The sequence below is a fragment of the Budorcas taxicolor genome, chromosome X (assembly GCF_023091745.1).
Source record: "Budorcas taxicolor isolate Tak-1 chromosome X, Takin1.1, whole genome shotgun sequence".
In the NCBI taxonomy this organism is placed as follows: Eukaryota; Metazoa; Chordata; class Mammalia; order Artiodactyla; family Bovidae; genus Budorcas; species Budorcas taxicolor.
In genome coordinates, this window is record NC_068935.1 from 128585723 (window position 1) to 128657811 (window position 72089).

Here is a 72089-nt window from a genome sequence, read left to right on the forward strand (position 1 = left end):
TTCAGGCCTTTAGACAAAATGCAGAGTAGGTCTATGAGGTTCCATGAATGAACTTCTCATGTGGGCTGGATTTGGGGAGCAACACTGAGCAGTTGAATGGATGAGGACATAAGACAGAAGCAGGCCCAGGTTAATGCTCTGTCATTCAGTTGTGCCATGTGGCCCTGGAACTGTGAATCAATCTCCCTACACCTTGGCTTCATCTTCTGAATGTTCTTCAAGGTGCTGGTGAGGATGAACAGCAATGTGCTCAGCACTGCATGTGACAGATCCTTGGGGCCCGGGGAAGTTGAGCCCCTTCCTTCCAGCATGTCTAGAATGGCAGAACTCCATTCAGATGGAGAATGCTGTTCCAAGTAGTATGCCTCTCTTGAGGCAACCAGTGATGAAACCACTCACTCCCTTGTGCCAACTTAAACAGACTCACTTGGGCAAGAGACTGTACTATAAACTGGGTGGCAATGATCAGCTCTGTTCTTCAATAGGCACAGAAAGGGCCGTGAGAATGAATGAGATCACATTACATCGAACCACATGAAATCACCTTTTTGAACATCAGTGTGGTCCAATAGCCAGGTTCATGCTTCAGCCTCATAGTTCCCTAGGCCTTTTAATCTAATAGTGGACGGTCACTAGTCAATGTCCTTTACAAATTCCCACAGGAAAGGATGTACAGCAGCTCTCTGGCCAGCAGCAAAGGCTTGGATAAGATGAGTCAATGAGTATAAAAGTGCTTTACAGACCATGAACATTAGGTCACTGCAAAGCCTTTTTTGAATTAATTGTGGATATGTAATACTTCAACTGAGAATTTCTGAAACTTTTTAGAAATTTAGATAAATTCCACCGAATGCATTTCTGATGTCAACTTTCACATGAGAAAAGTTTGTTCTCAGTATGCAATCTGTTGACTGTTGGAGTTAATGCTTAGCCCTCACTTAAAAATGGGTGTTTTTGAAGGCCAAAATCATGGTAAGAGATTGCTTGATATGAGGACTGTGTTTGTGTTGGGCCTGTGGGGCAGGGGGTGGTTGTTGAGGTGGGGGCTGAGAGAAATGACCATCTAGATGCAGAATGAAGTAGAGTTTGTTAGGGCTTGGTTTCATTGACTAGCTCACACAAAGTTTGGTCCCACTGGAGTGACTAATTCCTTTGTTTTCATCTGTTAATCCATTTTATGAAAATTCAGTCAAATATTAGACAAATGTGCCAAATGTGTTTCATTCTGCCCAACAACCCAGGGTTAATTCTAAACTACTCTGTGATGACAGCTCCTGCCTGGTGTGGGTGTGAAGGTCACAAATGGCAAGAAAGTTTGTACCTCCCCATCTAATCACAACACAGTTTGTACAATTATACCACTCTTATACAGTTAGGTCACCAGGATCATTGTTTCTATCTGGCTCCTGGGAAAAATGATTTAGCTACCTTGATTTAGCAGCCCATAGATTGAGGATGTCATCCTTGCAGTCCCCAAACAAAGCTAATCACTATTATCAAAAGCTACTTGGCACATGAATAGACTCCGAAAGCAATAACTGGCTGCCACTTTGGGCACAAATGAAGACTTTTAATTTAAGTGGGCCCTGTGGATAAATTCATTTATTTCTATTCAACGTATATTTTCATAACAAGCTGAACTTGGTTTGTGCAAAGGAGTCTCTAAACTTTATTTATCCAAGGTTTCTCCATCCTTCTAGAGGAAACCAAACTGTGGAGCAAAGCAGGGAAATCCAGGGCTTGTTAATGAGGCAGAAGATCATGTTCAGTGGAGGAGTGTGAGGGCAGCTAGAAGAAGAGGATTTGGCCATCCACATTTATGGGGAATCATCGTGTCAACGACAAGGCGGGGCCTTGTCTGCGCAGGGCAGGGAGGACCATCTTGCTCTGGAAAATCCCTGCCTGCAGCAGCCTTTGGTGGGAAGATTGCTTTGTTTATTGCTTAATCTATCACTGTTGAGCTGCCTGCCTCGGGAAGGCTCAATTTAAGATAGATTGAAAGGTAGTGTCTGTCAATTGAATAAACACAGATGGTTTTCCACAGCCAAAATTGATTTTTTTTTCCTCCTCACCAAAGACATAGGGCTAAACGTGATTATCTTTGGAAGCCAGGCATGAAATGTCTTAGCTCCAGCCCCTGCCATGCTTAACCCTAACACAGACATGATATCACATGGGGGCTTGGGTTTCTCACACTGTGATTTTAGGTTCTGGAGGTAAAATAAAAATTTGACTTCTCTAGAGAAGGGCCTGGCTAAGTTCATTCCACTGAGAAGGTTGAGGTCAATCAGTTGATTCACAAAATAATGTGACCAGTCCTATAGGTCACTGGCTGGCAAAGACCTCCTCCAACCTTTTCATTTGAGAGTCTCAAAGAGGTGATAAGATTTGCCTAAGAACACATAGCTAGAGCAAGATACCAATCTTCTGTTTATTCAGAAGCTAGAAAGGAGGCCAAAGTCTATGCTTATGATGTTAACTGGAGGCATTAAGATAAGTCCTACTCCCAAAACATCTTTGGAAGCAGGTAGATCAGAGATGCTTGAACAAGTCATGCTAGGAAGCCAGACACTTTAGCAACTAACTAGGTATGGAGTCACTTACACTCAACAGTTTTGAAGAAAGCTAAGGGTAAAACTGTGAGCAGCAGTTCAAGATAGCAGGTGCATGGAGGGTGAAGAACTATAAACAGGAAGAGTACTCTTTGCACAATGAGGAGATCGAGTAATGTGTTTTCTACTGTCTCTTTCAGCTCTAATTAACGAAACACAACAAGCTAATGGGACGTCATTCATACAAATTATTCCAAGTGACGGAACTGGCTATCTCCTTCCACTCCACTAATGTGAACATGCATGTAGAATGGCGCAGGGTTGGATTTCTCAAGAGGAGTTGTTGCAGAGGTGGCAGAGGTGGGACAAACGCGGGCAGGTGCTTACATAACTGCTTTACAGACAGACCTAGAGATGATGGGGCGCAGAGGATCTTAGCAATAGGTGGAACTATCTTCTCATTCTAGAGATTTTAAAAAATGATACTCATATCTATATATACACACACACACATATGACTAGAGACAGAGCTGGGACATCAAGCTAAAAACCTTGGTTCGTTCAGCTACACTAACTGTCTTCTTTTCAAACGGCCCCATGTAATATGGAGTGCTAGGAAAGCAGGTATGTGCACTATATAAGTGCATGTGGCAAACAGAAGTGCAGAGGTTCATTCCAGCTAACACAATTATAGGTGCAGATCTTGACAACAGTCTTGGTCCCAACTCCTAAAGCTGAAACAAAAATCTTATGAAATATGCCATGTGGAAAAGAGAGCTGGCTCTTCTATCTCACCTAGATAGAGAAAAACGGAACTAAAACTGTCTTAGTGTGTGAGGGCTACACATGAGGTCACATTTGCAGAATTTGGATTTATCTGAAAGTGGGTTAACACATTTGCAACCTAGCAGAATTGGCCTATCCTTGAATAAAGAAAAACTTGATTCAGGGTTTCTAAAGTAAGAGAATCAAATCCTTTTACTCAGTTGGAAAACAAAAGAGATTTAAATCCAGTATTTTCCTGTACATGGGCTGTTTTATAAATACTCTTCATAAGTAGAAACTTAATGTATATATATCTGTCTTTCAGTCAGTTCTTAAACCTGAGACCCCTACAACTTTCTCACACATACTGAGACTGAAACATATATTACTGACATTGAATTCATTTCCTGCCACAGACTTTACCTAAAACAGACATTAAATGTAAACATGTTTCTATTTCCACTCCAATATGATCCCTTTCGTCTCACATTCTTCAGCGTAGCAGACAAGGACAGCCAAACAGACGTCAATACAGTTGGCTGAAAACCTATATGCCTAAAATAAATACTTATTATGCATCTTTATAAATTTTTGATGAATAAATAACATAATCAATCCCACCCACCCTCCAGCCAAAGGATTTCTCTAATATGGTAGAATGGCACCATGGATGATTATAACTGGGTAATAGCAAAAAGGACCTGGATTGAGTTAGAACTGTCACTCCACAGGCACATGTGGATCTTGATATATGTGTCAGCGTGTTTGGTTGTGTTTTTGCCTTAAAATGATGTGGTGAGTGTTTTTCCTATATCCTCAGCTATGTCTTTTAAAAACAATAGAAACTCAGGGATTTGTTTGAAATTGGCTTTCAGTGTTATCAATTTGGGGACTGTCCTTTATACATGGGACTCTCTGAGGGTTGGCTTTTCACATTACAAGTGTAAAAATAAGTTCCTTGGTTTGTGATTATAAATATTCCTGAAAAATGACTCAAATCACATTCATAAAGCACTAGCTTCTGCTTAAAGAAATGGCAAGGGGCAGTTTTTCAGAAAGCAGTCAATGTGCAATTTCTCTGCTATATAAATCTGGTTGTTCAGGCAGTTTCTCTGACTTAGTTGAGCACATCTGTATATCAGGGTTTAATGCTTCAACTAAAGATTTCCTATTTGTTCCCTTTTCTTAAAAAGGGAAAGTTTGTTCTACCTCCGAAGCAGCGTCCACAAGTTGAAATGGAAAATGCAAGCCATGATAGGCCTTCCACGTGACCTATTTGGGCCTCTCCCCTACCCACCCAGATCACTCACAAGCCTGCCAAAGCGTCTTCGGAGGGTACAGAGACAACCAGCGACACAAGGGTTCCTCACCAGCCATAAAGCAAAACCAGGGGGGCAGGGTCAAGGGTGAGTCTAGACGTACCCCTCATGACAGATGTTTCCATTGATGAGGCTGAAGGTGGCGGCGGAGGGGTTAGTGCTCTTGAAGGAGGTCATGCAGCTGGTACTTCTGCCGGCACTGTGAGACCGGCTCATCAGGCCAGGCCGGCAACAGAGGAGCTGGGTGTTGAACTGCTTCCTGAAACTCTTGCTCAGCAGGTAGAGGGCAAAAGGGTTCACGCAGGAGTTGGTGAAGGCCAGAAGGCGGGCGCAGATGCTGGTGATGAAGTGGAGCATGGAGGTGTCCACCTCAGAGTAGTGGTAGGAGCGGTACAGGTAGATGATGTGGTTGGGGAGCCAGCAGAAGGCGAAGAGCCCCACGAACACCAGCACTGTCTTGGCCAGGCGCTTCCTGGACTCGATCTGAGGACAGAGTCACACGCAGAGAGACAGAGGGACGGAGGGGCAGGGTGGGGGATGCAGAGACAAAGATCCACGTGGGCAGAGAAAAAGAAGGGGAAAATGCATTAGGGAAATGCACGAGCTCACAAGGCCCAGAAAATGAGTTCCATAGGAGAGAGAAGAGGAGAGAAACAGAGGAGAGAAAAGCAATAGAAACAGACAGAAAAAGAAAGCAGTCAGAAACAGAAAGGAAAAAATGCCAGGAAGCAGAAATGGATGAGCAGACTACAGTGAGAGCAGCTCTTTAAACAAAGCTGATTACACACTTGAGTGGACTGCACAATGAAATTCTAGTAAGTGCCCTCTTTTTCCTCAGGAGGGCATTGGTGCAGTTATCAGCCTTATGACTTCATGTCTTCCTTGGCTCCACAGTTAATAATTTCTTCTTCCCTCTGATGCTTAAAAAAGGACCCAGCTTTGTTCTTCCCCATTGGCAAAACTAAGATAACTCCCTGTTACTATTTTTTTTTATCTCAAGTTATTTCTAGCCTATATAATATAGGAAGAGTCTCAAATAAAAGCGGGCTGAGCTTCTCCTTTTGTTCCCAACTCACTTTGCTACGGCAAGAGGAAACATCATTCTCCTTCAAGAATTTGGGATACAATGAATGTTCTCCACTGAGAGCTCTTTCAAGCAAGGAGAGAGTTTCACTGAGGACTGCTGCTTTCCCCCCATAACTGAGTGGAAAAAAAGAGAATTTTAGAGGTGAAGCCTCCAACTAAGTCGGCTACACATTTTAAATGAGGGGAGAGTCTTTCTGTCTTTTCATCATAAATACCACTCGATCTACATTTGGACTAGAAGGCCAAAATTGCCACAGAGGAGAAAGCCAGAGTCCCTGGTTTCTACCATTTATACCTCAGGATGAGATTATGGGGGTGATGGGGGGACTGGGGAAGAGAGGCTAACACAGATGGAGGGCATCCTGCATTCTGGACCACCTGGGGGTATATATGCTCCTCTTGTCATCCTCCAACAGCCTTCTAATATAAGGGTTATTACCCTCATCATGGGTAAGAAACTCAGAGAGGGTAAATGAGTAGGTCAGGAAACCTGGATTTGAACTCAAATCAATGTGAACCCATCTTAATCAAACTACTTCTTTTTCTTCAACCAGCCTCATTTTCCAGCCCTTTCTGCCTTATCACATATGGTGACCCTCTTCCTACCCAAAGAATCCAACTGGAGTTTAAAGCAGGCACATCCCTCTGAGACACTACATTTTATCTTTTAAAAAACACTAACATGTTTTTCAGATTTTTCTCAGAAACAAACCCATACTCCAAAGCTTTCAGGTTCTCAGCACCTCCCTAAACCTAGCCTTAAGTAAAAGAACAAGATTCTAAGGGACATCTGAATGCTGAGTCTTCGGCAGCTAGGAGTCTCTGTTTACCATCTGGCCACAGATCACTCACCTCTTCTACTGCAGAATCAGGCAGCAGGACCACCTAAATATGGAACTTGTCAGTGGAGTCCTACATATATGCAAGGGATTGAATCCACAAGGAGGAAATGAATTACTCCTAAGCACCCACCTGCTTCTTGACATGTATATTCCCTTCCACGGGGAGATTGTAGGCACTCTGGATCAGATTTCTGGCGATGAAATAGTAGTAAACAGAGATGATCGACAGTGGGATGATGTAGAAGACCAGGAAGGAAGCCATGGAGTGGATTTTGGGGTGCAGCTCATTAGAGTGTGGGTATGGGGCACAGCTAATGAAGGTCTGGTTGGTGCTTTCCTCATGGAAGGGATGTAGGTCAGAAAACACGGCCTCTGGGATGGCCAGCAGCATGGAGACAATCCAGATCAGTGCAGCTTTGAGGCAGATTTTCAGCAGGGCATGGGAGGCCTGGATATCCATTGGCCGCACGATGGCTTTGTACCTGGGGCAGGAAAGAGGGACGTTGCTTAATATTATTACCAACCGGAAGCCAGGGTCTGGACTAGGACAAGGCCAGGGAGGCCCCTAAGGTGCAATACTTTAAGAAAGGTCATCCAAAGGCTGACTTTGAACTCATAGTGAGTGCCTCCTTAAATGCTGCCCCCCAAGCTCGTTGCTCACCTCATCCTAGCCCGGCTCTGAAGGATGTCCCCCTCTCCCCATTCTCTCTTGATATTAAGAATACTTCTCAGAAAAGCTGAGGCTTCTTTTATTTTCTTAAATCACAGAAATGAATAACAAAGCATGTTTAACAAAGGACACTGGAACAAGAAGGTTGGTGGTTTTTTGTTTTTTTGGCAAAGTCTTCATTTTGAGTATTTAAATGCAGTTTAGGAAACTTTAGTCACTGAGTATTTACAGACACCTCTTTTCTTTCTCAAAGGTTGAAGAACAAATAGTTCGCTGAAAAAGTTATACACAGACGCATCACTGTAATTATCAAACTAATCTTTCCCCTGACCTCCTACTCTCTTTCAGCCTCATCTTCTCTTGCAGTATTCAGGTTGAGCTCTGGGAAGCAGACACTGAGATGAAGTCAGGAGGACAAGGAGTTTATTGTTGATGAACACGTGTGGGGAAAGGGGAGGAGGCAGGACTGGGCAAAGGGAGCTGTCAGACCCTGAGGCAGACCTGACAATGTGTACACCAGCCAAAGTGACCAACCATCCAAGTTTCCCTGGACATTTCCCAGTTTTAGCACTGGAAGTCCTACATCCTGGGAAATTTCTCAGTCCCAGTAACTGTGACAGCTGGTCACCCTGCACCAGCCCAATGGGAAGCTCAGGAGCAAGGATTGCCCAGTGGGGGAGTCCTATCTCAGTGGAAATGGCCAAGCCCTTGTAGCACTACCTTGCTTGGCTACTGGCTGAGACCACCCAAAAAGAGGGTGATCTCAATTGCTACCTGGTTCTATCACTGGGCAGGAACTGCCCAAGAAGAGCATGACCATAGCTTGAAAGCTGAAGTGGACCCGGAAGGAGCTGACATCTGGAGGTTGCCAGCTACCCATACAACACCTACCACAGTGAGCCCCACACCTATTTTGGGTCCACTTGTTTGAGAACCCACTGAAAGATGAGCCTCTGGTGGGCAAAGACTGGGTCTTTATCTATCTTGGTATCCATCAAGATCTGCACACACTGTACAAACATTTGTTCTACTGCACATGAGCTGCTATAGTGTAGACATTGACATGAGCTGCTGCTGCTACTGTTAAGTCGCTTCAGTCGTGTCTGACTCTGTGCGACCCCATAGACAGCAGCCCACCAGGCTCCCCCGTCCCTGGGATTCTCCAGGCAAGAACACTGGAGTGGGTTGCCATTTCCTTCTCCAATACATGAAAGCGAAAAGTGAAAGTGAAGTCGCTCAGTCATGTCCGACTGTTAGCGACCCCATGGACTGCAGCCCACCAGGCTCCTCCATCCATGGGATTTTCCAGGCAAGAGTACTGGAGTGGGGTGCCATTGCCTTCTCCGATGACATGAGTTGGAACCATCTAAATGTGAGTGTTCAACGCTAAAAATGCTGTGTTAACACCAGGTTCTGCCTCTGATATTCTTTTGTATCATGGCCTTCAGTGAGAGAGGTACAGTTATCTCCACTTGTTTCCAAGTTGACTAAACCTCCACTGAGTTGCCATTCTTGGCTGCATCCTGACCGCTCACTCACTTTCTGCCTCCCTCCAGGGAAGGGGGTGTGAGTTTGAGAAAAGGAACCTGCCACTGGGCTCAGAGAGGCCTGTGCTTATTTAGGTGCCCTTGACTAGGTGAATGGCAGGCAGTGTCTGCAAGTCCATTATTGCTGTGGACCTAGGTCACAGTCTCCAAACAGCTGTATCAGATGGAGAAGCAATTATTTCTTATCATCATCCGTCTCATTTCTATATCTAGTTCTCTGTTCCCACTTCAGGTAGGGAAGCAGAGGAGACTATTTATCAGATATCCCCAACACTCCAGAACAACACTATTGTCCTGCTTCAGTATACCTGTGAGTGATTTTCCATCCATAACTTGCATTACTGCACTTAAAACAATTTAAAAAAATAAACATTTCAAAAGGAGGTTCTACTGTCCTGTGGTGCTTTCTCTAGTCACTAATAATTTCAAACATTTTAATTTCTAGTTTAGAATGAAGGAAAGGAATTGATATTTTTAATGACAGATATGTGAACATCCTCAGCCAAAGATGTATATAATTAAAGATCTCTTAGATAAATCAATTAGGGATAAATGGGCAGTCACAAGTACCATTAACTCTCCAAGGGAAGGTGATCCCCTCGTGCATGAAGCAGAAGCCAAAGGGAATGGCTTCCCTCCTTCCCTCTTGGGAATCTTGTATTCCTAAGCGCAAAATGCCATGAGACATTGAGCCACTATTTCAAATTCACAACTTTTAAAACATATAAGATAGTATAAAACACTTCTTTGATTACTTTGTCGGAAAAATAATTTGAATCTAAATCTAAATTAGCCTCTGGATCTATGTACCAGTTTTCAAGAAATGTGGAGATAGAAGAACCAGCTAGATAATGCAGTCAGTCAAATCCTAAAACAGAAAATTCTACAGGAATAATGACCCCATTTTTTTCAACAAATATATGGCATAACAAAGCAGAGAGAATGGTTACAGACTGACTGATATCAGTAGTGCAATGTGTAGACCCTTTTGCATTATTTAAAATTTAGTTTATTTTTTGGCCATGCTGTGCAGCATGCAGGATCTTAGTTCCCTGACCAGGGATCAAACCCAGGCCCCTGGCAGTGAGAACGAGAAGTCCTAACTACTGGACAACCAGGGAAATCCCTTCTTTTGGATTCTGATCCAAATCAAACAACCATAAAAAGATATTTTTGAGACTACTGAAGAAAATCAAATACAGATTTAGTACTGGTGATACCAAGGAATTATTTTTAATGTAATGGGTTTAATAGTGGTATTGTGATTCTGTGTTTTAAAAAATACTTTATTAAAAACACACCCTAAAATATTTACCAATGAAATAATATATCTATCTAGGGCTTGCTTTAAAATATTCAGATATATTCATATATCATTTGTATAATTTAAAAATAAGTAAAAATGCATTGCAAAAAATTTTGTCATGGAATATTAATAAAATTTCAGAGAAATTCAGGAAATCCCATTCACTAAGCTCTTGCCTTATGCCAGGCAGAGAATAGCATCTAAATGATCTCACTTACGTTTTAACAGGTAGGTGCTATTATCTCCACTCTACAGTGACAAACTGAATGAAATGCAGATGGTTTCAGAAGTGGTGAGGTCAATATTCAATTTAAACCAAGTCTGTTCAGGATACTACAGCTTTTTCAGAAGAATGCTCTGGGTAAATTCTTCCTAGAGATAAACAGATCAGCCATTTCACAAATGTGTATGGAACATACCAAATATTCCCTGGAAGTCTAATGGTTCTGTAGAGCATGGAACATATCAGTCTATATCTTCTGGTTTAGACTGCTCTGGCTGGAGCTCCCAGTGAAGGGAGATCCCCAAGGGGTGGTTCTTGTTTAAGAGTGATGGTCGGTTGGACTAGGGTGGATACTCAATATTGTAAACCAGAAAATAAACTGCCTGGCCAGCTACCAGAGAGTCTCTCTTTGTCTTAAGCATTTAAACTGAAAAATTGAGAGGATGTAATCAGTCATTGATGCTACAAAGAAAAGGTTATGATGTCAAAGAAGCAATCAGGGCAAGATGAATAACTAAAGTAGGTAGAATGAGAGAAAGAGAATGAAGGAAACATAAAAGAAGCTGAGATGATGTGGCCCTGAGTCCTACAGAGGGTCCTTGGTTTCTGGCCCATGAACTACTTTTGAATGTGCAAGAGATATCCTGTTATAATCTTACAATTCTCCTGTTCCCTTTTCACTTGAGTTGGTTTAAGTGGCCACCATTCACTATCAACAAAAGAGCCTTATCTAGAACAATTAGACATGCTGGTCATTTAAAGCTATCATCAGATTTTATTTCCAGGATCATTTTGCATAAATTATCTCCTGCTTGCTGTCCTCTGAAAGAATCAGCTGTCAACTTTCGATTGTTCTCAAGACACAGACCAGTTCCTAAATCCACCATTACTTTCTTGCCTCCTCCTTTCTTCATGCTCCATCCCAGAGGCTCCATTCATCTTAAGGCGATCTTTTCAAATTTCAGCTTATAAGTACCATCTTACAGCTTTTGCTGACCAATCGAGACATCGATGATTCCCTTTCCTTCTCCTAAGCTGTCTGATTTTACTCTTCTCATTTTATGCTTCCTCTGCATTACCTTCAGTTGCTTCTGGCTTTCTAATGGCATGTCTTTTCTACATGATTTTCTCATAAGTTCCTGAGGTCAAAAGTTTATATCTTCTCCTCTTCTTGTCTTCTGTATCATTGAAAATGCCCCAGGTCCCCTCTTCTGCATACCACTTATTTCAAAGTAGAGGCTCAGCAAAGACTTGCTAATCAATTAAGATTAATGATAGGTGACTCGCAGATATGTCTTTTATTTTCAACTTCTCATAAGTGACAACAGATTCATTTTCGCACACCTAGTAAGAATCATTCTTCCACAGACTGACCGATTCACTCCTCTGATAAGAGGGGGCTGAAAGTGCTTCCCACTTCTGAAAATATCTGCACTTTGTTTTTCTTATGCAAACACTGGGAAGGTAAAAAATGTCCTCTGTGCCAGATTATTGTGTCAAAGGGGTTCTTGGCAAGTGGACGTAGCGGGCTCCCACACCCATGGTTGGAAACTTTTGCCCACAGAAATGTATGTCTTTTATTCAAACACGGGCAGTTTGTTTATGTTTAAGGATCCAGCAATTCAGCCCTTATGTATTCATAATTACCTACCAAGGTCTGTAGGAATTGTTGAACGACAATATTTTAAAACCTCCATTACAATCCTAATGCACGCTATCTGGAGAGGGCAGAGGTGAAGAGAAAACAAAATGAACTAAAAGGTCTCTAGGGTAACTGACATAGTGTCGGCATTTAAATTAGAATCCTAATACCTAATAAGATTTGACAAGACTATTAAACCTTGGCTTTATTTTCTTAATGTGAGGCAATTATTAGCTGGTTGGTAAAATGACTATAATCCAGAGCAACAGAGTTGTACCTCCGTTGAGCTATTACTCTGCAAATGCAGAGCTTGCTGCTCCTTGGTGCCCATCCAACCGTTACCTTTAAGTATGTAACAGATTACAGTCATCCTTTTCTCTTCTTCTCTCTGGACCAAAAAACTCCAGTGCTTCTTTTCACTCGTTCTTAATATATTTCAGTTTCCTCAGGGCTCTACTGTGAATTGGGGAGCAGAGACCTAGTTCCTAATGGCGATTCTAGCCACTAGTTTTATGATCTCAGACAAATCACAGACTCTTGGAACCTCAGTATTCTCATCCCTGGGTCGGGAAGATCCCTTGGAGAAGGAAACGGCAATCCATTCCAGTATTCTTGCCTAGCCAATTCCATGGACAGAGGAGCCTGGGGGGCTACAGTCCATGGGGTCGCAAAGAGGTGGACATGACTGAGCGAATATACTTTCACTTTCACTATTCTCATCCCTGAATAGGATGTAACTCCTACAACCTCCAATGTAATAACTGATTCAGGCAAAAATGATAAAACCACTGAGGGAGAGGTTTTAGGAGGACAAGATACTCACATAGTCTCAAAGAGCTCCCCACACATTACTAATTACAAAGGGAAAATGTACCTTTATGTAGGGGAGGTCTGGAGGTCACTCCTCTAATCAAGTGGTCAAACCACTTGACCACTTGATAAGACTAGACTCCACTTGATAAGACTAGATAAGGTAAGACTCTGTTGCTCTGGATTATAGTCATTATAGGGTGAACTTCTCCATTAGGTGGAACAGGCATAAGTCTGGGGCCCATGATATTTTCAGAGGCTCAAGAGAATATCTTAATTTCTTTTAAAATCAGAAGAAAAAATTTAATATAATCTACCTTGGATTATGGTTATCTTTGTGCCAATACAACTATAAAATAAAAATTTTTATAATTTTTATGGAGAAAGGATCCCATGAAGGTAAAAATGCAAAGGGCCCAGGAAATTCATAATGTGGCCCTGATCAAACTTACTGTCACCAACAGTGGGTCAATCTGCAATCCTGTGCCTCCTGATACAATGCAACGGGAAGGACATGGCATTGCCTACACTTGTTCTTGCCTCCAATTTTTAACCTGAATCTACCATGAAGAAACAATCAGACAAATCCAATTCTGGCACATTCTACTAGATAACTAGCTTGGATTCACCAAAACAGTCAACGTTATTGTTTTAGAAGAATGTAGGGGAGCTACTATTCTACCTTAAAAGGAGGTGAAAGAGATATAACAAGTAATGTTTTTCCACAACATATAGAATACATATGTATAAACTTCTTCAGGAGTTGGTGATGGACAGGGAACCTTGGTGTGCTGCTGTCCATGGGGTTGCAAAGAGTCGGACATGACTGAGCGACTGAACTGAACTGAAGGAATTATTGTTAATTTCACTGGGTATGATAACAGCACTGAGGTTATATAGAAGAGTGTCCTTGTTCTTAGGAAATATACAAACATACTTAGCAGTGAAAGGTCAGAATGTTTGTACCTTACTTTCTAGAGTTCAGCAAAGTAAAACAAAACAAACAAACAAAAAAAATATATATATAGTAGATATATATTATTATTATATACTTTACATATATATATGCTACAAAGAGCAAGAATGAAATCTAGGAAATGTTCATTGTGGAATGTGGGTGGGTATTATACAGGAATTCATAAACAGCTTGGGGAGAAAACTTACATTAAAATGTAGAGTTTTTAAAAGATGAGCTAAGAGTAAAGTAGCAATCTTAAAATAATGTTATATATTTTATTAATAGTCCTTTTGTCATTGGAAAGACTTTATTATAATTTTAATGTAATTGATGCATCATATCTAATTAGAGTCTCCACCAGGAATGAAGGAAGCATCTACTCTGTTATGTTCATATTGTTCTCTTGGACTTGCGGTTTTAGTATCATCTACAATCTATTGGATTTTATTTTGCTCTGCTTCATTTTGGCAGTATTATTTTTAAGCTACATGCTCATTTAGGGAGGTTAATTAAAACTAGGTCATGCACAAGCAGATGTCAGTCTGCAGTTCCTCACCATTGGCAAGTGCCGGGAAGAGTCAAGTTGCTATAGAGACTTGTACACAGTGGCACCCACTCCTGCTGCCTCAGCTGCACATGACAAGGGATCCTCTGATGTGAATTCAGTGACAGGGTGAGCTATTAACTTTTAATTCATCCTTATTTTTAAATAAAAATAAGAGTAGAAGTGAACTCCACTGTGGGGTCCAATGTCCCCAAACACACTTTCCAGAAGCTTTAGCTAAGGTTTCAGGAGATTTTCTAAGGTCTTAATAAGCTAAGATTTTCTAAGTCTGCAGTGAAGACTATCTTGTCTCTGGAGGAAGTGAGCTTTAAACTCAGACCAAGACAGAGGATCAAGATCCATGCAACAAAGTGTAATCACAATTTTTCTTTTTCTCATTTTCTTCCCAGAGACCAAGACACAGATCGTGGATCCACGCAGGACCACCTCTGAGTAAAATCCTGAAGTTACTTCTCTGTGAATCAAAATTTCCCCTCTACTGTGTTCACCCACTGTAGAAGGCCACTGTCTGCCTGACATTAAGCCCTGCTTTGAGGAAGGGAGTGTACATCAGTCATTTGCTCTTTAGTATGGGCTGAAGTCAGTGAGATCACCTCCCTGCATGTAGAGTTCTACCTCTGATTATGGAAGGAAAGCTCTGTTTCCCAATAAAGGTATTTTTGTTTATTCCTCCAGCAGATGGAAGAGATATCTGGGGTGCAAGGGCTGCAGGTAGTTAGACTTCTACATATTCACTTCCTTCAAAGGCTTACTCTGCAACTACCATGTGGGGATTTCTTTCTAGTAACAGACTGCAGAGGAACAAAACCATTTTGTACCTGGTTTTCAGTTAGATCAATTATGTTAAAAACAATAATAATAGCTAAAATTTATTAGAGATTTCCTATGGATTAGGTAACTATGCTACGAGTTTTGTTTAAAATGCTGCTTTTTATCTTCACAGCAGTTCTATGTGGCAGGTACTAACATTATTGCTCTTTTACAGATGAGAGAACTGACATGAAGTAAGTTTTCCAAGGCTATCAGTGCTAAGCACTGGATACAAGATTGGAGCCCATGCCTGTCCCCTAAGCCTCTACCACCAGGCCCTACTGCTTCCTATAATGATGGTCCTGTGATTAACCACACAACGTGGGCTTTCAAGTGTGGGGAAGGAAAAATCATCTTCCCTCTACCCTTCTAGGTTTTTGACTAAGAACCTCGTAATAAAAGACAGCTTAACAAGACAAAAACAAACAAGTTTAACAACATGTATACGTCTTTGGGGGCTTCCCAGGTGCCGCAGTGGTAAAGAATCTGACTGCCAGTGTAGCAGATGCAAGAGACATGGGTTCGATCCCTGGGTCGGGAAGATCCCCTGGAGGAGGAAATGGCAACCCACTCCAGTATTCTTGCCTAGGAAATGCCATGGACAAAGGAGCCTGGTGGGCTACTGTCTATGAGGTTGCAAAGATTCGGGCATGACTGAGCAACTAAGCATGCATATCTCCTTGACAACATGGCAGAGACCCAAGAAAACTGAGTAACTCCCTGAAAAGGCCCAAGCAATCGCCTTAAATACCATCTCCACCTAAAGACAAAAAGATGTGGATAGGGGAGCCAGTTATAGGAGGTTATCAGGCAGAGCACAGTAAATAAGAATAAGCTCATTATACAGATTTAAATCCATACCTTCTACATTGATAAGTTTCTAGAGATTCAGTCATCCTCTTTTTCCTGGTACCAAGAGAAAGATCCCCTTAGAATGGAGATTTCCCTCATAAATGTAAATATCTTCTATAACAGGGTAACTTCTACTCAGTTTTTTAGAGCTTCTCCTATATGTGCTATTTCTTAAAAAAAAAAAAAGTCTAAAATTATTTTTATGCCAATGAGGCACATTTGGGGGCAAATTTTGCTCCCCTTCACTGGTACTGGAAATAAGGAAGAAAGGATCAGGGTGTCTGTTCCCTGCCTGCTGTAGCCATGGGGAAAATAGTGTCTTTCTAGACAGACACAAATTTCTTATTCTTCCTCTTCAAGTTGGCTATACCTAATTGCCTGCATTTTCACCCTTCTATGTATACCCTGACGTTCTCCACGGCCTGAGGCCAGAGTGAGGCCTGGACTCTTCATATATTGAGAGTCCTCAGGGCCTAAAGAGGCCATCCTAGTGAGATACTGGAGCAGAGGTGAAAAGGCATCAGGGAAAGACTAAAAACCAAAGGCTGGAAGGAGGCTACAGAAAGAGCCACGGACATGGGGAAGGTTTCAGAAGTGCAGGGTTCTGAGGGATGTAGAAGCTGAGGTATAAAATTGGAAGAGAGACGCAAGTGACTGTTGGATATCTGATGGTGTTTTGGCAGAAAGAGTTGAGCAACTATAGACCTCTGGGCCCAAAAACAAGTTTCAGCGGGATGATCTAATTCCAAAGCTAGGTGCTAATCCTGTAAGGGAGCCCATCGGAAGGGGTATAAACAGGATGAAACATTACAGTTGCCAGTGGGTATGTTTAAAATGACAAAGGAAAGCAGTAACCCAGTTAAATTTCAGTAAGTTTGCAAACATCCTGGCACAAGTTGTTCGAAGGCCATTCCTCAAAAATGTTATGGAGAGAGGAACATATATTTATAACTTGTAAGACTTTTTTCAGCAATTTATGAGCCAAAAAGTTTGAAGAACGTTTATAAGTCCCATCTGTAAATTATTCTTAGACATGGCCTGCATTTATTCTACTGTGTGGCATAGAAGATACACAGAGAATTCAGAAAAAAAAATCACCCATGCTCTATGGTAGAGGGTATAATAGGCTCTGGGTCATAAATTTTCTGTATAAATTGTCATTCATCCCCAAACAGACCCTGGGACATGGATTTGGGTTCATGTAGTTTATTTGGGAGGGGGTCCCTGGTAGCATGGGGATGGGGTGGGGAAGTGGCACAGGGAGGGGATGAAAGGCAATGAAGGCACTGAAGGCAACTGAATCACAGGCCAGCTGGGGACCCCCTGAGAGACTATGGTGAGCACATTCCAGAACTTGCCACCAAGGTGTGAGGAGGTTGGGGTGTTTACCCCTCGACTCCTGTCCATCTTTGGTAGAGAACTGGCCTGCAATATTAATTTGGGGACACTCTGGCCTGCTAAATCTTACCTTGGACAGGATCACCCTCTGTCAGAGAAACACAGGAAGCCCAGATCTGTAAGTGACCTCCAGGGACCACTAACAGCATTTACTATGTTAATTCTTCCCCTGATCCAGTCAAATCAAATATATATACAAAAAATGAAACAGTTTCAGTTTTTAAGTATATTTCAAATTATTGAGAATAAAAATAGAATTTCTACATTTCTAAATTATCTCAATAAACACATTATCATTTTTTTTCTTCTTCAAATAAGAATCATTAAAGCTCAAAAATACCATCATGGCATATGAGTCATTGTGTATAATTACAAAAATATGAGTACTATATTTAAATAACCTTTTGTGAGAGGTTTTATACAGGGGGAAATGGTGGGCCAACTTTGTAGATTAATCTTTTAATTTTTATTCAACCCAAACTTATTAGCCCTGTGTGCCTGGTACAGATCCCAACACTTTTCAAGTGACTGTCCACTAGAACATCAATCAGTTGCAATTTCAACCACATCCTCTCAGCTCCCTTATGAACATAAATGACAATCATGCTACTGGTACACTCACTTTTTTGACTGGGAATTCTAACATTTCATAAAGAAGTCAACACATTATTTCATTTCACTCTTACAAAAATTAGAAGTCTTATGAAATATGAAAAGTAAATACCCTATCCCCTTTTAACAGATCAGAAAACTGAGGCCTGTAATTTGCCCAAAGTCACACAGCTGATCATTAGAAAAATCAGGGCTCAAATCCAGACATCTCTTCAACCAAATTCAGTGCTTTTGAATTTATCCTTACTATAAATTGGGCTTCCCTGAGAGCTAAGTTGGTAAAGAATCTGCCTGCAATGCAGGAGACCCCGGTTCAATTCCTGGGTTGGGAAGATCTGCTGGAGAAGGGATAGGCTACCCACTCCAGCATTCTTGGGCTTCCCTTGTGGCTCAGCTGGTAAAGAATCCGCCTGCAATGCGGGAGACCTGGGTTTGATCCTTGGGTTGGGATGATCCCCTGGAGAAGGGAAAGGCTACCCACTCCAGTACTCTGGCCTAGATAATTCCATGGACTGTATAGTCATGGGGTCACAAAGAGTTGGACATGATTGAGCGATTTTCACTTTCACTTTACTAAATAGTGCTCTATTAAATGTGAACCTCCAAAACACAATAAATGAAAAGGAGAGAGGGAGGACAAAAGAGTTTGTAAGTTTGTCACCATGAAATTTTGGGGGTATCATAAAAACCGATTGGAAATTTGCTTTGATTCGACAAAGAAAATGTCAAGGAAGGTGGTCAAGAGGCAGTTAGCTCATTTGAACATTTTTCATTTAAAAATTTAATACATGTTTGTAACATGTATGAAAAATGTTGTTCAAATGAGCTAACTGCCTCTTGACCACCTTCCTTGACATTTTCTTTGTTGAATCAAAGCACATGTACACCCGTGGTGGATTCATGCCAATGTATGGCAAAACCAATACAGTATTGTAAAGTAAAATAAAGTAAAAATAAAAATTAAAAAAATAAAAATAAAATAAAAATTTAATACAAAAGCATTAACAGCTCATTGTAGACATTTAGTCAGAGAATTCTTTTAAAAAAAGGAAGAAAATCATCCATAAATCTTACATGTGATGTTTTGGTATATTTCTTTCCAATTTTCCTTTGTCTTTTGTACAGAGCATACACTTTTGTATCTTTCACTAGGATCTAATAGCCTTGAGATGCCCATGACCCCTCTAGCCAGCAGGCAGCACTTTGCAGATGCCAGCTGGCCTCTCTGGGCACCATGTCTGTTCAGCTCTGAGGAGCCCTGGGGGTCACTAGAGGACAGTGCTCCAGTCTTCACAGATCCCTCCTAGGGCTAGTTGCAGTGGAACACATCCCATCTAAATGAAGCAAAGCATCCTGACTCCTCAAGCACCAGCACTTTTAATAGTCAAAAGCGTATCTTAAGCATCTACTTTTGCACGGTCCTGTACTAGGTATAGATGAGGTGAAGAGAAGCACAAGCCCTGGACACTCAGTGACATTTTCTCTCACTCCATCTTGGGAATTAAAAAGGCTCATACACCCTGGATCACAGGACTATGAGCTTTCTAAGGGTTGGGTCTATGTCTTGTTCATTTTATGCCTATTTTATTTATTTATTTTTTAAAATGTTATTTTTACTTTATTTTGCTTTACAATACTGTGTTGGTTTTGCCATACATTGACACGAATCAGCCACGGGTGTACATGAATTTCCAATCCTGAACCCCCCTCTCACCTCCCACCTCCCACCTCCCACCCCATATCATCTCTCTGGATCATCCCTGTGCACCAGCCCCAAGCATCCTGTATCCTGTATTGAACATAGACTGGCGATTTATTCCTTACATGATAGTATACATGTTTCAATACCATTCTCCCAAATCATCCCACACTCTCCCTCTCCCACAGAGCCCAAAAGTCCATTCTAAACATCTGTGTCTCTTTTGCTGTCTCGCATACAGGGTTATCATTACCATCTTTCTAAATCCCATATATATGTGTTAGTATACTGTACTGGTGTTTTTCTTTCTGGCTTACTTCACTCTGTATAATAGGCTCCATTTTATGCCTATTTTATTTATTGAGCAAATATATAATTAAAACTTAAAATCTTGAACTGTGCACCCAATTTGTCTGGCCTGTACTGTCTTACTTTCAGATAAGGAAATGGGTTCACGATGCTCAAAATAACCCACTCCTCCACTGCCATGCTCCCAGCCAAATCTTCCTCTAAAGTTCACTTACCCCAAACCACTCTGGAAGCCATCTTATTAGGCTTTTGCCAAGATATCTCTTATGACCCAAACACTTCCTATTTCTCTAACCATTTCAAGCCCAGAAGAATCCCTGGGGGTACTGAGGCAATGATTCTCCCTGAGTACAATTTCCCTTTGTAACAATTTTAAGGTGACTTGCTTACATGAGGCTATCATGAGAAGATCTTGGAAGAGGCAGTGCCAAGCATGATGGTAGAATATTAGGAGGAAGTAGTGAGAGGCACAGTGTATGTTTCTATCTTTACTTTCCCCAAAGGAAGGCTCTGCCCCCATGCCCACCTCCCATGTGAGCTGGAACTGACTAACCCTGGATTTAAAACTCTCATTTTCGCCATTTAGATAACTTTTAGCATCACAGAGGACTCAGGACTTGCTGGAAAAGACACATGGCTTAAAGATGTTGGCTTGATGCTCAAGTTTTTGATGATCCAAGAGCTACTGTGTCTGACATGACGGTGCCTCATAAAGTAAAGCATCCATTTAAATTGAAAACTCTCTATTAAATGACCACTTTGGCAAGCATGTATATGTCTCTGTATCAGGAACAGAAAACTAAAGTCAGCTGGCCAAACCTGGCTTTCTGCCTATTTCATATGGCTGACGAGCTAAGAGTGATTTTGACATTTTAAATGGTTAGAGAAAAAAAAATCAAAAGAAAAAGAATACTCCATGATGTGAAAATTACACGAAATTCCCATTTCAGTGTCCATAAATAAGGTTGTACTGAAATTCAACCATGACCATTTGCTGACATCATGTCGATGGCTGCTGCATCATAAAAGCAGAGGCGAGTGGTTGCAACAGGGCCCTGGACCTCATGGTCCACAAAGCCGAAAATATCCACTACACAGCCCTTTACAGAAAGTTTCCTGGTCCCTGGCCTGTGTGCGTTGCATGTGTGATCCAGGCTCACGTTTCTGTTGCTCTCTGCCTGTCCACATCAGAGCTGTTGGTTCCTTCTTTAGATGGAGGAAAGCCCATCTTCCATTACATGCAGCACTGCCTGTTAGGCTTTATTAATTTGTGATAATGAAAATGACAGGCCACTAACCTCTGCCACTGGTCCAATAGCAGAGGCTCAAGATGCTTAGTCAATTTATCAGCACATTTAAATACTAATTTAGTATCTCAGGCTCTCCTTGGCACTATGGATATAAAAGTCCCTGGCCACTAAGGATTTAAAATTTGCTTGAGGGAGTGAGATATATCCAGGGGAGGCTCTTGTAGAACAAGAGAATGGTACTCACAGGTATACTCCCCTTCATGGAACACTCAGAACAGATGATGTTAGGTCAGTATACAAAGTGTTGTCACCATGGTACAGACATAAGAGAACATGTTTGATTATAGTGATTATACATTTCCCCCCTATTTCTTTACTATATAACCTTTAGCTATCACCACTGGCCAATTGGTCTGAGTACAATACAAAAAAAGTAATAAAGAAGAGAACTTTAAAGAAGTGTATCTTAGCAACACTTTGGTGCTGTCTTTCCCATGAAATTTCAGCTGTTATTAACCACTGCATAACTACATGTCAGCTCTAGCTCCTGCTTATTGGGGCTAAGAGACGTGGCCTAGTTGAAAGATCCCAGAGGCTTTGATGTTCCTATAATACTTGGCAGTGTCCACTGCTGAGGGCCTCAGTTGAGATTCCTGACTTACTCACTTTGAGGTTAGCCAGAGCTCATTTCTCTGAATCTAAGTTGCTGATTTAATATGAGGCTCTGAAGGCTGATCCCATAGGTCTGACTTGGTAGTTCTGGACTCCTCTTTAGAGAAGCTGGAATGTGGACAGCTTGGTGGGGAGCACATCAGGTCTTTAAAGAGAGGGAGTATAGGATTTTCTGTTTCTGATATTAGCAACCTAGCTTGTTGCTGACCAACTCTCCAGAAATGAAAAACTAGAAAATCCCTTTGAAAACATCTGAGAAATACCAAGACAGTAAGGATCTGAGGGACCAGAGTCCTGGAGAGAAGGGAAGTGTAAAGAGATGAAGCTGTTATTCAGCATCATTTTTCAATTGACCAAATTTCAAACAGCAGCAGAGAAACTGAAAGCTAAGAAGAGCTTCTAGCAGTTTCAGGATGAAGGGGAGTAATAAATGGAGTTCAGGGCTCACTAAGGAAGAGAAGCTGAGGTAAATACCCCAGGTTTATAGTTGAGATGTCCAAAGAGGTACATCCTAGGAGTAGGGGCGAATCAGAAATGGACCAGTTCTCACAAAGATCGAAGCCCAGCCTTCAATCTGTTCAATCTTTGATTGGGTCAGACACACCGCCACCTCTACCTGCCCACAAGAAGCAAAAGCTCATCTTTTCTGGAAGATAATACCATCCAGAGCCCCAAATTATCTACACTTCTTCATATACAAAATCAGGTAGTGAAACAAAAATTGCCTTGTATACCAGAAGAGAAAACAAAATGGTCAAAAAACAAGAGGATATATAATAGAGACAGACTTATAGAGTTCCACAAGTTAGAGTTACCAAAGAAGGATCTTATAATACATTGGGACGAATTCAAAAAATTATGTGATGAGATGGAACAAAATGGAAATTCCACAACTGCAATAAACAGTAACTGAAATTAAGAATTAAATGAAAGCTTCAGAAGCAGATTAGACACAGTTGAAGAGAGAATTTGTGAACTAAAAATGGCCAGACTGAAGTACAGTGAGAAAAAAGGATGGAAAATACAGAAAAGGTAATAGAAATATATAGGTGAAATGAAATTGTGTTTAAAATAGTTCCTAATCACAGAGGCCTGAGCCAAGTATGAAACTGTTTGCCTCAGTAAAACCTAAACAACCAAAAGGAGAAAAAAATCATGAAGAAGCTTTAAGTAAACCTGCAGTTATTCTATTTATATGTAGATAGCACACAGAAGGAGAGAAAAGAGAGAACATGGCAGAAACAATCTTTGAAGTTGTCATGCTGAGAACTTTCCAAATGTTACTGAAATCACTAAGTCACAGATTTAAGAAAAAAGCTATGAATCTCAAGAAGGAAGAATACAAAGAAAACCATACCTAAGTGCATCATAGTAATGCTGTTGAAAACCAGAGATAAAGAGAAACATCTTAAAATGAGTCAGAGAGAAAAAAATCAATAATTTTAAATTATTTCTAAAATGAATGAAACTGACATCTGAATTCACAGTGGAAGTCAGGACAGTGAATGGCAACTTCTAAGTGGGAAAGATAAGAATGGCCAGCCTAGAATTTTATGCCCAGTGACAATATCCTCTTCCAATTACATTAAATAAAGACATTTTTTGGACAAATGAAACCAGCAAGAGAGTTCCAGAAAAACATCTATTTCTGCTTTATTGACTATGCCAAAGCCTTTGACTGTATGGATCACAATAAACTGTGGAAAATTCTGAGAGAGATGGGAATACCAGACCACCTGACCTGCCTCTTGAGAAATCTATATGCAGGTCAGGAAGCAACAGTTAGAACTGGACATGGAACAACAGCCTGGTTCCAAATCGGGAAAGGAGTACATCAAGGCTGTATATTGTCACCCTGCTTATTTAACTTATATGCAGAGTACATCATGAGAAACACTGGGCTGGAAGATGCATAAGCTGGAATCAAGTTTGCCGGGAGAAATATCAATAACCTCAGATATGCAGATGACACCACTCTTGTGGCAGAAAGTGAGGGTGAAGAGAAACTAAAAAGCCTCTTGATGAAAGTGAAAGAGGAGCGTGAAAAAGTTGGCTTAAAGCTCAACATTCAGAAAACTAAGATCATGGCATCCGGTCCCATCACTTTTCGGCAAATAGATGGGCAAACAGTGGAAACAGGGTCAGACTTTATTTTTTTGGGCTCCAAAATCACTGCAGATGGTGATTGCAGCCATGAAATTAAAAGATGCTTACTCCTTGGAAGGAAGGTTATGACTAACCTAGATAGCATATTGAAAAGCAGAGACATTACTTTGCCAACAAAGGTCCATCTAGTCAAGGCTATGGTTTTTCCAGTAGTCATGTAGGGATGTGAGAGTTGGACTATAAAGAAAGCTGAGAGCCTAAGAATTGATGCTTTTGAACTGTGGTGTTGGAGAAGACTCTTGAGAGTCCCTTGGACTGCAAGGAGATCCAACCAGTCCATCCTAAAGGAGATCAGTCCTGGGTGTTCATTGGAAGGACTGATGCTGAAGCTGAAACTCTAACATTTTGGCCACCTGATGCGAAGAGGTGACTTATTAGAAAAGACTCTGATGCTGGGAAAGATTGAGGGCAGGAGGAGAAGGGGACAACAGAGGATAAGATAGTTGGATGGCATCACCAACACAATGGACATGGGTTTGGGTGGACTCCGGGAGTTGGTTTTGGACAGGGAGGCCTGGTGTGCTGAGGTTCACAGGGTCACAAAGAGTCAGACACTATCGAGCTACTGAACTGAACTGAAATGAAATACTGACGGATATTCTTTGGGCAGAAGTAAAATAATCTAAGATGATGTCACAGAGATGCAGTAAGGAATGGTGAATACAGGAATAAGTCTAAAGGTAAACATGTGAGCAAATATAAAAATAATTAACATAATGTCTTGTGGGTTTTAAAGTATGGAGAGAATTGAAATATAGAATAACAAGACTCCCCCCCTCCAAAGAAAAAGACAGGAGTGAATTAGAGTGAAGTTAAAGTTCCTATTACCCTTGTCTGGGAAGCAGGAAAGTTCTAATTTATAGTAAATTTAAATAGTTCAAGGATACCTGTTGTAAACACAAGGGTAACCCTTAAAAGAACACTGAGTTTGTATACTTTACAAATTCATGCCAGGGGTGGGGGGAAGGATAGAATAATTTATATGTTTAATTAATTTAAAAGAAGGAAAGAAGGGAGGGAAAAGGATTATGAAACAGGTGAAACCAACAAAAACCAAATAATAAAATGGTAAATCTAAACCCAAACATATCAGCAAATCAATGTTATCAGAGCGTCTGACTTTATAGGGCAGAAATCTATAGCCAAGTTACAAATAGCAAAGACATTTCTGTTTAGTCACTCATTTTATGCATACCCACAAATACCAACATTGATGAAAGTAACTTAACATCCATAATGCAAAGACATCCATGGCAAATAGGTTAATGGGCATCATAAAATAAAGAGTATTTAAGATTATGCAATGCACAAAAAAACTTGAAAAGCTTTGAAATTTTACAGCCCTTATAGGAAAGAAACTTGACAGTAGCTTTCTCTGATAATCTTAAACATTTGATAATAATCCTAAACACTTATATGACATTACCAGTAATGAGTTATGGAGCTGAAACTTCTCTAGCCTCTCATTAATAAGTCAATTTGAATCAACCATGCTAGAAGACTGAAGTATCTTTCTAATTTCTCTATAGAAAAACATATCACCCAACAGGTACCTGAAAAGATGCTCAACATTGCTAAGCATCAGGTAAATGCAAATCAAAACTGCAATGCCTGTCAGAGTGACTATCATCAAAAAGAACACAAATAACAAATGTTGGTGAGGATGTAGAGGAAAGGGAACCCTGGTACACTGTTGGTGGGAATGTAAATTGATGCAGCCACTGTGAGAACAGTATGAAGTTTTCTCAAAAAGCTAAAAACAGAACTATCATAGGACCCAGCAATTCCACTCCTGGGTATATATCCAAACAAACAAACAAACAAAAAACTAATTTTAAAAGACACACGCATCCCAATGTTCATAGTAGCTTTATTTAAAATTGCCAAGATATGGTAGTATCCCAAGTATCCATCATCAGATGGATGAATAAAGAAGATATGTTTTTCTCTGAATACATGCCCAGGAGTGGGATTGCAGGGTCATATGGTAGCTTTATTTTTAGTTTTTTAAAGAATCTTCATACTGTTCTCCATAGTGGCTAAACCAATTTACATTCCCACCAACAGGGTTCCCTTCTCTCCACAACTCTCCAGAACTTGTTGTTTGTGGATTTTTGGATCACAGCCATTCTGACTGGTGTGAGGTGATACTGCATTGTAGTTTTGACTTGCATTTCTCTAATAACTAGCGGTGTTGAACAACTTTTCATGTGCCCATTGGTCATCTGTAGTCCTCTTTGAAGAAGAGGTCTTCTGCCCATTTTTTGAGTGAGTTGTTTGTTTTGATGTTTTTAAGTGTAATAAGCTGTTTGTTTCCAAGGTAAACCATTCAATATCACAGTAATCCAAGTTTATGCTCCAACCACTAATGCTGAAGAAGCTGAAGTTGATGGTTCTATGAAGACCTACAAGACCTTCTAGAACTAACACCCCAAAAGATGTCCTTTTCATTACAGGGGACTGGAATGCAAAAGTAGGATGTCAAGAAATACCTGGAATAACAGGCAAATTTGGCCTTGGAGTACAGAATTAAGCAGGGTAAAAGCTAACAGTTTTGCCAAGAGAACGCAGTGGTCACAGCAAACACCCTCTTCCAACAACACAAGAGAAGACTCTACACATGGACATCACCAATAGGTCAATACCGAAATCAGATTGATTATATTCTTTGCAGCCAAATGTGGAGAAGCTCTATACAGTCAGCAAAAACAAGACCTGGAACTTACTGTGGCACAGATCATGAACTCCTTATTGCCAAACTCAGACTTAAATTGAAGAAAGTAGGGAAAACCACTAGACCATTCAGGTATGACCTAATCAAATCCCTTACGATTATACAGTGGAAGTGAGAAATAGATTCAAGGGATTAGATCTGATAGACAGAGTGCCTGAAGAACTATGGACAGAGGTTTGGGACATTGTACAGGAGGCAGGGATCAAGACCATCCCCAAGGAAAAGAAATGCAAAAAGGCAAAATGGTTGTCTCAGGAGGCCTTACAAATAGCTGTGAATAGAAGAGACATGAAAGATAAAGGAGAAAAGGAAAGATATACCCATTTGAATGCAGAGGTCCAAAGAATAGCAAGGAGAGATAATTTTATTTTAATTTTTATTTATATTTTGGCTGCTCCACAAGGCATGCGGGATCTTAGTTCCCTGACCAGGGATTGACCCTGTGCTCCCAGCAATGGAAGTGCATATTCTTAACCACTGGACTGCCAGGGAAGTCCTGCAAGGATAGATAAGAGAGCCTTCCTCAGTGATCAGTGCAAAGAAATTGAGAAAAACAATAGAATGGGAAAGACTAGAGATCTCTTCAAGAAAATTAGAGATACCAAGGGAACATTTCATGCAAAGATGGGCTCGATAAAGGACAGAAATGGTATGGACCTTACAGAAGCAGAAGATATTAAGAAGAGGTGGCAACAGTACACAGAAGAGCTATACAAAAAAGATCTTCATGACCCAGATAATCACAATGGTGTGATCACTCACCTAGAGCCAGACATCCTAGAATCTGAAGTCAGGTGGACCTTAGGAAGTATCACTACAAACCAAGCTAGTGGAGGTGATGGAATTCCAGTTGAGCTATTTCAAATCCTAAAAGATGATGCTGCGAAAGTGCTGCACTCAATTTGCCAGCAAATTTGGAAAACTCGGCAGTGGCCACAGGACTGGAAATGGTCAGTTTTCCTTCCAATCCCAAAGAAAGGCAGTGTCAAAGAATACACAAACTACCTCACAATTGCACTCATCTCACATGCTTGAGAAGTAATGCTCAAAATTCTCCAAGCCAGGCTTCAGCAGTACGTGAACCATGAACTTCCAGATGTTCAAGCTGGATTTAGAAAAGGCAGAGGAACCAGAGATCAAATTGCAAACATCGGTTGGATCATCAAAAAAGCATGAGAATTCCAGAAAAACATCTACTTCTGCTGTATTGACTATGCCAAAGACTTTGACTGTGTGGACCAAACAAACTGTGGAAAATTCTTCAAGAGATGGGAATACCAGACCACCTGACCTGCCTCTTGAGAAATCTGTATGGAAGTCAGGAAGCAATAGTTAGAACTGGACATGGAAAAACAGACTGGTTCCAAATCGCAAAAGGAATATGTCAAGGCTGTATATTGTCACCCTGCTTATTTAACTTATATGCAGACTACATCATGAGAAACACTGGGCTGGAGGAAGCACAAGCTGGAATCAAGATTGCTGGGAGAAATATCAATAACCTCAGATATGCAGATGACACCACCCTTGTGGCAGAAAGTGAAGAAGAACTAAAGAGCCTCTTGATGAAAGGGAAAGAGGAGAATGAAAAAGTTTGCTTAAAGCTCAACATTCAGAAAATTAAGATCATGGCATCCGGTCCCATCACTTTATGGCAAATAGATGGGGAAACAGTGGAACAGTGGCTGACTATTTTTCTGGGCTCCAAAATCACTGCAGATGGTGACTGCAGCCATGAAATTAAAAGACACTTACTCCCTGGAAGGAAAGTTATGACCAACCTAGACAGCATATGAAAAAGCAGAGACATTTCTTTGCCAACAAAAGTCCGTCTACTCAAAGCTGTGGTTTTTCCAGTAGTCATGTATGGATGTGAGAGTTGGACTATAAAGAAAGCTGAGTGCCAAAGAACTGATGCTTTTGAGCTGTGGTGTTGGAGAAGACTCTTGAGAGTCCCTTGGACTGCATGGAGATCCAACCAGTCCATCCTAGAGGAGATCAGTCCTGAGTGTTCATCGGAAGGACTGATGATGAAGCTGAAACTCTCATACTTTGGCCACCTAATGCAAAGAGCTGACTCATTAGAAAACACCCTGATGCTGGGAAAGATTGAGGGCAGGAGGAGAAAGGGACAACAGAGGATGAGATGGTTGGATGGCATCACCGACTCAATGGACATGAGTTTGGGTAGGCTCTGGAAGTTGGTGATGGACAGGGAGGCCTGGCGTGTTGTGGTTCATAGGGTCGCAAAGAGTCGGACACAACTGAGAGACTGAACTGAACTGAATGGGAAGAACTGATTCATTGGAAAAGACCGTGATGCTGGGAAAGGTTGAGGGCAGGAGAAGAAGGGGACAACAGAGGATGAGATGACTGGATGGCATCACTGACTCTTTGGACATGAGTTTGAGTAAAGTCCAGGAGTTGGCAATGGATAGGAAGCCTGGCGTCCATGGGGTTGCAGAGAGTCAGACATGACTGAGTGACTGAAGTGAACTGAAATTTTGAAGACTAATCCCTTATCTGTCACATCATTTGCAAATATTTTGTCCCAATCTGTGGGTTGTCTTTTCATTTTATTATTTCCTTTGCTGTGCAAAAGCTTTTGAGATTAAGTAGGTCTCGTTTGTTTATGTTTGTTTTTATTTCCATTATTCTGGGAGATGGATCGAAAAATATGTTGCTGTGATTTATGTCATAGAACGTTCTGCCTATGTTTTCCTCTAGCAGTTTTATAGTGTCTGGTCTCACATTTAGGTCTTTAATCAGTTTTGAGCTTATTTTTGTGTATGGAGTTAAGGAATGATCTAAACATGATTCAGAGAAAAACATGATCTGAAAGAATACATGTATGCCAATGTTTACGGCAGCAGTGTTTACAACAGCCAAGACACAGAAGCAACCTAAATGTCCATTGATAGAGGAATGGATAAAGAAGATGTGGTACATATACACAATAGAATATTACTCAGCCATTAAAAGGAATGAAATAATGCCATCTGCAGCAACATGGATGGACCTAGAGAGTGTCACACTGAATGAAGTAAGTCAGACAGAGAAGGAGAAATATCGTATGACATCCTTTATATGTGGAATCTAAAAAGAAATGATATAAATGAAGTTAGTTACAAAACAGAAAGAGACTGACAGACTTAGAAAATGAACTTACAGATGCTAGGAGGAAGGGACAGTTAGGGACTTTGGGAAGGTCACATACCACTGCTATATTTAAAATGGATAACCAACAAAGATCTATGGTACAGCACAGGGAACTCTGCTCAATGTTATGTACCAGGCTGGTTGGGAGAGTGCTTGAGGGAGAATAGATACATGTAGATATATGGCAGAGTCCTTTCGCTGTTCACCTGAAACTACCACCACACTGTTAATCAGTTATACTCCAATACAAAATAAGAAGTTTAAGTTTTTAAAAAAATAAGATATGGTATATGTATATATAATGGAATATTACTCAGCTATAAAAAGGTGAAAATTTGCCATTTGCATGGATAGTAGAACCTACTGGAATGCATTCATTCCTTGCTTCATGGATCCATTTATTCATGTAGTCAGCAAACACTTATCAAGCATCTACTACAGGCTAGAGACTGTCCTAGTGTCAGATAATATACTAATGAATGCCATAGCCTCCCCCGCCCCCCCTTTTGTTTTTTTTTTTGAGCTTATATTCTAATGATAGGAGACAGAGAGTAAGCAAGTAAACCAAGAAATGAACAAAATAATTCTCAAAAAAAAAATAGTGGATGATATTTACCCAAGAAAAATGAAGATATATATCCATACAAAAACTGTATGAGACAGCTTGATTTATAATCACCAAAACTGAAAACAAATCTAATACCCATTAACTGAAGAATGAATAAACAAACTGCAGTCTAGCCACACAATGGACTACTACTCAGCAATAGAAAGGAAGAGATTACTGATACATGCAATAACATGAATTGAAAGAAGCCAGACTCAAATAGCTTACACACTGTATGATGTCATTCATATGATATTTTGGAAAAGATCAGTGGCTGCCAGGAGCTTTGTTTTCTTTCTTTCCTTTTTCTAGGAGCTTTATTTTCTGTAAGAACAACTTAGTGTGCAAGGGAGGTTATAAACTAAAGAAAGTTTGGATCTGGAAAAAAATCCCCTCCTGGGTGGAGGAAGAGAATAGACTATAAAGGGACATAAAAGAATTGGGGGCTGATGGAAATGTTCTATATCTTGATTGTGCTATGCTGTGCTCTGCGTGCGTGCTAAGTCGCTTCAGTCATGTTCGACTCTGCGACCCTATGGACTGTAGCCCACCAGGCTCCTCTGTCCATGGGATTCTCCAGGCAAGAATACCGGAGTCAGTTGCCATGCCCTCCTCCAGGGGATCTTCCCAATCCAGGGATCAAACTTGCATCTCTTACATCTTCTGCATTAGCAGGCAAGTTCTTTACCACTAGCGCCACCTGGGAAGCAGGTGATTGTGCTGGTGATGGTTATATGACTGTGTAAGTTTGTCAAAATTCATAGAATGCACACTTAAAAATTTACCGTATATGAGTTACACCTCAATCAACCTGAAAGAAAAAACTGGATGATGGAATAAAGTGTTAGTCATTCCTTTAGACTGAGTGATCAATGAAGACGTCCTACAGAAGGTGACATTTAATACGTAAAATGAATCTGCAATCTCTACTCGTTCCTAGGCAAATCACTTCATGTAGCAGCAAATACCAGATATTAGTCCAATACTCAATAATCAGAATTTCAAAGATGACTGTAACAAACAAGATCTCTTGATCTTGATCTACAGGGAAGTAGAAAAAGGAATGGAGAAAAAATTTTTCTTTTATTCTGCAAACCATGTGTTTAATTAAGAGAGAATTTATGCAAACCCCACACACCAGGAGGATTTACAAGTGCAAAAATGCAAATTCAGTCTACTTTCAAAAGGCGGTATTGACAAGCACAGTTCAAAAAACCTCACCAGGGAGCCCTTTCAGTCTATACTCTATGTTTCATGATTAAGTATGCGTCTTTTTTTTTTTTTTTGCCTCCATGCATTTTAAGTTGCCAGAAATGATAATTAATCATATAAAGGTCTATGACTTTAAAAGATAGTATGTGAGAGACAAGGTCAGAGTTCTTTGCTGCCCTTATCTCCACAGCACTCCAACTCAAAGAGTCTTGCTGGGAACCACCCCCCCTCCCCTGCCCCCAACCCTTTCCCTTGCAGCTGCCCTCTGAGCACTCCCACAGCCAGCAGCTAGGACAGATCCCTCACTGTGGGGAGACACGAGCTGAGTTTCCTTCAGGAGAGGCAGCATATGCTTCAGAAAAATCATACTCTATAGAAGTTTTGGACTGGTGACTCATGTAAACTCCTCCAACAGAGATTTTCTAGGAAAGATGCTTACAAGAGATTAAATTGTCCTCCCTTTTGAGAAAAGGCCAATCCCCTGGGAACCAGTGAAGCTGAGCCTCTAGAACAGTAGAGGAGCTCTGTAATCACTGGGGTGATCCCCTCAGAAGGGGACCAACTTGGAATCACTCAGGACATCTTCCCTCAGAACAGTAGGGTTTTAACTCCCACTGTCCAGAGAAGGGAAATGGAATCAAACTTTGGATGGTTTTTCCAGTTTCCCTGAAGACACTGGGACCTGAATGTGGAAAGCAGGGTTCTAGTGTGCTTCTATTTTGAATTTGTTGTGACAAGGCCAAATTCCAGCACCTCTTTTGGTCTCTGTGTCAAACAAGGTAAGATATTGTGATTTATCAGAAATACATATTTGGTCATTCAGAAATATATTTCTCATATGCATTCGGTTTTCTTCTAGTCCCTGGCTCACACTCCTAAAACCCTTGGAATTTCCTAAGTGTGTTGAGAATGATAAAGGCATCTTTTGTTATGTTAATAAGGTGACTTTTGGAAAGCAGCTAAGGATGGGGCTGGTTTCCAAGTGATTCTAGGCCTGATTAGAAGGCTGGAACTTTCAGTCCTAGCTCCAGACCTCTGGGGAGAAGCTGTATGTTCAATCAGCTGTCAATGGTCAATGGTTTAATCAATCATGCCTGTGTAATGAAGCCTGCATAAAAATCCAAAAGGACAGTGCTTGCTTCAGCAGCATATATACTAAAACTGGAACAATACAGAGATTAGCTTGGCTCCTGCCCAAGGATGATATGTGAATTCATGAAGTGTTCCATGTTTTTGGATGTAACCACTATGGAGAACAGTGTGGAGATTCCTTAAAAAAATCTAGAAATAAAAATACCATATGACCTAACAATCCCACTACTGTGCATATAGCCTAAGAAAACCAGAATTCAAAATGATACATGTATCCCCATGTTCATTGCAGCACTATTTACAATAGCTAGGACATGGAAGCAACCTAGATATCTGTCGATAGATGAATGGATAAATAAGTTTGGTTCATGTATACAACAGAATATTATTCAGTCATAAAAAGGAATTTGAGTCAGTTCTAGTGAGGTGTATGAAACTAAAAAGCCTGATATACAGTGTGAAGTAAGTCAGAAAACAAATATTGTGTATTAACGCATATATATGAAACCTAGAAAGATGGTACTGATGAACCTGTTTGCAAGGCAGGAATAGAGATGCAGACATAGAGAACACATTTGTGGACAGAGCAAGAGAAGGAGAGGGTGGGACAAATTGAGAGAGTAGCACTGAAATATATACATTACCATATGCAAAATAGACAGCTAATGGGAATTTGCTGTATGATGCAGGGAGCTCAATCTGATACTCTGACAACCTAGAGGTGGGGCATGAGGGGAGGTTCAAGAGGGAGAGGACATACGTATACTTATGGCTGATTCACGGTGTTGTAACCAACACAATGTTGTAAAGCAATTATCCTCCAATTAAAAATAAATACCTTTTTCAAAAAGGACAGGATTCAGAGAGTTCTTGGGTTAGAGAACACGTGAAGATGCAGGGTTTGTGGTGCCTGGAGAGGGCATGGAAGGTCCCTTTCTTCATACCTTGCCTTCTGTATCTCTTCCACCTGGCTGTTCCTGAGGATAAAAGCATTATATCCTTTTACAATAAACTGGTGATTTAATAAATAACATGTTTTTCCGAATTTTGTGAGTCATTCTAGCCAATTAATGGAACCTGAGGACAGGGGGTCATGGGGACCTCTGATTTTTAGCCAGTTGGTCAGAAGTACAGGTTTGTGACTGGCATCTAAAATGGGAGTGGCGGGTGGTACAGTCTTATAGGACTGAACCGTCAATGTGTGGAATCCAATGCTGTCTCTGGTTTGATAGTGTCAGAATTGAGTTGAATTCTCAGGCACCTAGCTGGTGTTCCGAGAATTGCTTGTTCAATGTGTGGAAATTCCCCCAGTGTTGGAAATTGAGCCTCAGAACACCATATAGGGGTATGAACTTGTAGCTGCTGCACTTTATTGTCGTGTCACTACTCAAACATCAACCAAGCTGTAGGTACTGTCCTCATTAGATGGAAGGTGGGCCTTGGTGTTGTAGCAGCTATAGACCCCATGGAACTTCCCATAGGATGAAGGAAGTAAAAAACACATCAAGAGTAACATGGAAACTTACATTACCATATGTAAAATAGATGGACTACAGGAATTTGCTGTATGGCTCAAGAAACTCAAACAGGGGCTCTGTATCCACCTAGAGGGGTGGGACGGGGAGGGAGATGGGAGGGAGTTTCAAAACGGAGGGGATATATGTATACCTATGGCTGGTTCATGTTGAGGTTTGACAGAAAACAGCAAAATTCTGTAAAGCAAGTATCCTTCAATAAAAAATAATTTTTTTTTTTAAAAAGGACCCAGTAATACAAGGTAGGATAAATTCGATATTTAATTAACAGTACAGGCGAAAGCCTCTTAGGAAGGAGGAAAAAAAATCAATGAAAGCAAAAGGGGAATGCTTCATAAAAGAGAAGGGCTTTAATTGTGCCTTGAAAGATTGGTAGCATTTGGCTAGATGGAGGGAAGAGCCTAGTCATCAGGGAGGGGGGAGTGAAGTCAAGAGCAGAGAAGTCAGGTGGCAGGTGCAGGAGGCGATAAGAGTGTAAATAGAGCAGTGTTTGCTCTGGTGAGTTTTGAGATAAGGTAAAAAGATAGGCTGGTAGATGGAAGAGGGCCTGGCAAAACAGAATGGAAGGATCAGACAGAAGTCCACAGCACATACCTGGGAAGTGAATCCCATAGGTATTCTTCAGAAAGTCTCAAAACCTCATAAGTGGGATGCCTGAATTCCCCAAGCCTGTGACTAGTGATTGTATTGGGTTGCCTGTATTCTTTCCTCTTCATCTTTGAGTATCTTCCAACAGAAGATACTTTTTAGACAGGAAGAGCCCATGCAGCTTGGAGCATTTGATATTTGCCTGAAGAATTCCTGATACCCTCAACGAACGAGAGCAGCTAACATGAATCCTGGAAAGAGATTTGGACTCCAACGCACACAGCTAATGCTCTTCTGTATTTTTGTCCAACAGAACTTTCTCCAATGATTAAAATGTTTTGTATCTGTGCTGTCCAGTAGAATCACACGTGGCACTGAGCACTTGACATGTGGCTGGTTTGACCAGGGACTTAATTTTTAGTTTTATTTAAATCAAATCTTGAGAGTTCCCTGATGGCCTAGCGGTTAGGATTCAGGGCTTTCACTGCTGTGGCCCAGGTTCAATCCCTGGTTGGGAAACTGAGATCCCACAAGCCATGTGGCACAGCTAAAATAATAATAATAAAAAATTAAATCTAAATTTAAATAACCACATGTGGTTAGTGGCTCCCATGTTGGCTATACAGCTCTAGATGGAAGGAAAACTACATTATCTACATTATCTCATAAATTCCTTGTAATGATTTAAAAGAATCTGCACTTCAAAAAGCTTGCACTTACACATTCCAAATCACAAGGGTGGGAAAAACTTAGGAAAGGTCTTTTCCATGGAATCAAAGAGGAATCACATTACGGTGCTGCACATCAGTCCTTGGGATTTATTCTGTCAGCCCCATTCTAGTGGAAATAAAACTGAGTAACAATACTGAAACAGAAACAATATAACTTGGGCATATAATATAAATGCTATTAACCTTAAATTCAGCTTTATTCTTTGCACTTAGCTAGAAAAGAAAACATAAACTCTCCTTACCCATTTCCTGTTAGGTTTAAAAATCCATTTACATAATACTGAGGCACCTGGTACAGATGGACATCTTGTAGGAAAGAGCAGCATGTAAAAAATATATCCATCCATCCCAACAATTCACCTATCTCTCCAATCATCTGTCCATCTGCCTATCCACTCATCCGTCCATCCACCTGTCTTTCCATCCATCCATCCATCCATCTACCCATCTACCCACTGTATCCCTTTGTGATTTCCTGATGCACAAAGAATAGATTTTCTCTCATTTGCCCAAATAATGAGAGCTTAATGGAGAGGAATAGAGAAGAAATAGGTGATGGAGTGACAGGTTTTTAAGAGTATGCTTTCAGATAATTAATCATACTTAACACTCTTAATAGTGTGTTGTTTACAAAGTCAAAGTAATGAATATATGAGAGACTAAAAAATGACAAATGACTAATGCTTCAAAACAGTAAGATGAAAGGCATAATGAGATAATTCATGTCTCAGATAATAAGCCTCATGTTTAGAAGAGGGTCAAAAATCTGGGCTAGAATGGTCCAACTTAGGGCTTTAAGATGGAGGCTTGAACCAGAATCCGAGTGATGGGCAGGATGACAGATGAAAATCATGATTAAAATTTGGAGGGACCTTAGAAATAATCTAGCTCAAGCATATTATACTAGAGATGATTCAACTAAGGTCAGAGAGTTAAGGGACTTGGTCTAATTCCTTTATATGGGTAGCAATGGCAGGAAACAAAAATGTAGGGCTCTTGATGCTCATTCAACTTTCATGCATCACATAAGATGGGGAGAAGGGTCTTCTAATTAGGAAAGGAGAAAGCATTCTGGAGAATGGGAGTGACAGAGCATGAGCAAGGAAGCAGAGCCAGGAACTTGTCGGTGTAACGACTGTGTATGAGGATGTCAATATATGTGAGGAGGGGAAGACAGCATGGTGGGGGAGCAGGACCAATAGGGAAGGGGCTTGAATATAAATCTGCAGTTGGTCAGTGGTGTGAAACGTAGAATTCTGGGACTGCCTTGAAGTCTCCCTTTCGTGCCCCAGTATAAACATTTCCAGAAAAAATGCTTTGCTTTTCATATAAATAAAGACAAATTCACCTGGGGAGGGAAAGCTGAAGAAATGTGGCTGGGATGAGTACTTGCATATCTGGTCAACCCACAGTGGGCTGATAAACATCCATCCTGAGTCAGGAGATTTACGATGGGAACTAAGAATCTGCATATTTTTAAGCTCCCCAGTGACTGCAATGATTACCAAGTTTGGAGGGTCTTCTGGTTCACCCTTTTACCAATCCATCAGATACAGACTACCACTTTGGAAAACTCTTTGACAATACTTACGAAATACCTGGCCCCTATGATCCAGCAATTCCTCTCTCAGGCGTATACTCACTTATGTTGCCCAACAGGCATGAATAATACCCAGAGCAGGTTATTATCAACCCCGAACTGGAAACAATTCAATATCTATCAGTATTAAAATGAATAAATTAACTGAGGTATATTCATACAAGTCTTCCCTGCTGGCTCAGAGGTTAAAGTGTCTGCCTGCAATGTGGGAGACCTGGGTTCGATCTCTGCATCAGGAAGATCTCCTGGAGAAGGAAATGGCAACCCACTCCAGTATTCTTGCCTGGATAATCCCATGGACAGAGGAGCCTGGTAGGCTACAGTCCACGGGGTCGCAAAGAGTCGGACATGACTGAGCAACTTCACTTTCACTTTCTTTCACTTTCATATTCATATAATGGAACACTACACAACAAGTGAAAAGAATAAACCATTGCTATCTGCACCAACATGGATGACTATTTCTAACATAATGATAAGCATTAAGAAGTATGACTCTATTTACATAAGATTGAAGAACTGGCAAAAATAATACATGGTAATTGAACTCAGAATAATGATTGCCTCTCTTCGAGGGTGAGGATTAACTGTAAAGGGACATAAAACAAACTCCTAGGGTGCTGGAATTGTTCTATATCTCTATTTGGGTGGTGGTTATATTGTTATATAGAATATGTGAAAAATACTGAGCTCTATACTTGTTCAGTTTACTGTATAGATTAACCTTGTTGACAAGAAAAAATACAGGTATTGTGTGTGTGTGTATGTATATTTCCTTACCAACCTTATGAGGCTGTTATAAAACTCCAATAGCCTTTCTTTTTTATTTTTTATTGGAGTATAATTGCTTTACAATGCTGTATTAGTTTCTGCTGTACAATGAAGTGAATCAGCTATATGTGTACATATATTCCGTCCTTCTTGGACCTCCCTCCTTCCCCACCCTTCCAGGTTATCACTGAGTACTGAGCTGAGCTTCCTCTGCTTTATAGCAGGTTCCCACTACCTATCTGTTATACACATGGTAGTGCATACATGTCACTCCTAATCTCCCAATTCACCCCACCATCCCCTTTCCCACCCTGTGTCTACATGTCCGTTCTCTATGTCTCTGTGTCTATTCCTGCCCTGGAGATAGGTTCATCTGTACCATTTTTCTAGATTCCATATATATGTGTTAAAGATGAGATATATAGATAAGTACAGTCATACATTTTAACTAGCTCAATACTGATTCTTATTGAAGTTGGTTATGAGCACTACTTGTGATATAGGTAATCTGTCAGTTTTTTTAAGCCTTAGCAAAACACAAAAAGTTAGTTATATGTAAGCTTACAAGTAATTTCTGAATTTGGAAAAGACATGCAGTAACTGTAAACTTAATGGTGCAGCCCAGCTTTGGAGAGAGCCTTCCTGCTGATGGTGAATTTGGTCTGCTTTGAAACCCTGAGAAGAGTTCCCTGCAGCTGTATCTTTTGTTGCACGCCCTCACTTTCCTTTCCCCCCATTCCCGATTCCACCCTAGGAAGACAGGAAACACTATCTGTAGCACTGCATTCACCAACCCAGAAACCAAAATCTCATCTCACTTCCCATTGTGAAAATGATCGTCATCCTGAGGTACCCTTGGCCACTGGTAACAAGCCACCTACCTGCTGCCACTCCACAGCTTGCCTGCCCTGGCCCAACAGTGAGACTGCCTGTGGTCATGAGGCCCTGGTGGGTACATGTTCAGGGTTACAGCAAGCTGAGGATGAGTGGTGGGAAGTGAAAAACCCTGTGCAGTGGGTGCCATGTGTAAACCTCATTCCTGGGCTATTATTTTTCAGTCTGTGAAAAAGTTGTGTGTACTGAGCAGTGTACTTCAGGCAGCTAAGTATAAACACATGTCTACAAATACTGATAACACTATCTTTATTTGTCCATTATTTCCCAAAGCCACATCACCTGGGGACTGTTTGTTCCTCTACAAAGTGAGAATCCAGCACCATATGTATTAAAATGTGGGACATTCTTCAGGGTATACATTTTCAAGAGCTGCTTCTATGCCTTTCTCGGTACACTCTTACATCCCCATGTATCTTTAATACCACAACATACAGTAGACTTTAAAATAAAAGTTGATTATTTCTGGTTCCTTGCACTAGTTTTTCTTAATTTGACCATATGGTCAACTATGTGTCTGGAGCCTATCCATTACTGTGTCCAAGTTCTAGAGCCCAGAAGTATATAAGTTATGTTCAGCAATTTATGTGAACCTGCAGATATTTCCTGACTGGTTATTTCAAGCAACGGTTTTTTATGTGACAGACATCTGATAAATGCTTAAAGAATAAATATGAATGTTTAAGAATGGATAAATGTGAATTTTTAAGCACTATGTTCACACAAGAAATGCAGTTCACAAGTATGTATATTTCCAAGAGTAAAACATTGTACTGGCTTCCCTACCCACTCCCCCCCAAAAAAGCCCTAAAGGGATTACATATGAAAGTACATCAATAAACATACTAAAATCTGAAATCAACCTTGAATGGAGCTTTCTCATGAAAAAAAAAAAATCCTAATAATGGTTGATTTCACTTAAGAGATATTTAGAAAAACCAGCACACAAACTGTTCAGTTCCAGAGAACCAAATACAACATCAGCTGTGAGAAACATTAAACTATCTGAAGAGAATGGATTTCAAGGAAATGCTGCTTATTTTCTCCTCTTGGTTATTTCTGAAAGAATATTTAATGAAGAAATGCAGTGGGACTTTTCTGTTCTTTGAAGACTTTGCTTCCAAGAAACATTTGCCTGGGGTTTAAATTCTATTAGGTGTGATTTTTTTTTTTTTCTCACCAGTCAATTAATTTTGCAGGGAACAAGAAGTTAGGAAGAGGCAAGGCTAAATCAATTGTCTTCAGAAAATGCACCTCAATCTTATTCTCAGAGATTATTTTCCCCTTTCCCCCCCGCCATGCACTGACTTTTCTTTCTTAAACCAATATATCAAACTCAAGAAGTAATCCCTAGCATAGAAACATGCCCAGAAGGGAACTGGAGTTTGAGAAGAACTCCCTGTGCACAAACAGCCCCATCTCTCCCAATGTGGTAGCTCACCTACTGAGGCATCTACCACCCTCGGAGAGAATGTCACTGTCCTCCAGGACTTACCTGTCTGCCGAGAGAGCCGTGAGTGTGAAGACAGACACCCCTACCGAGGTAAGCTGGATAAAGGGGATCAGTTTGCAGCCAATCCTGCCAAACAGCCATTTGTCAGCCAGGTACCTGCTGGCATCCACGGGCGCACAGGTTACCAGGAGGAGCAGGTCTCCCAAAGCCAGGCTGGAGATGAACAGGTTCGGCACGTTTCGCATGGACTTCACAGTACAGAAGATCTTGATCAGGGTGATGTTGCCAACGAGGCCTATCAGAATGATGACTCCATAAATTGCAGGGATGACATAGAGGATCCCGGGGTGGAACCAGTCGTCATTCATGGGGAGCTCCACACTATGATTAGAAATGTTGCAGTGCACGAAATGGTCCACTTCCAAGTTCAGAAGCAAACAGTCATTCAGAGCCATCCTCTGGATTCCTTCCCACCTAAAAAAGTGCCCTGAATTGCTGTTTCTTAACTTTTGACTTTGCAATTGGGTAAAGATGAGAACAGAATCTATGCTGGGCTCTTTATCTTCTTGAATAAAAATATAGATACTGTGGCATTCAAAACTGTCTGGCACTATTTTGATGCTGGTGCTGCTCTGCTCTTTACCTGACCAGTGTAATACACCTCTAAATTGAGTAAGTTAACAACAAAACAAACACAAAAACTCAGCCCCCAAAAGGCTTAGAATCAGACCCACTCTGTACCAACACCTTTTACCTCCGGTCTAGTCCGAGTCTCCCTGGCTGTAGTTTACTAAGAACTTTGGGCCTGCTATTTTCACACGGCATTTGCTGTCTTTCCTGATATTTAGAACCTGAAGGTTTAAAGTGGGTAGAAAAAAACTGCACTGAGAAAGCCTCAAATACTATAGGCGGGAATGCTTTATACGTCACCAACTTCACCAGCAAATGGCAGCTCTGCTGAGCAGAGGCTCTGAAGAGGAACCAGGGCTACTTACAGACAGACAATGCCAGCCCCCTGCTGGACACTTCAATCACTGCCCGGATGCCTGCTCTGCCCAGATGAGACTCGCACAGCAGTCTGTGGGTCCTAGTCGACAACTTTAGCAGGTAAATTTGGGCTTCACTTTTCAGACGCAGCACCTCTGGCAGGTATTTCCTAAGTGTTGCCGGCACTCTGCAAAGCACTGGAAATCCTTCTGATACTAGAAAGATTTTCCATATCCAGATTCACAGCTCATTCTCTCATCTTTTCCAATACATTAGAATATAACATGTTAAGGTTGCTATAAAATGAGGTCTGTCCCTGAATCAAACTGCACACAGATGTGCAGGGCGTCCACATGTGAGTGGTCCCACGCAGCCTTCCCGCTGCCTATTTGAACGGGGATCGTTTCTGAGAGCAAACGCTTAGGACTCCTGCCTTAAACCTTCAGCACCTGACATCTGGGAAAAGTAGAAAGCAGGACACACACATGCTCTGTCCTGTAGATCGGCCAGGCCATCCCTGTTCCCTTTACCAGAGAGAAAAAAAAATAAAAAGCCAGCTGTTTTTTAACTATCACAGATAAGCAGTCTTTTCCAGAAGAATGGGTATTTTCTCATTGGATCTAAAAAATACATGAATTGGCATTCTGATGCAGTTCTTTGCAATTTTTAATTAATGCTTGCTGTATTTTCTAGCAAATTCCTCATAAGCTCTGAGTGGGAAATGAACTATGAAGGAGTTACAGTACAGATAACATACTGAGGATTTGGGGAGTGAAAAGAATAACTTAGAGTTAACATGTGCCAGGAAAGGCTTTACTGAGGAGGTACTATTAGATGTCAACTTTGATCTTTAGCAACAATGTATAAATACATTACAAGGGTGACTCTTTAAGACTTATGTGCAGCCAACTCTTCCAGATACATCGCAGGAAGCCAGTTACTAGTGGGCACCGTTACCAAAAGTTAGGTTTTTTTAGGATTCATAAGAAAGCCTCCAAGTGTGTTGTCATGGAAATTTCCACAGGCAGGTTACAAAACCAAGGTGGCTACCATGTTCCTTCCATAAACCCAAGGGCTTTTGCTCCTCTCAACCAGTAGTAGAATCTGATGCTACGTGCCCAGAGTGCGGAGAGCTTCTCAGTGGAGATCAATTGAGCTGTTGGCAACAGAGGTTAATAATGCTGTACACGGACTCTGTGCTTGAGTCCTGGCTCCTTCACTCATTACCTTGGCAAGTTAGACTAGTCACTTGGTGTCTTAAGCATCTCCTCATGAGATTAAGTTCCTCATCTGTAAAGTGGGGATAATTTGTGAAGTTAAATGAAATTATCCATGTTAAGACTTCATAGAATTTGGCACATAGTAAGTGCTCAAGTAATATCAGCTGCTATTATTATAACTATTATTATCACTGTGATTGAAAGAGACCATTTTTGTGATTTTACTTTCAGTTCAGTTCAGTTCAGTCGCTCAGTCGTGTCCGACTCTGTGACCCCATGAATCGCAGCACGCCAGGCCTCCCTGTCCATCACCATTTCCCGGAGTTCACTCCGACTCACGTCCATTAAGTCCATGATGCCATCCAGCCATCTCATCCTCGGTCATCCCCTTTTCCTCCTGCCCCCAATCCCTCCCAGCATCAGAGTCTTTTCCAATGAGTCATCTCTTCGCATGAGGTGGCCAAAGTACTGGAGCTTCAGCTTTAGCATCATTCCTTCCAAAGAAATCCCAGGGTTGATCTCCTTCAGAATGGACTGGTTGGATCTCCTTGCAGTCCAAGGGACCCTCAAGAGTCTTCTCCAACACCACAGTTCAAACACATCGATTCTTCGGCGCTCAGCTTTCTTCACAGTCCAACTGTCACATCCATACATGACCACAGGAAAAACCATAGCCTTGACTAGATGGACCTTAGTCGGCAAAGTAATGTCTCTGCTTTTGAATATACTATCTAGGTTGGTCATAACTTTTCTTCCAAGGAGTAAGTGTCTTTTAATTTCATGGCTGCAGCCACCATCTGCAGTGATTTTGGAGCCCCCCAAAATAAAGTCTGACACTGTTTCCACTGTTTCCCAAAAAGTGATGGGACCAGATGCCATGATCTTAGTTTTATGAATGTTGAGCTTTAAGCCAACTTTTTCACTCTCCTCTTTCACTTTCATCAAGAGGCTTTTTAGTTCCTCTTCACTTTCTGCCATAAGGGTGGGGTCATCTGCATATCTGAGGTTATTGATATTTCTCCCTGCAATCTTGATTCTAGCTTGCATTTCTTCCAGTCCAGCGTTTCTCATGATGCACTCTGCATGTAAGTTAAATAAGCAGGGTGACAATATACAGCCTTGACATACTCCTTTTCCTATTTGGAACCAGTCTGTTGTTCCATGTCCAGTTCTAACTATTGCTTCCTGACCTGCATACAGATTTCTCAAGAGGCAGGTCAGGTGGTCTGATATTCCCATCTCTTGAAGAATTTTCCACAGTTGATTGTGATCCACATAGTCAAAGGCTTTGGCATAGTCAATAAAGCAGAAATAGATGTTTTTCTGGAACTCTCTTGCTTTTTCCATGATCCAGTGGATGTTGGCAATTTGATCTCTGGTTCCTCTGCCTTTTCTGAAACCAGCTTGAACATCAGGGAGTTCACGGTTCACGTATTGCTGAAGTCTGGCTTGGAGAATTTTGAGCATTACTTTACTAGCATGCGAGATGAGTGCAATTGTGCGGTAGTTTGAACATTCTTTGGCATTGTCTTTCTTTGGAATTGGAATGAAAACTGACCTTTTCCAGTCCTGTGGCCACTGCTGAGTTTTCCAAACTTGCTGGCATATTGAGTGCAGCACTTTCACAGCATCCTCTTTCAGGATTTGAAATAGCTCAACTGGAATTCCATCACCTCCACTAGCTTTGTTCGTAGTGATGCTTTCTTTTACTTTGGAAAAGCCCAATAAAGTCAGAATAGCAACTAACATCAAGATCAATAGGCAAAATGTCCTATCATATACATGAATCAGCTAGTCCTCCATTTACTTGAAAGACATCAAACATTTGTCAGTTTCCAGGCACTGTGTAAGAGCTAAGGGATTGAGAAAAAAAAGATGAAGATACATGTTATTATGGGTTTCCCAGATGGCTCAGTGGTAAAGAATCCACCTGCAATGCAGGAGACATGGGTAGACTCGGGTTCGATCCCTGAGTCAGGAAGATCCCCTGGAGAAGGGAATGGCTACTCACTCCAGTATTCTTGCCTGGAGAATCCCATGGACAGAGGAGCCTGGCAGGCTGTGGTCCATGGGATTGCACAGTCAGACATGACTAAGAGACTGAGCACATATGCACATGTTACTATAAGATCCGTCATGACCCCAATTATTCAAGCTTAGACTTAGAGGACCTGGTTTCAAAGAATAACTCAAGAAGGGTTTTCACGTAGATACTGCAAATGCTTCTGTTCATTCTGTACTATATTAACAATTCTGCTTCTTGAACTTCCTGTGGTGGCTTTCTTCTCTGATCTTTACCTTTCTTCCTCTCAATGACAATGATTGCTTCTGGCGTTGTTTTTGTTCATTACTAGAGGGACAGCCTTGTAGGAACAGCCTTGTAGGAACTATGGCAAAACTCAGAGAAATTCACCACTCTTGGACTAGAAGAATTGGTGAGGCATTGAACTGCCTGGGTTCATCCTGAGGATTTTGAAACAAAGGTACCAATAGCCAGAACCTGGCTATATTCTTATATTAAACTTGGGCATCTTTGGGCCTTTTAACCTTCTGAAAGTTAAAAGCTGAGTATTGTTTAAATAGAAATAAACTCCAGCTTCTTAAAAAAAAATCACAACATTTAGACCCCATCCCCTCCCTAGAATAAAGCAACTACCTTTTCTCCAGAGAAAGTGACATTTGATCTTAAAGGTTAAGCATCTGGCAGAATCCTTTGAACAGAGAAAACAGTATGCACCTAGGATGGAGGTGTAAAGGAAAGAACGTGGCACTGAGCAGGGGACAACTTCAAGTCCAAAAAGGCCATCCAGATTGGAAGAGCAGATGGGGAAAGAGCAGTGTGAAAAGCACCCTGAGGCAGGTTTGAGTGACATTGTGATGGATCTTGTATTCTTTTTAAGAAGCTTGGTCTGAAAGGCATAATTTTGGTTCACAAAGAAGACTCCTGGATGTTGTTGTCTCCTTTTATTTCTTTAGACATCCCATATGCTGGGCCAGCCTCACCTCTTAAATCCAACTGGGCCCTTAGTGTTTCTCCCCATATAAGCTTATAGTTAGCCGTGATTTCTCATGGCTGCTGGTGGTGTTGAGTGTTTCACAACACGATAGACTGTTCCGGTAGTATTTTAGAAGTGAAGATATAGTAAAGTTCAACACCTAATATTTTCTGGGAGCAAGGTTGTTTTAAAAAGCTCATTAGAAAATTTTGATGTCATTTCAACTAATTAGCTATAATGACTCTCCATCCCGATCATTACGTGTCACCTTCTGGCAGATCACCAAACATACTTAAAAATTTGCTTCGTTTTTTATTTAATGGTGAGCATGAGATGCCTATGACTTATGAAAATGAGACAGAACAAACATAATACAAAGTCCCCATCCTCAGGGACGCCACTTTCTGAATAGGAGTGTGACTCAGCATCCTTTCTGATGTGTTGGAGCAGGAGTGTCACTTCTATTTCAGGCTAAAGAGTCACATTTTCCATTCTTCCAGAAAACTAGATTTTTTTTTTTTTAATATGGAGGAGAGGCACAGTCCCTTCGTAGAATTTGGTAGGATGGGTGGGTTCAATGGGACCAAAGAGAGTAGAGACAAAGTCTCTTTCCACCAGCTAAGTGCACACCACTGCGTCTTCCAATAGCTGGTATTCTTGGTAGACTGACAATGAATGTACACAGAAAAGGTTTATAGGGTGGGTAGAACTTGTAGGTGGAACCCAAGTAAAGAGAAACGGATGCTTTGGGTTTGAGAGAGAGTCTGTCTGGAACAAAGCTGTACAGGGAAGTAATAAATGACAAAAAGGAGATTGGATCTGCTGGGGAAGACTTGACATTTTAGGTTTCAGGTTGGACTTTAGGCTATAAAACACTGGCTCTTTTATATATATAAAAAATTTTCAAAAAAAAAAATTTCATCAAGATTACCTGGAGTGATTCTTAAAAATGTAGGTTCTGAGGCCATACCCCAGACCTACTGAATCAGAGATCCAGGGATGGAACCCAAGAATCACTATTTTTCATGAGATCCCAAAGGGACTGCAGCTCTCTGCTATCCCAGAAATCGTGGCAACATGACAGTCCTTGTGCCTTCCCTCTGTGGAGGGAGAGGCTGAGCAAGGAAGCAGATTTAGGAGATTGTTATTACAGGCCCTTGATACCCAAAGTATGGGCCTTGAGTCAGCAGCCTGGGTATCACCATAGAGCTTATGAGAAATGCAGAAATTCAGGCAGTATCCCAGATTTCCTTAATCATAATCTGCATTTTAAAAATGTATTTATATATTTTGCTGCACTGGTCTTAGTTGGCACATGGTATCTTTAGTTGCAGCATGCAAACTTCTTAGTTATAGCATGTGGGATCTAGTTCTCTGAGCAAGGATCAAATCTAGGCCTGCATTGGGAGCTCAGAGTCTTAGCCACTGGACCACCAGGGAAGTCCCCATATTTTGCATTTTAAGAAGTTCCCCAAGGACTCATATGCATGCTAAAGTCTGAAAAGTGTTGGTCTAGTGGTTAGGGAACTCTGGCAGAAAAGGTTAAGAAACCAGGGCCGGAAAAAGGAACAGATAGGAAACTGGAATTTCAAGTTCAGAATGAAACCAGCAAGTGGACCAACTGGAAGCTGAATGAAGAATCCCTGATTTGGGGTTGTTGATATCTCTGATAAGGCTGGGAACTGTCCCAGACTGCAGGGCAGGCAAGTTGTTTTTGTCACAAGACAGGGGGCCAGAATCCCATTACAAATATAGGGAATACAGGCAATGGAGAAGCCCAGGATGATGAGTTTTTTAGGCTTGTGACTCAGTCCAGCAAGAACAAGGGGGAAGCCACTGTGGAGGGAAATGCTGAATCTGGTTTCAGGCATACTGAGTTCACTATATGAACAAGGGGAAGGAAGAAAGCCAACGGAAACAATTGCTGAAGTCTGGAAGCAAAGAGGTAAATAATTAAGAGGGTTGTCTGAGAACCAGGATGTCGGATGACAACAGTTTAAATGCATAGAGAAATCGCCAAGAATCAAGTGAAGTTACACTTTGAGGAAAAAGTCATGTGCTGAAAGTTAGTGGGTACTGAACATGACTGCAATATATGTTTGTGGCAGCACCATGGAGAAGCAACTGTAGCAACCCTTGCTTGAGAAGAATGAGAGATGTCAAATTTTAGTGCTGCAGCAGGAACAAAAGAGACAGATGACTATATCCAGATCCTGTAATGCTGGGATCACTTCAAGTTCCCTTCTCTTTTCTTAACAGTCTGTGACTTTTCATGGTGCTTGGAAACTTAGGAGAGATGGGGGGGAGTCTTTTGAAAGAAAGAGTCAAGTTTCATTTTGAGCCACATGAAGCTGCAGGCTGATGCCCAGAGAAGGCCTGGAAGTGGAAGACCAGCCTCTCGGGCAGACCGAAGGCTGAGAGAACACCTCACATGGCGTTTTTAACATATTCCACCATTTCCTGGTACTGTTTCCTTCAAAAGGTGGAGATAAGTTTCCCTCCCTTTGAATGTGAGCTGAACTCAGTGACTGGCTTCTAACAAACAGAGTGAGGCAGCAGTGATAGTGTGTAACTTCCAAGATTAGAAGACAAAGGACACTGCAGCTCCCTCTGTGCACTGCCTCTGAAGGAAGTCAGCCACCATGTTGTGAGGAGACTCAATGGACCACAGGCTGAAAAACGGAGGACTCCCGTCCACAGCTCTGTGAGTCATTTTGGAAATGGTTCCTCCAGCCCCAGTCCAGCCTTCAGATGACTGCAGGCCCAGCCAACTTCTTGACTATGAGCTCAAGAGATATTCCAAGCCAGAACCATCCAGTCACAACACTCTTGAATTCTTGATCCACAGAGACTGTAAGTTATGGCAGCTTGTTACACAGTAGTACATAACACCTGGCAAACAGAATGGATGAAGGGGCCAGGGCGGGGGTGGGGACCACCAAAATGACAAAAGAAAATAGAACAAAAATATCAGAAAAGGCAAGTACTATAAACTGGTTGAATCTTGAATAGAGTGTAAAGCAAAGAACGGTCAAATCTAGAAAAGTTAAGGAGACAAATCCATATGTTATTCAGTACCACCAAATTTTCTTATCTGGATAAAACAAATGTATTTTAAAAAAATTATAAATAAGCTGAACTTTCTTGACTAGCCACCATGTACCTGGAAATTAGATTATTTGTATCCCATTTTCCCATGTGCTAAGTGAGCTTGGGCAAGCCAAATCAATTCAGTGAACATTATCTGCCACTGAACTGTTCTGTGCCATAGATTCCTCCTCCATAAAATACAGGGCATTTTACCCTGGCCTATGCTTCAGAACAACTTGAGGCATCAGTATTACCCAGTGGCACCTAAGGCGATGTAAAGTGGCACCTTCCCCTCTGCCTTCAGCCATCTCTCTTTCTAGCTCTTTCTCTCTTGTGGGAGGATCCAATCAGTGAGACTGCAGGCCCCCTGAAACACATCACTGTGTTATGCCTATATCTATGAATAGATGTCTCACAAACCAACATGTTGCTGGGATGCCCTTCTTCAAGCTTCCTCTATTGTTAACATCTATAAAACTAAGAAATTGGCATGGGCACAAGACTATTATCTAAACTACAGACTTTATTCAGATTTCACCAGTTTTGCTGCCAGTCATTTTCTGTTCCATGACCCAATCCAAGACACCACACTGTATTTAGACACCACGATTCCTTAATTTCCTCTCTTCTGTGACAGTTTCTCAGACAGTCCTGTTTTTCCTGACCTTGACACTTTTGAAGAGTACTGGTCAGGAATTTTGTAGAATATTCCTCCATTTGGGTTTGAGTGGTATCTTTTTATTTTGAGACTAAGGATATGAATTTGGGGGAGAAAAAGCATAGAAGTGAGGTGCTCTTCTCATCATATCATATCAGGAAGTATGCTCCTATAACAAATTACTGTGAATTTATTTGCTTAAAACAATAGAAATGTATTCTTTCACAATTCTGAAGGATGAAAGTCTGAAATAAGTTTTACAGGCCTGGTTCCTTCTGAAGGTTCTAAAGGCTCCCACCATTCCTTGGCTGGTGGCCGTATCACTCCAATCTATGTTTACGTCATCACGTTACCTTACCTTCTTCCATAGGCAAATCTTTTTTGCCTCACTCTTACAGACTCTTGTGATTACACTGAGCCCACCTAGATAATCCAGAATAATCTCCCCATCTCAACTGAATCTGCAAAGTCCTTTTTGCCAAATAACATAGTCACAGGTTCCAGGGATCAGGACCTGGATATCACTGAGGGCCATAACTCAGCCAATGCTGATATTCATGTGATTTATCAGTTGGCCCTGTTAATCTTGATCCCTTGGTTAAGGCTGTGTTGGCCAAGATTCTCCTCTGTAAAGTGATTCTTTAGGTGGGATAGTAAGTAAAGTCGCTCAGTCGTGTCCGACTCTTTGCGACCCCATGGACTGTAGCCTACCAGGCTCCTCCCTCCATGGGATTCTCCAGGCAAGAGTACTGGAGTGGGGTGCCATTTCCTTCTCCAGGGGATCTTCCCAACCCAGGGATCAAACCCGGGTCTCCTGCATTCCAGGCAGACACTTTAACCTCTGAGCCACCTAATTACCAGAAATATAATTGTATTCACACCCAAAGTAAAAATGTTGACATTATGTAACCATGCAAAACTACTTACATTAAGTGCCATTCACTACCAGACCCAGTTCTAGACCTTGGAAATACAAAAATTAACAATGGTCCCTACCCTCAAAGAGATAATTGCCTAATTAGGACAACATTTCCAATTTCTTTAAAGAAAGCAAGTCTATAAACATAAACAAGCTTTTCGTTTAAACAATCTGGACACCATTTTGGTGATGACCTTTAACTGTATAGAGAATTTTGGGTGATGTGAAATGGAAACTAATTTTCTTATAGCTTAAAGTTCACTTGGACATTCTGTGACCATTTTCCACTTTGATATTCTCTCTTGAATTTTCTCAAAGATGAAGTATAATTTCATGGGCAAAACCAGTAAGAATGCCATCAAGCTTCTCATCAGAAAGTCTGGCTTTTATTTTGTATCCAGACAGCTTTATGGGACAAACAAAGCTGAAATGCACCCCTAGACTCTAAGCACTCATGTAACTAAAGTGAATCTCTACACCTCACATTTCACCCTTTTTCTTTGGGCTGTGAAATAATACAGCATGTTCTTCTCTAAGGAAGATGCTAAGAAATAGGATTACCCATAGATTTTTCTCTAGATGCCACTATAGCACTTCAGACTCAGACTGGTTCCATGGGAACTTTCACTCAACATAAAAACTCTGTTATTTTTACTGTTTGAAATGGACTCACCTCAAATTAACCCCAAGTCATGTCTGAAATATATATCCCATACTAGGTTCTTCAAGTCAAATACTCTCAAAATGGAACAACTGAGAAATACATAGGGCATTTATCATTCACATACCACAGAATTCAAGCTTCCCTTGGCCTTACCGCAATATATCAGAGGCAATATCTCACTCAAATTGTTTATTAGCTGCCTACCTTAGATAAAGTCACTTTTAAATTCTCTGTGCTTACAATTTTTTTCATGTATAAAAAGGATTTACATGGCATTAAGGCTTTCCATCTTTATCTCTGAGAGCTGTTGTCAGATTCAAATGAGATAACAAATATGAAGACATTTAAAAGGTATAGATTCCTAAACAATTTTAAGTTACTGTGTATATTGTTCATTCCTGAGGTGTGATAATGGTATTATAGATACATTTTTAAAGCCTTATCTTTTAGAGCAGGGGCAGCCAGTTTTCTCTAAAAAGGCCAAACAATAAATATTTTAGGCTTTGTGGACCATCAGGTCTCTGGGAAAGCAGTCAATAGAAAACAGGTAAAGGAATGGGGGAGGCTATGTCACAACAAAATGTATTTGTAAAACAGGAAGTTGATCCATGGGCCAGAGTTTGCCAATCTTTGTTTCTGAGAAACTTTTGAAATTGTTATGGGTGAAAGGATATGACAGCCAGGATTTCTAAATCATTGGCAAGTGGAGAAGTGAGTAGGGGCAAAAATGAAACAAGATTGGCCAAGTAGATGATTGTTGAAGAAAGGTAAGGGTAGGTGGGGATTCATGTTGTGAGTCTGTTTTGTATATGTTTTAAATTCTCCACTATTTCAAATAGTATAAAAAATGTAATTTATTATTGACATGATACGGAGAAGGTGATGGCACCCTACTCCAGTACTCTTGCCTGGAAAATCCCATGGACAGAGAAGCCTGGTAGGCTGCAGTCCATGGGGTCGCGAAGAGTTGGACACGACTGAGCGACTTCACTTTCGCTTTTCACTTTCATGCATTGGAGAAGGAAATGGCAACCCACTCCAGTGTTCTTGCCTGGAGAATCCCAGGGACGGGGGAGCCTGGTGGGCTGCCGTCTATGGGGTCGCACAGAGTCGGACACGACTGAAGCGACTTAGCAGCAGCAGCATTGACATGATAAATAATGCCAAACAATTAACTATACATGTATCTCTGAGACCTTGGCTGGATGGCATAGAGGGGAGCTTCCCAGAGGACGGCAGCATCATTCTGGCCATTCATGCATTTCGTCTCTTTCCACCTTAATCTGGAGACCCAAATTGAAGCAGCATGGAGTACACATGATTTGGGATGGGAATGATTTCAGAGTGGCTCTTGGACTGTCAGTGTAGGAAAATGGCTCTTAGATACAGTGGGGAAATGGACCGATTTCCTTTTTTTTTTAACTACCCTCTCCCTCTCTCTCTCTCTCACACATCCTTTCTTAGTCCACTCCATGGCCACATTAGTGTATTTTAAATTCTGCTTGTGTCCTACAGAAGTAAAAAATGCGAGATCAATTTTTAGTCCAAATTTCTTTTTAAGACAAGGTGTCCTAACCTAGGTGGTTTTTTTTTTTTTTTATCAAGACTATATCCCTATCTTCCTGTGTGAGTTATATCAGCTCAAATGATTGTTTTCGACGCTTATGCTACAATTCTCCAAAGGACCTTCCTATACTTTAATGACAACTAAACACTTTCCCCCTGCTTGAAAGCTACTATCAGCATTCACCTTTCTACTTCTGTTAGCGAGTTTTCTCATCCTTTTCTTTTAAATTGCCAGATAATGAATAGTACAGGATCTATACGAAGGGGCAAGGACAGAGGAGACAATATTAGAAAGAACCAACACTGACTCTGGATGTTTTATACATGTTCCCTCACGGAGTTCTTACACCCACCCTACAATATAGCACTGTTAATATCCCTTTTATAGATGAGGAAATGAGGTGTAGGGAGGGGAAGCAACTGGCCTAAATTTACACAGTTAATAAATGTGTTCCAGTAACTGGGTGCTTAACCACTAGACTACACGCCTCTCGGGAGACAAAGGGTAGCAGCAGAGAGACAGTCATACCTTGGAGTTCTCATGGGAGGTAAAAGAGACAAATAGGGAAGAGGGGAAACGTGTGCTGAAACACAAGGAAGTAAAAACTAGGGATAATTAGGGAGCAGAACAACTAGTGGAAAAAAACCACAGAGAGGCCAGCAGCTGTGCTTTCTACTTCTTCCTCGGCAATAGTGTCTTGTGTTTTTGTTTTCGTGTTTTTTGGGTTTTTACCTCTAGGGAAACAAACAGGATGCTCAGTTCCTGTCTCATGTCTACAGTCACATTTCTTTAATATCAAAGTAATTTAAGATGCAGAATAGAGAAAAGAAACTCACTGATTCCCAACGGTGACAGTACCTCAACTGTGCTTCCTCTTTTAATAAACAAGATGAAATGTCCTCATGAAGCAAATTATGCACCATTTTGCTGAAAACAATGCTAGGCTTTGGGGTGACTCTTAACAGTGAACATGCCCCCATTTCTGATCTCCTGGCAAAGAGGCTACTTGTGCGCTCAGAGCAAGGCTTGAAACATCATTTTGTATTCCCCTCTCACATACCCGACTCTCCTAATAGTACCAATTCCACTTCTGAATTCCTTTGCCAACAGTGAGGACACCAACTTTGAAAATGAACAGTTTCAATTGTACTGCTGGGATGAGAAAGACCTCACTCGACTCATTAAAAAACATCCACTTCTCTTCCTTCATGTGTAAATTCTTTTTTTGATGATTATGACCGACAACAGTCTTGCTCTTTGGGTTTTCTACTATTGGAACCAACTCTCCAAGCACATTCTCTTTCTTCAATCAAAGGTCTGAAAGTACGGGAGACCGCCTTCGAGAAGAGATTGAGCAGACCTCCCCCACCACTACCAATCCCCTAGTTGCAAGGCTGACTTAAGGGGGACATCTCATAATGCCTACAGTAAAGACAGTCTGGTTGCCAAACATCCAAAAAAATAAAAGAATAGACAGTTAATAGCTCTGAGCAGTTTAGAACAAACAATGGTGTTTATGGGCTTCTGAAGCATTTTGTTTGAGATACAGTGACTTCAAATGGTCAAGGGAGCAGAACTCAACAATTTTTTTTGAGACCTTCCATTGAAAAAAAGTTGTTGAGTTGTAAACAATCAGATCAGAAAAAGAGTGAGGAAAAGCTTTTGTTACTATGCAATCCAGAAGCATCACAAACTGCACTCTGGAAGAAAACTACTTTCTACACTTTCTCAGAAAGGAGATTTAAAAAAAAAAAAAGGCAGAGCTAAAGTTTCCCTTAGACTTAGCTGCTGCTGGGCCTAACTTGGACCCAGTCACTCCTTAAATTCTCACACGAATGTCTGGGTCCTTTCAAGAGTATCTGTATGTGGGAACATGTATAAACGGAATGGGAGTTCCAACTAGCATTTGCTGAGCATTCATTCACCATGTGCCAGGCACTATTCTAAATGCTCTCTTCTTTTTGGATTTTCAACCCTATTAGGTAGTTACTAGTATTATTACCATTTTAAAGATGAGGAAAGCAAGGTTCAGAGAGATTTTATAATTCACCCAAGATTACACAACTAAAAGAGGAGAGTGAAAAAAGTTGGCTTAAAACTCAACATTAAAAAATCTAAGATAGTGGCATCTGGTCCCATCACTTCATGGCAAATAGAAGGGGAAAAAGTGAAAGCAGTGACAGATTTTATTTTCTTGGGCTCTAAAATCACTGCAGACAGTGACTTCAGCCTTGAAATTAAAAGACGCTTGCTCCTTGGAAGGAAAGCTATGACAAAGCTAGACAGAGTATTAAAAAGCAGAGACATCACTTTGCCGACAAAGGTGTGTAGAGTCAAAGCTATGGTTTTTCCAGTAATCATGTATGGATGTGAGAGTGGGACCATAAAGAAGGCTGAGTGCCAAAGAATTGATGCTTCTGAATTATGGTGCTGGAGAAGACTCTTGAGAGTCCCTTGGACTGCAAGGAGATCACACCAGTCAATCCCAAAAGAAATCAACGATGAATATTCATTGGAAGGACTGACGCTGAAGCTGAAGCTCTAATACTCTGGCCATCTGATGCGAAGAGCTGACTTACTGGAAAAGACCCTGGTGCAGGTAAAGATTGATGGCAAAAGGAGAAGGGGAGGCAGAGGATGAGTTAGTTAGAGAGTGTCACCGACTCAATGGACATGAATTTAAGCAAACTCTGGGAGGCAGTGGGGGACAGAGAAGCTTGGCGTTGTGCTACAGTTCATGGGGTTGCAAAAAGTTGGACACAACTTAGCAACTGAACAACAACAATAACACAACTAAAGCCGGATTTCAAATTCAGGCAACCCATGCTCTTAATACCATGGGATTTCTCCTTCCATAGGATTTCTGATTAAGAATTCTTGCTATCTGGAATCAAATACATTCTAGATTTCAACCATAATCTCACCTTCCTAGCTGAGAAAATTAAAACCAGCAATAGTTAAGAGGCTGTGACAGTAAACTAATGTTGAGTTGGGGTCAGAAACTAGGTCTTCTGGGAGCTTACTAACTTCTCTTCTTCTACCTCCCATTCACGGTGCTCTCTTAGGAGATACTTCATCAAAGGAACCATGGCATCCATCCACAGAGATGCATTTCTCTGATCTTCCCTGTTCAGCTACCAGGAATATAGTTAGTGAGAAATTCGAGTTGATAAGTATCTTCAAGATCCAACTTAACTTTTGATCTGAGGGCATGCTCTTCTCAGCAGCCCTCAGCCAAACACCCAGCATGGTGGGAACACTAAAACCTGTCATTTCTGCCCAATGAAGGACTCTTCTAATGGGCAATCTTTGCCCCAGAACTCCCCACTGGGTTGGTGGAGACTTTGTGGGAGCTGCATCATGGTCTGAGGCTCTCACAGGTCATTCCCTCTTCCTTCCACTTGTACTTTTCACAGGTATTACCTCCACAGCACATCTTTTCCTCACCTAATGCTGTTTAATTGTCACCTTCTGGGGAGGACCCACAAGGAACAGGAACCAAGTCAACTTCTTTGATACTTCCAACATTGTAAGTGGAAGAAAACAATCAAATTTAGGAGTCAATGTTCTGAATACTGCCTTTGCTCCTCTCTCTCGTCTTGCTTACACGTAAGATCTCTCAATACTAAGTTACAACACTGTGCTTTCAACAGTATCTTCCCTGGTGATTCTTAACGTAACATTCTCCTCTTAAGAAATTCTTAAAACAATTAAGAATGTAATGAATTTAACCACAGAGAAGTTCTTGTTCTTCTCTAGGTAGGCTCTTTTGGTGCCCTATAATTTTTCAAACATGCTGCTTGAAATGCCCTGAATCCCCTTCATTCTCTCCTCCAGAATATCAGTCCTATAAAACCTTCCTGGAGTCCCCCAGGCAGAACTGTCCCAGAGCATCATCACCACTCTCATGCATCATCACTATCGACATCTATTGAATACTACTCATTGCCAGAACTACACCTGAATATTCTATTTGATCCTTCAGTTCAGTTCAGTCGCTCAGTCATGTCCGACTCTTTGCGACCCCATGAATCGCAGCACGCCACGTCTCCCTGTCCATCACCAACTCCCGGAGTTCACTCAGACTCATGTCCATCGAGTCAGTGATCATTACAACCACACAATGAGGTAGGTAATATTTTTGTACCCATTTTACAGATGAGGAGTCAGAGGCACAGAGAGGTTAAAGTCACATATCTGGGAAGGAATGGGGCTAGGATTGAAGCTCCAGATTTTAGAGGACTATTCCATGAAATAGCAGGTCCTATTCTTGTTTTTTCCTAGGCATCTCCTCTTAAGAAGTAAATGACTTGAAATTAAGTCTGAGCAATACTTTAGAGGCCTGGCAGGAGAAAGAGTGAGAAGGAAAGACTCTCTGCTTCTGCTGCTGATAAAGTTAATTCTGCAAATTTCCCAGGGCCCTCTTAACTTTTACTACCTTTATTTTTCTCTCTCCTCAGTCTTCCCCTTTCTACTCCTTGATTCTTTGAAATGTAAAGTGGAAAACAGAAATTACTGTTATAAGGGTCTGCAGATGGGAGAGTGAAGGACAAACCTATGCCACTTTTTCTCTGTTTAAAGCTTTGGTATAGAAGCAATGTGATTTCTTCTTAGTTCTTATTGCTGGGTGCCCATGTTTGCATTTCACTGTCATGAGGGGGAAAGAGCATGAGTCTGAGCTACAGTGAATTACTGCTATGTATGAGATATGTGAACTTGGGCAAGATTGAAAACCTCCACGTAGTTCTATTTTACCATTTATGAACAGGAATAATAATTTCTAACCCACAAGGTAGTTGTGAGAATTAAATGACACACAGCAATGCTCAATAAACACTAGTTCCCTTTCTCAAGATTACTGACAAATTTTGTGTTTGAAATTCAGTCAGCTCCACTATAGTCTCTTGAATCATATTGTATACAATTAACTAATTCCTGTATTTTATGGGAAGACTTGATTTTTTATCTATAAACACACTGCCTTTATGTCATTATATAATATAAAGTATGTGTTGTATGTTAATTGCTCAGTCATGTCCGACTCTTTGTGACTCCATGAACTGTAGCCTGCTAGAGTCATCTGTCCAAGGAATTCTCCAGGCAAGAATACTGGAGTGGGTTGCCATTCCCTTCTCCAGGAAGCATAAATTACATATATGATAAAATATATCATAATCACTATTGTTACTTTTGAACACACAAATCAAATGATTTGATAAGGAAGATTATGTGTACATTTGACTGTGAGAAGTAAAGCTTATTGGTGAGTATGAGAATTTTTTTTCAAATTTTTGATATGATGAGAAGGGGTGATAGAGTACTAATAAGGCATGGAATGGCAAAAGAATTATTGATTGAATGTAACTCCTGGGTAATCTATGACTATGAAGGACTAAAATATTAGGAAAAAATGGGTTTTTTAACTGCTATAACATTTATTCACACATCTATTCACTCATCCATGTACTAATTCATCTACTCATCCATTTATTTTTCATCTATCCTCCATCCATGTATCCATCTTTCTATCCATCCATTAATTTATTATCCAGCCATTCATTCACCCATGCATCCATCCTTCTATTCACCCATCGATTCCACTAATCCTTGAACTCAAGGGAGTAACACTGCAGTACATACAAACACATATAAGAAATGGTCCTTGCCATATAAGAAATTTCCATTTAAAGGGGAAAAAAGGAAAGAGAAAATATGTGAGAAAGGCTCCTGAGAGTTGTATGTCTACAGATTTGTGAAGCATGAGAACTCATATCTGACAGAAGAGAAGGACAAACCTCTTCAATGAAAGAGACAGAATTTATTAATACTTTGGATTTTGTAGATTCTTAAAGAATTGGCAGGATACCATAAACAGAAGAGAGTGCATTTTCGGGAAAGAGGTTGCTAGAGAGGGCAAATCAAAACTCTGGGAATGATGAATATTCTGTTTTAGTCAGATGATAGTGATAAAAGTATACTAAATATAGTATCAGTTCAGTTCAGTTCAGTTCAGTTGCTCAGTCGTGTCCGACTCTTTGCGACCCCATGAATCGCAGCACGCCAGGCCTCCCTGTCCATCACCAACTCCCGGAGTTCACTCAGACTCACGTCCATCGAGTCAGTGATGCCATCCAGCCATCTCATCCTCTGTCATCCCCTTCTCCTCCTGCCCCCAATTCCTCCCAGCATCAGAGCGTTTTCCAATGAGTCAACTCTTCGCATGAGGTGGCCAAAGTACTGGAGTTTCAGCTTCAGCATGATTCCCTCCAAAGAAATCCCAGGGCTGATCTCCTTCAGAATGGACTGTTTGGATCTCCTTGCAGTCCAAGGGACTCTCAAGAGTCTTCTCCAACACCACAGTTCAAAAGCATCAGTTCTTCGGCGCTCAGCTTTCTTCACAGTCCCACTCTCACATCCATACATGACCACTGGGAAAACCATAGCCTTGACTAGACGGACCTTTGTTGACAAAGTAATGTCTCTGCTTTTCAATATGCTATCTAGGTTGGTCATAACTTTTCTTCCAAGGAGTAAGTGTCTTTTAATTTCATGGCTGCAATCACCATCTGCAGTGATTTTTATACTAAATACTAAAAAGTATGTTGGTGGTGGAGGGGAAAAGAATCATGAAAGAATACGTGAACGATCTGCAATAATGGTCTCAGAAATTTGGTGTTTTCTTGGTAGGCATGAGAAGACACTGAGACTTTTAAGTAGTAGGCTGATACAAAGTTGCATGTGCCAAATATTTTTAATCAAGTTCAACTTTCAATTAGCTATCTAATAGACAAAATATCTAAACCCAAGGTTTCAAAACTTTCTCAGTTTACAGCAATCTGTGTCTGTACAATTTTTTCATGTGCTCCCTGGCCCATAAGAAACACCTAACAACTCCATTCATTAAGTAGTTAAGTTCAAATGACTTCCTGAATATTTGTATCTTAACAACTTAGTAGTCATCTGAAAAAAAACAATGCATGGAAATAATATATATGTGTGTGTGTGTATATATATATATATATATATATATATACACACATATATGTCATAGACTTTCATTCTTAAATAATCACAGTTACTTCCCAATGGGATGGGTGTGCCTGCTGGGCACTGTATAGTTTCTCAAACCTTGGAGTCAGATTGGTCACCACCACCCTCATGCTCTGCTCTACACTGATTTTCACTTAGTATTTGTTTTCTACCACAGCAGCTGCTGAACAGCCAGTTTCACAAAGACATCATGCTATCAAAAGTACTGTCACTAGATCTAATGTTGAAACTGTGAACTACATCAAGAAATTAGTTTGCATAGTGTCCAAAAGACATTGCCCTATGTTTCTCTAAAAAAATTAAAATATCCTGCAGATTCCACTCCCGGGTATATCCAAAGGAAAGGAAATCAGTATCTTGAAGAGACAGATGTGCCCCCGTGGTCACTGCAGCATTATTCACAATAGTCAAGCCATGGAAACAATCTTCATGTCCTCTGATGGATGAATAGATAAAGAAAATGTTGCATATATACACAACACAAATGAAATATTGAAATATAATGAAATATTATTTAGCCATAAAACATGGAAATCCTACTATTTGTGACAACATGAATGAGCCTGGGTGGCTCTATGGTAAGTGAAATTAACCAGACAGAGAAAGATAAATACTGTATAGAATCACTTACATGTGGAATCTGGAGAAAAAAAATAAAAACCAAAAAACTGATTTCATAGAAACAGAGAGTACAGAGAATAGAACGGTGGTCATGAGGGGCTGAGCAGAGGGGGAAATAGAGAGATACAGGTCAAACGGTACAAACTTCCAGTTCTGAGATGAATACATTCTAAGGATCTAATGTACACTATGGTGACTAGAGTTAATAAGATGGTACTGTGTATTTAAAAGTTATGGAGAGTAGATATTAAACATTCTCACCACACACACACAAACACAAACACACATTAAAAAGTTAATTATGGGAGAGGATAGATGTGTCAGTTATCATGATCTTGGCAATCATTCCACAATGAATATATGTATCAAATCATCACATTGTATACTTTAATCACATACAATTTTATTTGTCAATTATCCCTCATTAAAATATTCTGCCTCACCCTTGAGAATTTACTAGAGTGCCCAAGGGGGTTACGTCAGTGTACGACTTGAGAATTTAGTGTTCAGCCATTACCATTTGCCAGGTGGTACTGCCCTAGGCAACTTATACATATTGTTTCATTTAATACTCACAATGGGGTAATTACTATTATTACCTCACATTTTTCAGAGGATGAAACTGAGGTCACAGGTCTGGAAAGTGATGAAACTGACCTTAAATCCTATGCAGCACCTCTGTTAATACATATCAGAAGACTGTACTTACATGCTTTGGTCCATGTTTCCCTACTTGACTAACAATGTAAGAGGAAGAACCATATCCTACATATCTGTATATTCCTAGTGACCAGAGTATCCTACTCAAAGCTATTCTCAGGATGTAATAATGCCTTTGTTGATCTTATGTGACCTATTTAATTTCCCAAAAGCAGACCCTAAGACATGAATTTTAATGCAAATAATTCATTTGTGAGATAATTCAGAAAATTCTGGCACGTGAGTAGGGAAATGTGTCAGGGAAGGGAAGGAATGAATAAAAAGTATGCTACCGGCCAACTTTCCACAGAGGGCAACTGGAACTCAATCACACTAAGGAGTCCAGGAACCATGTATAACACATGGCTCAGAACTATCCTGCTACAGGGGCAAGGGAGCTGGGGTATTCACACACCTGTTCCCATCTGACACTGGTTAAGGACAGCTCTTGGGAGAGGGGGCATTGATTTCCTGGCATTTTTGGCCTGCAATGTACATAGACAGAGAGGGCTTCAGTGGCCAGAGAGAATCCTCAGAAAAAGAGACAAGATTTTTGCAGCTAGAAATCAGATCTGCCCACTAAAATGGTAAGGCCCAGCTAGATATGGGTGAGGCATATCTGCTTCACCAGTAGAATCTTCTAGGAAGCATTTATAAAGTGATTTGTGGGAGGGCCATGCTTTTCTATGAGGGTGAATCAGAATATCTGGTAGAAATGTATAGTCTGTAAAACCATACTTAATATAATTTTACATTTAGAAAATAAAAATATTTTTTGTTTTTATCTCTTTGGTGAATATATTAGAGAAGATAGTATTTTTCAAGACAGTTCAGCATAAAAGTACAGCACTGGGACAGATGAGCCTCAGAAGCATCTTAGGCAAAGTAGTACCTAAGGAGGAAGGCATTTGCTACCATGGGCTTTCCATTTTGTTTTTCTAAACAAAGGAAGCAACATGCAGATTTCTCAACTGAAAAGGAAAGCTGAAGTTTAAATTCCCATTTCATCTATATCTTTAGGGCCAAGTTGAGATTTTATCTTAGCAGGAAAAAAGTGACCTTTGGGAATATGTACAAGCATTTAACACAAAGACTCAGTTTCTAAATGCATTCTCAGTAAAATTAAATGGGTTTGCCATGTTCCAATTCAATTTAGCTATGCCCCATGAAACTGAGAAGTTCCTTACACACTGCATTTTAGGAACCATTTTAAAAATGTCAAATAGTAATTTCTAAGGGGGGAAAATAAAATAGCTACAAAGCAAGCTACTAAAATCAGCTGTTCATCATTAATTTCCCTTTTCTAATGGAAATGACTGACTTACACCTTTGCTGAATTCCATTTTGGGCTACAATATTTTTAATGCTAATCTGAGAGTTCATCTTTTAGTTTAGGCTTTAACTGTGGTTCAGATATGTCTGGTGAATTTATATTTATAAGCAGATTACATCCTTAGTTGAAGGAAAAGGAAGTTAGAGTCAGAAATGATCTTTTGAATATAGGTCCCTAGCCTGGCCCTTTGTACTCATGTCTGAACAATCTGAAGAGATGGGATAACAAGGAAACTTAGGAACTCATTTTTATGAGAAATTCTGAACGTGCAGATCCAAGCCACATTGTATTACAGCCCTACTGAGGACTGTGAATGAAGGCTACAGGGAACACAGTGTCACTTGGGCGACTTGAGGGTTCCTAGTTCTGGGGCACCTGGGACATCAGCACTCTCCTAGAGGGGCTGGTGTAGCAGTGAGCAGTACCAAAAACAGATATTCTTGAGGTGTAAAGGGGAAGAAGATGAGACGGCCTCTCATGAGCCATCAGAAAGAGATTTTGGAAAACCAGTGACATTTGGACTTTTCTTTTTAATGTGACCAGTTTAGCACTCACAGGGTGGAGAAACTTGGGTTGACATTGAATGAAGACAGGGCCATGTTTAACATGCATCAATGTGTCATATGCCTTTGCGGATAATAAGTATAGAAATCTATGAATGGCTTTTAATTATGTGGCTGGAAAAGAGAAAAATCCAGGTCAAATAAATAACTAGTTATGCAGTGTAGTAGAATTATAGTCTCCTAACTGAGACATTATGTAGTTTTTTGACTTTAGGCAAATTTTGCATGGGTGATTAAATGATTGTCCCTAATTCTTCATCCCACACTAAATCCATACCCTTGGCAGGGTCTCATTGTGGACAGAGAGTATTTCCCTGCCCTTTGAGTTTGAGCTTGGCCATGCAACTTACTTTACGCAATGACACTGGGTAGAAAGAAGTGTTTCATTTCCAAATCCAGACATTCAAATGCCTTGTGCACATCCACTTGCTCTCTTGTGCTTTCACCACTCAGCTCAGTTCAGTCGCTCAGTCGTGTCCCACTCTTTGCGACCCCATGGACTGCAGCACACCCGGCTTCCCTGTCCATCACCAACTCCTAGAGCTTCCTCAAGCTCATGTCCATTGTGTCAGTGATGTCATCCAACCACCTCACCCACTGTCATCCCCTTCTCCTCCTGCCTTCAATCTTTCCCAGCATCAGGGTCTTTTCCAATGAGTCAGTTCTTCGCATTAGGTGGCCAAAGTATTGGAGTTTCAGCATCAACATCAGTCCTTCCAATGAATATTCAGGACTGATTTTCTTTAGGATGGACTGGTTGGATCTCCTTGCAGTCCAAGGGACTCTCAAGAGTCTTCTCCAACACCACAGTTCAAAAGCATCAACTCTTCAGTGCTCAGCTTTCTTTATGGTCCAACTTGCACATCCATATATGAATAGTGGAAAATCATACCTTTGACTAGATGGACCTTTGTTGGCAAAGTAATATCTCTGCATTTTAATATGCTGTCTAGGCTGGTCATAACTTTTCTTCCAAGGAGCAAGCATCTTTTAATTTCATGGCTGTAGTCACCATCTGCAGTGATTTTGGAGCCCCCAAAATAAAGTCTGTCACTGTTTCGATTGTTTTCCCATCTATTTGCCATGAAGTGATGGGACCAGATGCCATGATATTAGTTTTCTGAATGCTGAGTTCACCATTACCACAAGAAAAACCTACTCCAGTTTGCCCACTGGGACAAAGTCATTTGGAGTAAACCCAAGGACCTAAAATGTGATACAGAACTACCCTAAGCACAAAAACCTAGATCAGGGAAACCCCAAGTCAGCAAATGCCCACAGGGGCATTACCTAAATATATGCTTGTTCTAATCTGCTAAGAGTCTGAAGTTGTTTGTTATGCAGCAGTGGCTGACTGATACATCTTGCTATCTTTCTGGGCCTCAGTTCAGTTTCCTTGTCATTAAATGGAATAGGTTTACTAAACAACCTCAGATCTTTTCTGGTTTTAACCTTTTTTTCCCCTAAAATTAACTCCTCCTTCATTTCTATGTAACTGAATATTTTTCTTTATTTTTTTTATACTTCTAAAGCATACAGATTTCAGAAGTGCTGCTCCTATGGCTGGATATGTCAGTTCTACATTTAATAACATTCACTGAGCAACAGAAAGTCTTTCAACTGTCGCCAAAGAGCCACATGAAAAGTGCAGAATTGAGCCTCAGATAAATAGTATACACTTAATTTCTGATTTTCAAAGTTTCAGAATGTGCTCCTTGTTTCCTTATTGACTGAAAATAAGTATGTCTCCTGGACAGACAGGTGTGAGGGTAAGAAGGGATAGCATCTTCTAGACTCCTGGGAAGCATTTATATTTTGGCTTATGGAATTCCACCTAAAAAGGATGAATCAAGGCTTACCTTTGGAGACAAGTGATTATTATTAGCTTCTTCCCTGGCAAGATGTCTCTGTACTCATTTTTTTTTATAACAACTTCTATACCATGCAATTTCTTCACATAGCAAAACAACACTATTTAACTTCTTTCAATACAGGAAGTTAACTTTATCCTTTGGTTTCTTCCTTTTCTTTGCTGCATTAGAAGTATACACAAAAACCTACTGCACCACCAGCACTGCCACTACAGGTAGAATGCATACACAGATCTGAGCTTGCCAGGCTAATGAAGGCTAAAGATTTGGGTCATCAGCTCTATCAAGAAAGAAAAGTGCAAGAGATGGAGAAAAAGGGAGGGTGTGTGTGTGTGTGTGTGTGTGTGTGTGTGTGTGTGTGTGTGTGTGTGTGTAGATAAATAGGTGGAGGGCTGAACCCTGGAAGGAACAGGGATGGGACAAGATATTGGGTGTGGTAGGCTGAAAAATACCACCACCCCAAATTATGTCAGGTTCTAATCTCTGGATCCTTGTAAATATTACCTTATAGAATAGTAAGATCTTTGCAGATGTGATTAAATTAAGAATCTTGAGCTGAATAGAATATTCAGGATTATCAGGGTGGGCACTAAATGCAATCATATGTAGAGGGAGGTAGAAGGAGATTTGATAGATGAAAGAAGAGGAAATAATGTGACCACAAAAGTGGTGACAGGAATGATACAGCCACAAACCAAGGAAGCCAGCAGTCTCCAGAAGCTCTAAGAGGTGAGGAATGGACCATCCCTAGAGTCTTGTTCTGCTGACACCTTGATTTCAGCTTAGTGATATTATCAAGATCCTTAGCTCAATCACATCTGCAATCTGTCTCCATACAAGTTAACACTGCTCTCTTCTTCTCCACCCCTACCCCTGCTGCTGAAGCAGATGCCAAACTGGGGAATGAAATAATGGCTTCCTCTCATTGTAAGGGAATCTCTAAGAATTATTTTTCCCAATGCTTCACATGGCTTCTAATGTGGAAAAGAAAAAAAAAAAAATATATATATATATATATATATGAGAGAGTATACATATTATATATATTATAGTTATTTATGAAGTCATATTTTTTAAAACAAGTATAAGAATATAGGCATATATATTCATCAAGCAGTGGAACTTTCAATGCAAAGATACATGAATATTTTTCCTTTCCTGAAGAACCATTACCCATGTCCTAGCCTAGGGACCCTCAGGGGATCTGGTGTAATCTGACCCTTTTCCCCATTGTCCCAGTGGCTCTGAACATTGCCCAGAACCCAGTTCAGTTCTTCGTGGTTTGTTTAAGGAAGATTATAGAGTTCAGGCTGATCTTATCTCCCTAATTGTTGGTGAGCACAAAGAGTCCTCAGGCTGTCTCCAAATCTAACAGTTTGCTTAATAATCACTCCTCCTTGGCTTCTAAGAAAGGAGGAGATCAGTCTCAGACATTACCAGTTACTGTGTTGTGAATTCATTATCTCAGCCCCTTTTAAGCACTCAATCAAACCTTGGATACAAAGAAGACTTGTCAAGAGTTATAGAAAAAGCTCTATAAGGTGTAAGTTGTCAATAAGACTATTAAATTCATTTGCTTATTCTTTTTCTGCTTGTCTTTAAAACCCTCTACTGACTCTCAGAATTCAGTGTCACTCAGCTAGGGCTGTTTCTAGCTGTTGGCAGGGAGTTCTCAATGAAATAGCAATTGTTTGGTGGGTTTTTATTCTTTATGGCAAATTTAACAAGTATATCACACAAAAGGGAAAGCCCTCCCTCGACCCCAGCTTTTCTGGGGAGGTGTGTGTGTGTGTGTGTGTGTGTGTGTGTGTGTGTGAGTGTGTGTGTGTTTTGACCAAGTTCATTTCTCCTGTTCATTCCCTTCTGGTTGTGCACCTGCAATTTGATCACACACTATAATAACTCAATTTTGCTTAATCTAATTATACTTGACTGGAATGAAAAGCAGTGTTTATATGATATATTGGAGGATTTGTAAGGGGAAAGTGTTTAAAATTTTAACAGACTGTAATAGCTTAAATGCAGGGTTTCTTTGCCTTACCTCCATTGATATTTTGTGTTGAATAATTCTTTGTTATGGGGAAAAGTCCTTTGCGTTTACAGGATGTTTAGCTGCACCCCTGGCTTCTACTCACTAGATGCCAGGAGACAAAAAAATGTGCCCAGACATTGCCAAATGTCTCCAAGAAGGGGGACTGATAACCTCTACTTTAAACTGTAAATCTATTTTGAGAAGATGATTGGAGCAGTTTGAGAAGATGTTTGGAGCAGTCTGAGAGAGACTGTGTTGAAAAACATGTATTAGAAAGTGTGGTAGCCAGCCTCTAACATGGCTCCCCATGATCCTGCTTTCTGGTATTCCTACCCTTACAGAGTCCTCTCCCATACTTAACAGGTCTGACTGGGTAACCAATAGGATACTGTGGAACTGAGACAAAATGATTTTTTAAATTAGGTCATAAGAGACATTGCTCTCTGAGATTTCTTGTTTGGGGGAAACTAGTTGCCATGACATGAGGACACTCAGTAGCCCTATGGTGAGGTCCACATGGCAAGAGCATTATGAGTCAGGTGGAAGTGGAAGTGGATCCTCCAGCCCCTGTGAAGCCATTCCTGGAAGTTCATTCCTGGATGACATCTTGACTGCAACCTCATGAGAGACCCTGAGCCAGAATCATCCAGCAAACCACTCCTGAATCCCTAATGTACTGAAACAGCTTATTGTTTATTGTTATTTTAATCCTCTAAGTTTTAGGATAATTCGTTACACAGACTCAATGGACATGGGTTTGGGTGGACTCCAGGAGTTGGTGATGGACAGGGAGGCCTGGCATGCTGTGGTTCATGGGGTCACAAAGAGTCGGACATGACTGAGCAACTGAACTGAACTGAACTGAATAAAAATTAATAGAATTTAGAACAAATATTACTTTCAAGCAAAGAAAACATTTCTCTGTCCAATAGTTTGCTTTTGTTTGTTTTATAAGAGAGGCTTTCTTTCATCTAGTTAAAGATTTAAAGAATAGGCACTATTAATCACAGCATAACTAACAGAATAAGGACAAAAGCAGATCAAAAGAATAAAGCTAAAGTTTTGGTGAGGAAGAAACAGAACATACACTTTACCTGGCTAAATTCAGGGAGATACCTAGTTCCTGAAGTAATGGGACTAAGCAAATAAATAATTTAATGAGTAAAAATATGTCTTTGTAAACACTGGCTTTTAATTTATTAATAAATAGGGTTCCACTTACAATGCTGTTGGGCTTCCCTGGTGGCTTAGCAGTAAAGAATCCTCCTGCAAAGCAGGAGCTGCAGAAGATGTGAGTTTGATCCCTGGGTGGGGAAGATCCCCTGGAGGAGGACATGGCAACCCACTCCAGTATTCTTGCCTGGGAAATCCCATAGACAGAGGAGGCTGTTGGGCTACAGTCCATAGGCTTGCAAAGAGTTGGACATGAGTGAGGCAACTTAGCATGCACATAGAATGTTGTTATTGGAGAAGGTGATGGCACCCCACTCCACTACTCTTGCCTGGAAAATCCCATGGGCAGAGGAGCCTGATAAGCTGCAGTCCATGGGGTCACTAAGAGTCAGACACGACTAAGCGACTTTACTTTCACTTTTCACTTTCATGCACTGGAGAAGGAAATGGCAACCCACTCCAGTGTTCTTGCCTGGAGAATCCCAGGGATGGTGGGCTGCCATCTATGGGGTCGCACAGAGTTGGACATGACTGAAGTGACTTAGCAGCAGCAGAATGTTGTTATAGGTCATTACAATACTAATATTTGTTTAAAAAATTAAAATAACTATAGTTTATTTTGTGAGATTATGCTCTCAGGGTTGTGTATCAGTTAGCTACTACAATAATGCTCCTCCCTCAAAAACCCAGTGATGTATAGTAACAAATATTTACTTCTTACTCATGCGTCCTGAAGTCAGTAAGAGTTTGGCTGGGCTTGACTCTAGCTCTCGGTTCAGTTCATTTCAGCTCCACGTATCTCTCATCCTCATTAGATCAGCAGCTTACTCAAGGCATGTTCTTCTCATGGTGAAGACAGAAGTGCAAGAGTGTAGAGCAGAAATACCTGATATCTTTTAAGGCGTACACTATGGCTGTCACTTCTGCCCACAACCCACTGACCGAAGCAAATCACATGGCCAAGTTTAACATCAATGTGGAAGAGAAATACACTTTTTCCATGGAATTTGGGGACATGGAGTGGGAAAGAATGAATATATGGTGAATAACAGTCTAATCTACAGGCCGTTCTCTTCTTTTTGTCTGTTTCTGTGCACTTATCATTCTTATACTGTTGTGGATACATAGAAATTTATGTTTCACAATTTGCGAGCATGACTTGTGCTTCACAATTTACAAAGCTGATTATACATTACAAAGCTTCACTCTCTATTGTTTTTCTGACAGGTACAATATTTTTTCCTTTGGTTCATCAGGCTATTGTATTAAAACATCATGGGGGAAGGTGAGGTTTCTCCCATGGATGGGATGTCGACTTGGAATGCATTCAATAGTAAATAACATGAAACTCAACTTACAGTTGCTGAAACAAATAGGAGTTCATCTTTCTCATGTGACAAGCAGTTCAAAGGCAGGCAATGTGACGCAGATGGTATCATCAAAGTCCCACTCTTATCTTTCTCCACTCCATGGTTGTTAGTCTCTTCATGGTTGTAAGATGGCTGGTGCAGCTTCATATGTCAAGTCTACATTCCTGACAGGAAGAAAGGATAGAGGACCATGGCAGCTGATGTTCAGAAAGCAAAACTTTCCCAGAACCACCCTAAGTAGATGTCCACTTATATCTCATTAGAAAAGATGGTTTCAAGCTCTATAGCCTTGATAACAAAAGAAGGCAAGGGTGAAAGCTACTGGAAAGGGGTGTTGAGACAATCTATGTTATATACCACAGAGGGACACAGGTGATCCCTATACCCAACCATCCCTATCTCTAAGTAATCCTTACCTTCAGGAATCTATTTGTAATAAGTACAAAATACCCATCCCCTGGGTACTCCTAACTAAACAATAACCTTGACCCTGAGCCTCTGTTCCACTTAGGAACTTGCCTGTCTGAGCTTTTCTTTAGGCCACATAGAAATTAGTCCTGAATTTTCTGCATTGATTTAGAAGTTTTGTATTCTTAAGCAATGTTATAACTTTTGATGATTTGAACAGTACCAGGCAAAGTTATTATTTTAAGGCGGTGTCCTTGGGCAAGTTAGTTAACTACTGTGTGCTTATTGGGGGGAAAAAACTATCTTGCAGGGTTGCTGTATAGATAAAAAACAATATTTGAAAAGGTTTCACACTTTACCTGGTATTTAGAAGTTGAGTTTTGTTAAGTGCAGTCAATGTAGTCTTAAATGGTATACTCACTATGCTTTCAGCCTTGCCATGCATTACAATGTTTCAGTGTAATACTCCGAGGAACCAAAGGGGTAAAAAGGTACTTATCAAAAAAGGAATACACAGTGAAGTCTTATAATCTGCGGCTGATATTATTACCATTATTGTTCTAGGATACTTCAACTCATTCTGATTGGACAGTTCATTCTCCTTTAAATATCTGGTAACTTTGTAAACAGTTTCAGAGCATGATAAGGCTACCAATAACATGTTTAGAATCTGTACCCAGTATTGCTTTCACCAGGATGCTAAGTCTGCATCATCATTGTGTATCAGCCTTCTAGAATGGTCAGATACTAAGAGGATGAGTAGGTAGGATTTTTTTTAAATACAAAGGGGAAATGCAGAGTAATAGACAAATATATTTCCTGAAACATAATATCTATGCCAGGCAGAAATTGTCTTCCTCCTTTCCTTTCTATCCCCTCATCACCAAAGCTCCTCTCTGCTTCTCCTTAGAGTGGAGGTAAAGTAATGGGAGAGAGTAAGACAATTTCTGCCTGTGCCACTCTTTTCTAGAGAGAAAAGCATTTGCTTTTTTCCCTTCCTTCTTATTCCTCAAATTCACTGGTCACAAAACTTATACATGTGATATTTTCTACTCACTGTTCTAACTGGGATTCAGATCCAACTGTTCAGCTCAATGGTGATTGCAGCAATGATGCTTACTCCTTGGAAGGAAAGTTATGACCAACCTCGATAGTATATTCAAAAGCAGAGACATTACTTTGCCAACAAAGGTCCGTCTAGTCAAGGCTATGGTTTTTCCAGTAGTCATGTATGGATGTGAGAGTTGGACTGTGAAGAAAGCTGAGTGCTGAATAATTGATGCCTTTGAACTGTGGTGTTGGAGAAGACTCTTGAGAGTCCCTTGGACTGCAAGCAGATCCAACCAGTCCATTCTAAAGGAGATCAATCCTGGGTGTTCTTTGGAAGGAATGATGCTAAAGCTGAAACTCCAGTACGAGTTAGCTCATTGGAAAAGACTCTGATGCTGGGAGGGATTGGGGGCAGGAGGAGAAGGGGACGACAGAGGATGAGATGGCTGGATAGCATCACCGACTCGACAGACGTGAGTTTGAGTGAACTCCAGGAGTTGGTGATGGACAGGGAGGCCTGGCGTGCTGCAATTCATGGGGTCGCAAAGAGTCGGACACGACTGAGCAACTGAACTGAACTGAATCACTCTGAATGTGAGAGGACTTAACTTTAATAATAGTCCTTAAGTCAAGATGTCATTTAAAGTTTTTCATTCTGTACATACTTCCATGTTTAGATTAATTTTCATAATCCCAGTAAGTAGAAGGGTGGATACATGTTTGACCCTCTCGCCAACTGACAGGTATGAAGAAAATGGTAATGATGCTGGTGGTGGGGTCTTCTAAGTATCATTAGCATTTAAACAAGAGAGAGGACAATCCTGCTACTTCAGCAAGATTTACCCAGACCCTGGATTTGCTTAAATCATCATAAAAGATCAGAACTTGCAGGTGCCTTTACAATCACACCCTCATTTTACAGATGGCTGTTTGTTTGCTGCTTGTGTGTATGTCTGAGAACCACCATGTGCTAAATGTTATCAATGCTGTCCACCTGGCCATGAATGAGTTCCCATTAGACACTGGGCATCAAAAGGATAGTGACTAGGGATCACCAATGCATCTCCAGCAGTGGAGCAGCCTGTCATGCAACTACTTAGTATATACTGCTTGACTCAATAAACTATTCTTGTTTGAGAAGAGTTAAGTCTTTTTCATTACAGCAAAATTTAATATAATAATGCCAAGTTGGAGATAATATAGGAGAAGGAAGTGTTGAAAGTGGGGTGTGTGAAAAGAGTATCAAATTTACAGTTTGGGGCAGCACAGTCTCTTCCAATTTATTAAAAAAAAAACTCAGAAATATCACTTTAAAAGTAGGTTCAAAGTATTATAGAATTAATTTTACTATCCTCTCTCCTTTTTATTTTTCACATGGGCAACAGGTTA

General features: G+C 40.7%; 1 protein-coding gene and 1 non-coding gene across 2 annotated transcripts; one reads left to right on the forward strand and one right to left on the reverse strand.

Annotated features, from left to right (window-relative positions):
* Positions 1-4729: 4729 nt before the first annotated feature.
* GRPR (gastrin releasing peptide receptor) lies at positions 4730-40884 on the reverse strand. Its single transcript, XM_052663365.1, has 3 exons — positions 40472-40884; positions 6695-7046; positions 4730-5119 (listed from the first exon to the last, which is right to left on the reverse strand). Exons 1-3 carry the CDS (start codon positions 40882-40884, stop codon positions 4730-4732), a joined length of 1155 nt encoding a protein of 384 aa, XP_052519325.1.
* On the forward strand, positions 32897-33000 carry LOC128070733 (U6 spliceosomal RNA). The gene has a single exon (XR_008201702.1). It is a non-coding gene; the product is annotated as a U6 spliceosomal RNA (small nuclear RNA).
* Positions 40885-72089: the final 31205 nt, after the last annotated feature.

What these genes read in the sequence shown, in the direction of transcription:
- GRPR (XM_052663365.1), bottom strand. Translation starts at nt 40,884, where the DNA reads ATGGCTCTGAATGACTGTTTGCTTCTGAACTTGGAAGTGGACCATTTC. An exon ending in ACGGCTCTCTCGGCAGACAG is followed by an intron (nt 7,047 to 40,471) that starts GTAAGTCCTGGA and finishes TTCCTGCCCCAG; the next exon opens with GTACAAAGCCATCGTGCGGC. An exon ending in ATATACATGTCAAGAAGCAG is followed by an intron (nt 5,120 to 6,694) that starts GTGGGTGCTTAG and finishes CTCTGTCCTCAG; the next exon opens with ATCGAGTCCAGGAAGCGCCT.